The 72089-nt window shown below is 36.5% G+C and overlaps 1 protein-coding gene, 1 long non-coding RNA gene and 1 pseudogene across 3 annotated transcripts; 2 read left to right on the top strand and 1 right to left on the bottom strand.

The window, feature by feature from the left end:
• Positions 1-34803: 34803 nt before the first annotated feature.
• Positions 34804-39734, top strand: LOC131070455 (uncharacterized). 2 transcript variants are annotated; one of them, XR_009372034.1, is made up of 2 exons: positions 34804-35593; positions 39390-39734. It is a non-coding gene; the product is annotated as an uncharacterized LOC131070455 (long non-coding RNA). The 2 variants fall into 2 exon arrangements; XR_009372035.1 differs by having other exon boundaries at positions 39359-39734.
• On the bottom strand, positions 38374-65405 carry LOC131070454 (uncharacterized). The gene is made up of 4 exons (XM_058006011.2): positions 63762-65405; positions 58614-59063; positions 50604-50901; positions 38374-38864 (listed from the first exon to the last, which is right to left on the bottom strand). Exons 1-4 carry the CDS (start codon positions 64320-64322, stop codon positions 38728-38730), a joined length of 1446 nt encoding a protein of 481 aa, XP_057861994.1. The 5' UTR covers positions 64323-65405; the 3' UTR covers positions 38374-38727.
• Positions 40791-42350, top strand: LOC131874642 (small ribosomal subunit protein RACK1-like; annotated as a pseudogene).
• Positions 65406-72089: the final 6684 nt, after the last annotated feature.

The raw sequence follows: 72089 nt of genomic DNA, 5'->3' as shown, positions 1-72089 counted from the left end.
CCCAGATGATTAGGATAAAACTACATTCACCTATCCATGGGGAACATTTTGTTGGAACATCATGCCTTTTGGCTTGAAAAATGTTGGTGCAACTTATGAAAGAGCCATGACAAAAATCTTCCATGACATGATGCATACTTTCATGGAGGATTATGTGGATGATTTGCTAGCTAAATCATTCACTAGAGTAGAACACTTGGGCATCCTAGATAAAATCTTTCAATGATTGGAGCACTTCAATGTCAGATTAAACCCTAAGAAATGTGTCTTCGGGGTCACATCCGGCAAGCTTTTGGGCTACATTGTATCAGAAAAAGGCTTTGAAGTAGATCCAACAAAAGTTCAGGCTATCATGGAGATGCCACCTCCTAAAAACATCATCCAACTACGATCTCAGCAGGGCAGGCTACAATCCATTAGACGATTCATCGCTCAGTTAGTAGATAAATTTCTTCCATTCAATCATCTGCTTCATAAGAATATACCTTTCAGATGGGAAGAAAAATATGCAGAATCATTCCACCAGCTCAAACAATATCCGATGAATCCACCAGTTTTGGTACCACCGATAGCAGGTAATCCACTCACTCTCTACATATCAATAATAGAAGTATCATTGGGGGCACTGCTAGCACTAGAAGATTCAGCGGGCAAAGAAAGGGCTATCTGTTACATCAGCAGGACTTTGAATGGATATGAACTAAATTATACATTCATCAAAAAGGCTTCTTTAGTAGTGGTGTTTTCTTCTCAAAAGTTCCACCACTATATGTTAGCCCACACAATCAGGTTGGTATCAAAGATCGATCTTCTCAAGTTTGTACTCAACAAGGCCACTCTCACAAGAAGATTAGCTAAATGGGTCATGATCCTAAGTGAGTTTGACATTCAATGCATGGAATGATGAGCTATCAAAAGACAAGCAATTGCAGATCAATTGGCAAAAGCACCACTACCAGACCAACACCCACTACAGGTGGAATTTCCAAATATGAACGTTCTCACTATCACACCCATGAAATGGACCCTATACTTTGATGGATCTTATACACAACATGGATCGGGTGTCGGCATCATGTTCGTCACTCTAGAGGGGCACACAATTCCAAGATCTTATAGACTGATGTTTCCATGCACCAACAACATTGTTGAGTATGAAGCCCTGGTAATCGGAATCAAAGTGTTTGTAGCATGGAGAATCATAGAATTAAGAGTTTGTGGGGATTTTCAATTAGTTATCAACCAGATCAATGATGACTATTAGCTGAAAGATGATAAGCAAATTCCTTACAAGAGAATGGTGGATGACTTCAAAAAATACTTTGTGCACATCACCTTTGAGCAAATTCCAAGATTGGACAATAGAGTTGCCGATGCAATGGCCACTATCGTCTCACTTCTATAAATTCCAGATAAACAGAATCGTTATGAATTCCTGGTGGAGCAATTTTTTTCCCAGCGTATGACAATTCTGTGTCCCAAGTCATCGGTGCCCTGACTGGTTCTCATTCCCCTCTATACGGGAAGATATATGACTATCTCAAAAATAATACTCTCCCGCTCGACCTATCTCGTAACCAAAAATGAAACTTCATTCGACAAGCCACCCGCTATACCTTAACCACTGACACACTTTACCATCGAGGTCTAGATGGTACTCTTCTTCAATGCCTCGATCATAACTAATCTGACTCCGCCTTACATGAGCTTCACGGAGGTATTTGTGGTACACATTCAAGTGGTCCTACTCTCGCCAAGAAACTTCTGAGAATGGAATATTAATGGCCGACAATTGAAAGACAGTCCTATCAATTTGCTAGGAAATATCCTAAATGTCAAATTCATGGTAACCTCATATATGCACCAACACAGGAGTTGCAACCATTCACCACATCTTGGCTTTTATGTCAATGGGGACTTGATCTGGTAAGAAATATTCATCCTTCCTCTTCAAATGGACATAAGTTCATTATTACTGCCATGAAGTACTTCACCAAGTGGATCGAAGTAGTTCCAATAACCACCGTGACTAGAAAGCAGATCTCATCATTCATCCTCAACTATCTCATTTGTGGATATGGCATTCCCAGTTCCATCATCATAGATACAGACATCCTTTCAAGAATCAAGATGTGTGAGAGATATGTGAACGATTAAAAATCCAACATTGATTTTCCACACCATACTACCTACAGGGGAATGGCCAAGTGGAAGCATCAAAAAAAACAATCCTGAAAATCCTCAAGAAAATAGTAAATGATGCTGCCAAGGATTGGCATGTACAACTCAATCCGACACTTTGGGCCTACAGAACAAGTATCCACACACCTATAGGGGCTACACCATATTAATTGGTGTATGGTTCAGAAGCAATTCTGCCTCTTGAGGTAGAAATCTCATCTCTTTGAGTATCTTTGCAGGGCCTCATACCAGATGAGGAATATCGAGTGAACAAGTTGCAGGAACTAGAGCTTCTTGATGAAAAATGACAACATGCCTATGACCATCTCAAGGCATATCAACAACGAATGTACAGAAGCTATAATCACAAAGTTATCCCAAGGGTATTCAAAATTGGTGATCTAGTCCTAAAAGAAAATCCCAGAAATCAGCAAGATCGAGAAAAGAAGGGTAAATTTGAACCTAACTGGTTGGGACCCTTTGTCATCATATCAGCCTATGGATTAGAAGCGTATCAGTTGTCAACTTTACAAGGGGACATTCTCGACAAGCCAACCAACAACATCAATCTGAAGAAATTCTACACTTGAGTCATCCAATGCACGGATCAAGCAAAAAAGTAAAAAAATAAAAAAAAAAAAAGTATAAAAAAACGTCACTATGGTGAAAACCTAGCAAACAGGCACCTTGTGACACAAAAAAATTAAAAAAATAAAAAAACAATTAAAAAAACAAATCAAAAAGTGCAATAAAAATAAGTGGTGAAAACCTGGCAACAGGCGCTATTTGTGAGAGAACAACTCCTCTATCTATCGGTACTCACATCATATATTTGATCCATCTGATCTAAGTCCATAGCCATCATAGAACATTTATACACGTAGCATTATCTTGGACATACTTAGCGTAGTCACCGTCCTTTATTCTCTAAACAATTATCCATACCATATCCTACCATGGCTTGGTTATCAATGTATATATCCATATCGACAAGTGTCCATAACTGGGGGCAACATTCATCTCACTTTAGCATTCAGATAGCAAACAAGGATCACAACATACTAGGGAAACCACTGTCAAAACTACTCATCGGACTAGAAAATAGGATCATTATCCAACTACAACTTCAACACATACACGATGGATGATTTATTCTGAATTGTGATTTGTTTACATTTGGCATGAATTTTTGACTATTTGTATCTTGATTTCTGAATCATTAGATCTCTTGAGCTACTCAAGGATGCAATCAGCTAGAGAAGCAACGAACGAATCTAATATTTTTCTTTAGTTTTATGTCTATGAGGTGATCATTCGTATGGTGCGAATTTGTCTCAAGACATGATTGGAAACATATCATTGAAGATATTTTCTATTTTGTACATAAAAATGGTTAAATCTTGTCTGTTTTATGCAAGTAACACTCAGGTCATCTTGGTTCAATTATACCTCGACACTTGTATCATCTTGCAATATCAAAAATCATGTGAGTTATACTTAGGTCATTACGGTTCAAATTATACCATGATGCTAGTATTAACTTTCAACATATCAAAATCTCAAATGATGACAAAAAGAGCACAAACAAGTGACTAATGGGAATGACAACAACAGAATTACAGTGATCATATAGTTGCATATCATTTTAATCTTCCATTAGTCTCATATCATTATCATTATCATTTACATCTTATTTTCAAGATACATCTCATATCATTATCATTATGATTTACATCTCATTTTCAAGATACATCTCATGTCATTATCATTATCATTTTACATCTCATTTTCAACATACATCTCACAATCATAAACATTTAGGTAACATCACATCTTGTATCAAAGTAAACATAGCAATGCATATCACAAACACCTATTCATCACAAACCATGCATTCACATCATCATATAAATCAACATTAAGAGATCAAGAACATCATTATTATCTAAGCATCTAATCATCCCCATAGTATCATCATATCAAATAATGTGCATCATAAATCATATCATCATCAGTAACACATCACATAAGGATCAGAGAAAATCAATGCCATATATCATTATCTCACAAAACTATCAAAATGTACAATGGGTATCATGTTTATAAATACAACAAAGCGATCAATACAATAGGGCAGATCTCTTAGGTATGACTATCTCCTGTCGTGGAGGGTCTAGCAATAGATATCTTAGCTCTTGGATCTCCACCAGGTGGATCACATCGTGTCGGCCCCGTAACACCTCTGCTCTTCATCCTTGTATGACTACAGATAGATCGAGTGGATGCCACTGCAACATAGCTAGGATCTCTATGATCTCGAGGAACCATATCCTCGTACAAACACCTATAATACTCAGCCTCCTTGGTCGATTACTGTATCTCCCTCAGTGTGTCTCGGAGTGGAGCACTTGTTGTGGCTCTCTCTAACCTATTAGCATGGGCCTCTGCTCAGCCCTGACGCTCTACTATTGTATCCCTCTCTACCTGCACCTATGTAATCTATCATTGTTGCGCTAGCACCTGTGCCTATAGCTCTTGCACCAAGACTTGTAGCGCCCTAATATGAGCATCATGCTGGTAGGTTGGCACCCTAATCTAAATAGGTACCTGTGTCGTGGTCCTAGCTGCACTTGTCCCTGTCCAAGGAACTGGTGGAGGTAGAACGTTGGATCTCTTCCTCTAGGAAGGTCGCCTATCATCCTCCATCCCTCCCACAACAGCTAACACCACACCTATCCTCCCACCCCCACCCACACCAAGCATGAGACCGCCTCTACCACCACCACCTCTACCACCTCCACCTCTGTCATCCCCACCTCTACCACCTCCACCTCTACCATCCCCACCTCCACCTCCATCTCCTCCATCACCCCCTCCATGTACATCTCCTCCCTCCTCTCCCTCATACTCCTCTCTCTGTCTAGGACCCCCTCTCCTCTGTGGCTACTCCTCCTCATCATAATCAAAAGCTAGCAACAACTCTGTCGAATCATACATGCACGCCACTACATGTGCCACGAAGTAAGTTGAGAACTCCTCAGTCATCCCAACATCCACTACCCTAGCCCCATAATCCCAGATTTGTCCTGCTAGGGTCATATACTCATCCATGATTGCTCCACTATCTAGGGTAGGCCCCCACTCTGGCACATCATATCCCCGACGAGCATACAAACAGGCTCCCTGTGGTATCCTGTGTTGTCTACCATACTGCTGATGAACGTGGTTGGGCAAAAATCACTCAATGATAAAGGGTGTCTGTCCAATCAGGTACCTCGACATATATACATAGGGCATCTCTGGCCCATCCTCTTCCCATGCCTCACAATCCATATATGGTCTCCAGATGACCGTATCAATGTCATCTAACACCCTCTTCTAGTGCTCTAGTTTTCCCAGCTTATGCTGGACAACTACACGTGTATACCCATATGCATATGCCCGACCAACTGGCCTATCCCTGTCTGCAAGCAGTCTCGACACTGGTATATGATCTCAGGCCCACACTTGTAATAAAGCCACCCCAACTGATAGACTAGTGTCTCTCAAATATACTACCTGGTGGAGCTCTCGATATAGGTGGGCCAACATACAAGACCCCCATGCAAACCTGTGTCCCTATGTCACCATATCCTCCAGAACCAATCCCCATCCAATGGCTAATCCCTTCGACCTACAATCGGGACATGGGAAACCACCAATGAAACCTGCTAATATTGATGGCAACAGAGCATAACCAAAATCCAAAAACTCCTGCCATGGGATCTCATAGCCACTAATGTGATCATCCTGGAAAACATGACGGAGAGCCTTTTGATAGCTCAATGATGAACGGATAGTACCAAACTGGTACTAAGAGGGGGGGGTGAATCAGTACAGACAAAAGCTCAATCCTAAATCGGTTTGTCAGCACACACTGTGCTTTGACAAACAAACAACAACACCGATCTTAAACAGAGTACAACCGACAAAACCCAGAATAACTGAGACAAGCATAAGCCGATTGACACTTATCTTTTCATACAATCTAATACTTCATTTCTATTTCACCCTAGTGCATGAATGGGTAATCTATCATCAAAGATATATAAACAACTAGATTAACATGATTTACCTTCAGACACAAATCACTTAAACCATCACATGAATAACACCACACATGACACACAAATTTTTCACATGGAAACCCAACTAGGAAAAACCACGGTGGGGATGAATACCCACAAGCTGTTTTTGAACTCTTTAGAAGTCCGCTCTATTAGGAGCCTTGTCCGATTAAAGACTAATACAATAGGTTCTATTAGGAACCGATCCTGTTAGGGATCACCCGGTTAAGGGATGGCTAGAATACCCGGTTAAGGGTTAAACCCTGTTAAAGGTTACCTTGTTAGAGGATTTCAAGAACTCAATGGTTTTGAGTCACCCTGTTAAAGGATTTACAGTAAGATGGTTAAAGCTACCCTATTAAGGGATTTCCCAACTGTTGAAGTGGTTAGAGATCAACAGGTATTACAATGATCTGGTAACAACAATCAATGTCAATGCAGATCCACTTTAGCTCCTCTTCACCTTCTGCACTTACACTCTGCAAGTATCACTTCTCTCTTTTGGTCTGGCAAGAATCATGTATCTCTTCACTTGGATACTCACACACAACTTTTGCCAACAACTTCAGAAAGAAACACAACAACGACCTTATAGGAAGGATAGGTCGGTAGCATAAACCCTAAACCCTAAACCTATTAGGTTAAGCAATTCAAATGGTTCGATCCTGACCGTTGAACATAGTACATTAAATGCAATAGTCTTAAACCGATCTCAAGACATTCTCCATCATTCATTTTCCAAGGCTTTCATGGTGGCTGATAACCCATCACGCGTTTTCACTGTTTGCAGACTTCGCACATTCTCGAGGTAGAAGAGAACAATCTCCTTCATGCAAGATCCTTCATGCGCACAAGGCTGATGTGGCAACACGGTTTGTTCTTCATTATAATGCTAACTCATCACACAAAGTCACCGGTTGAGTCACACAGGCTTGAAGCTTATCAACCAGAAACCCTGAGACTACCAACCAGAAACCCTGAGACTACGAACCGGAAACCCTGAGACTACCAACCGGTAGTCATACAAAGCTTCCATGTACTGGTTCCCATATCAACATGTCGGTTCACCTTGAACAGACACACTGCTTCACTTTGGCACATATACTGGTTCACAATGTTATATTGGTTCTCACATATACCGGTTCTCCCTTCTTCAGCATATTGACATCAACCGTTTCTCCCTTCTTCAGCATATTGACATCAATGACAAATACAATGTCATCATGTCCTCATACTGGTTTTCATAATGCCAACAATCTCCCCCCTTGGCATTGATGGAAATATACAAAGATATCTCTCTGCTTCACATCTTCTTCCCCAATTTCTACAAATATCTTCTCAACTTCACTTCTTCTCCCCCTTTGACAACAATGCTAAAGTGGAGGCACAAGCTTCCCTGTTCTATTATGTTGCTCCCCCTGAGGAGTAGCATCCTTCAACACATCAATCCTGAAGAAAAATTTGACTATGCAATACTTGACTGATGTGGAGCATATACCTTTAGTTTACCTCCTGAAGGGGCAGCCACCCCTAAATCACCTCTTAAGTACATAAATGTAGTCTTTGGGAGAGGCTTGGTGAATATGTCTGCTAACTGCTCCTTACTGGAAACATGTTCTAGTGCAATCTCTTTCTTCTGAACCTTTTCCCTTAAGAAATGATACTTAAGATCAAAGTGCTTGGTTCTAGAATGTAAAACTAGATTCTTGGAGATGTTAATTGCACTAGTATTGTCACAGAATATACTTACCGGTTCAGATACAGGAACTTTGAAGCCATTTAATACATAGTTCATCCAAATTGTCTGAGTGCAGTTCATGAAAGATGCAACATACTCTACTTCCACTGTAGACTGAGAGATACAAATCTTCTTCTTACTCATCCATGAGACCATTCTACCACTGAGAAAGAATGCACCACTGGTTGTTCTCTTCCGGTCATCCACATTACCTGCCCAATTAGCATTTGTGAATACTTTTAGGTTGAAATCCTTGCTATATGGATACCACAATCCATAATCAATAGTTCCCTTCAGATACCTAAGAATCCGCTTGACCGCAACCAAGTGGGATTCTCTTGGACTTTTCTGGAACCTTGCAGTAATGCCAACTGCATGTGCAATATCTGGTCTGCTATGCACTACATAATGCAACTTACCAATCATTGATCGGTATTCCTTCTCATCAACCAATGTTGAGTCATCCTCCTTGGATAGTTTACAACTGGTCACCATCAGTGTACCAACCAGTTTGCTATCTTCCATGCCAAAGGTCTTTAACACCTCTTTGACATACTTGGACTGAGAGAAAGATTCCATCTTCCATCTGCTGAATCTACAGTCCAATGAAGAACTTAATCTCCCCTATGAGTGACATCTCCAACTCTTTCTTCATCTCATCTGCAAACTCATGACTCATCTTGTCATCTCCACCAAAGATAATGTCATCAACAAATACCTCACAGATCAGGATCTGATCTCCTTCAGACTTCAAGTAGATATTGCTATCTTCGTTTGTTCTCTCAAATCCAATCTTCACAAGATGGGAGTGTAGGTGTTCATACCATGCTCTAAGTGCCTGCTTTAGACCATATAAGGCTTTATGTAGCCTACACACCATGTCACTATCTTCAGATAGGGAAAACCCATCCGGTTGCTCTATATACAACTCCTCTTCAAGTACACCATTTAGGAATGCAGATTTTACATCCATTTGATATACTTTGAATCCTTTAAAAGCTACATATGCAAGAAGCATACGAACTCCTTCCAATATGGCTACAGGAGAAAAGGTTTCTCCATAGTCTTCTCCTTCTTCGTGAGCATATCCTTTACATATCAGTCTGGCTTTGTTTCTAATCACTGTGCCATCCTCATTCAGCTTATTTCTGAAAACCCATTTGGTACCAATGGCAATTTTATGCTTTGGTCTGGGTACCAAAGACCATGTACCATTTCTCTCTATCTAGTCAAGTTCCTCTTCCATTGCCTTGAACCAGTCTTCATCTTTATGTGCCTCTTTGAATGATTTAGGCTCAAATTCAGAGATCATACATGAGTTTTCTCTTACCTTTCTTCTTGTAAGGATTCCTGCATCCTTATCTCCTATGATCTGCTTAGGATCATGATTCAGCTTGACATACTGAGGAATGGTCTTGATAGATTCCTCTTGCTTTTGTTCTTCATCCTCATCTCCATCAGTATCAACATCTACATCTACCGGTGTAGGAACACTATTACTGGTACTTGGTTGACTGGCAACCGGTTCCCAGAAGGTTACAACCGGTTCATTTACCGCTTGCTTACTATTGGTTTCCTCAGTTTTCTCAGAGGTTTCATCAACTCTTACATTGATGCTTTCCATAATTCTTTGAGTCTTATTATTGAAACACTTGAGAGCTTTGTTCTTGGTGGAATACCCTAGGAATATTCCCTCATCACATTTCGCATCAAATTTGCTCTGGTGTTCGCTCCTCTTGATGTAACATTTGCTACCAAACACTCTAAAGTAGCTAGCCACAGGTGTCTTACCGGTCCAATACTCATAAGGAGTTTTATCCTTACCTTTTTTTATGAGTACCTAGTTCATTGTGTAGACTGCAGTGCTCACCGCTTCTCTCCAAAAGTTGTGAGCTACCTTTCCTTTAATCAGCATAGTTCTAGCTACTTCAACCACAGTCTAGTTATTCCTCTCTACTAGGCCATTCTATTGTGGAGTACGGGGGGCAGACAGTTGCCTCTTGATGCCATGTTCTTCACAGTACTTGTTGAATTCACCGGAAGTGAATTCCCCTCCTTGATCAGTTCTCAGGCACTTGATCCTTTTACCGCTTTCCTTCTCCACTAATGCTCTGAAAGCTTTGAACTTTACAAAAGCTTTAGACCTATCTTTCAAGAATGTGACCCATATCATTCTTGAGAAGTCATCAGTGAGAATCATGAAGTGCCTATCACCTTGCACAATCCTTTAAAGGTTGAGGAAGACATTTTCCCCAGTTGACACTCTTTGCACAAGGTATTTTCCGGTTTGCTCAGCACCGGCAACCCTCTAACTGCCTTGATCTTACTGGCCTTCACAATGTTATCAAAGTTTACATGGCAGGGTCTCCTATGCCATATCCAGCTATCATCAAATTTAGCCATAAGACATGTACTTATATTTGCATTCAACTAAAATAGGTTACCTTTGGTCTGCATGTCGGTAGCCACCAATTCACCATTCTTTCCTTTGATTCTGCACATTCCATTCTTGAATTCTAGAGTGAGACCACTATCATTCAGTTGGGCAACACTTAGAAGGTTGTGTCTTAGACCATCAACCCGATACACATTGTCAGCACTACTCTTTCCATTTAGAGAGATGGACCCTCTGCCTTTGACCATACATGGTGCATCATTACCAAAGCGAACCACACCACCATCATACTCTTCCAAGGATAGAAACTTTCTCCGGTCACCAGTCATATGGTGAGAACAGCCACTGTCAATAATCCACTCATTGGAATTATCAAAGCGGGAGACAAGAGCCTTCTTGTCTGACACATCTTCCTTGACAGCAACAAACACAATATCTTCATTTTCTTCATCTTCTGACTCCTCATCTGTGACACCTTCATCAACTGCCACAAAACCGTTTCTCCGATTTCCTCCTTTGAATTTCTTGAACCTTTCTGGTTTGTCCTTGTTGTCACCATTAGGACAGTTTACAGCAATATGTCCTATCTGGTTACAAGAAAAGCATTTCAAAGGGAGCTTACCTCTGTATTTACCTGTTCCTTTAGGAATTTTCCTAGCAAGAAGAGCTTCAAATGCCATCAGAATATCCTCATCATCCATTTCTTTGCTCTGTCTCGGTTCACCACTAGTGCTAGCTTCTTTTCCTTTTTTGGATGGTACAACAGAAGCTTTAAAAGTTGATTCAGTCTTTTGAACACTGCCATCAAAACTATTTAGCTCATAGGCTATCAACTTTGCAATGATGGAGTCTAGGGATACCTTAGTCTTGTCTATTGATCTCAACTCTTGAATAGCAGCAACCCTTATTGCATAGATCGGTAATAAGGATCTCAGGACTTTGCTTACTACGGTGGAATCTTCCATTTTACCACTTGCACTCTTGATATCTCCAACAACAGTTTTGATTCTTATTCCATACTATTGAATGGTCTCACCTTCAACCATCTGCATGTCTTCAAACTTCCCTCTAAGGCTTTCTTCCTTAGCTTGTTTTACATGCTCATCACCGCCATAGATATTTTCAAGAGTATCCCATACTTCTTTAGGATTTACTTTGTCTTGGACATCAATAAACTCAATGTCAGATAAACTGCTAATTAGGGCTTCCATGACTTGCCCATTCTCCTGCATCTCTCTCTTTTGGTCATCGGTGAGAGTACCGGTAGGGGCAACATAAGCATTCTCAACATAGCTCCAGTGTTGAGCACCCATGCTTCTGATGTATATCTTCATTCTATCTTTCCATATACTGAAATTATCTCTGTTGAACTTTGGACCTTCCCTCTTCATCATTAGACTGGGATCTTTTCCTCAAGCAGTTAAGCTTATAACATAGAGGACTTGGAGGACGCTCTGATACCAATTGATAACTCAATGATGAATGGATAGTACCAAACCGGTACTGAGAGGGGGGAGTGAATCAGTACAGACAAAATTCCAATCCTAAACTGGTTTGTCAGCACACACTATGCTTTGACAGATAAACAACAACACCGGTCTTAAACAGAGTACAACTAGCAAAACCCAGAATAACTGAGACAAGCATAAACCGGTTGACACTTATCTTTTCATACAATCTAATACTTCATTTCCATTTCACCCTAGTGCATGAACATGTAATCTATCATCAAAGATATATAAACAACTAGATTAACATGATTTACCTTTAGGTACAAATCACTTAAACCATCACATGAATAACACCACACATGACACACAAATTTTTCACGTGGAAACCCAACTAGGAAAAACCACGGTGGGGATGAATACCCACAAGCTGTTTTTGAACTCTTTAGAAGTCCGCTCTGTTAGGAACCTTGTCTGGTTAAAGACTGATACAATAGGTTCTGTTAGGAACCAATCCTATTAGGGATCACCCAGTTAAGGGATGGCTAGAATACCCGGTTAAGGGTTAAACCCTGTTAAAGGTTACCTTGTTAGAGGATTTCAAGAACTCAATGGCTTTGAGTCACCCTATTAAAGGATTTACAGTAAGACGGTTAAAGCTACCCTGTTAAGGGATTTCCCAACTGTTGAAGTGGTTAGAGATCAATAGGTATTACAATGATCTAGTAACAACACTCAATGCCAATGCAAATCCGCTTTAGCTCCTCTTCACCTTCTGCACTTACACTCTACAGGTATCACTTCTCTCTTTTGGTCTGGCAAGAATCATGTATCTCTTCACTTGGATACTCACACGCAACTTTTTCCAACAACTTCAGAAAGAAACACAACAACGACCTTATAGGAAGGATAGGTCAGTAGCATAAACCCTAAACCCTAAACCTGTTAGGTTAAGCAATTCAAATGGTTTAATCCTGATTGTTGAACATAGTGAATTAAATGCAATAGTCTTGAATCGATCTCAAGATGTTCTCCATCATTCATTTTCCACCACTTTCATGGCGTCTGATAACCCATCACGCGTTTTCACTGTTTGCAGACTTCGCACATTCTCGAGGTAGAAGAGAACAATCTCCTTCATGCAAGATCCTTCACGTGCACAAGGCTGACATGGCAACACAGTCTGTTCTTCGTTACAATGCTAACTCATCACATAAAGTCACCGGTTGAGTCACACAGGCTTGAAGCTTATCAACTGGAAACCCTGAGACTACCAACCAAAAACCCTGAGACTACCAACTGGAAACCCTGAGACTACCAACCGATAGTCATACAAAGCTTCCATGTACCGGTTCCCATATCAACATGTCGGTTCACCTTGAACAGACACGCCGCTTCACTTTGGTACATATACCAGTTCACAATGTTATATCGGTTCTCACATATACATGTTCTCCCTTCTTCAGCATATTGACATTAACCGATTCTCCCTTCTTTAGCATATTGACATCAATGACAACATACAATGTCATCATGTCCTCATACTAGTTTTCATAATGCCAACACCTTTGTGCCACCCTCCTTGATCTGCTCATAAGGTAACAAATCCCCAACCACGGGAGTTCGCAAAATTGGATAACAATCCTCTAGTGTAATTGTCATCTCACCGGTCGCTAAATGAAAGGTGTTTATATCGCTATGCCACCTCTCTGCCAATGCTGTCAGTAAACCTCGGTTAATGATATACCGGGGCATGTCTAGTAAGAATGATAAACCACATCTCTCAATCGCATCTTTGTAAGCCTGTGACAAGTGCGGGATAAGTGCCCATGGCTTCGGGAATCGCTCTCGAGACTGTAGTATACCCATCTTTGCCTACAAATCAACACATATCCATCATCAGTTCTCGATTCAATCAAATCTATCAAAAATCAAAAGCAAAACAACTTAAAAATATGAAGCATATAAAAAACACATCAGAAACATATTTGCATCAATCAGTGAATCATATCAGTGCATCATATCAGGAGTCATTAAATCAACAAGACCCATATCAAAATCAAAATCCATATCAACTCAAGACCCATATCGAAATCAAGACCCATAACGAAATCAGATCCATATCGACAACAAGACCCATATCAAAATCAAGATCCATATTGACTCAAGACCCATAACGAAATCAAGACCCATAATGAAACAAGATCCATATCGACTCAAGAAACATATCAAAATCAAAATCCATATCGACTCAAGACCCATAATGAAATCAAATCCATAACGCAATCAAGAAACATATCAAAATCAGATCCATATCAAAATCAAGAAACATATCAAAATCAAATCCATATCAACAACAAGACCTATATCAAAATCAAATCCATATTGACAATAAGACCCGTATCGAAATCCGATCCATAACAAAATCAAGACTCATAACGAAATCAAGACCCATAACGAAATCAGATCCATATCAACAACTTGACCCATATCAAAAATCAAATTCCTATCGACAACTTGACTCATATAAAAAAGCGACTCATATCAAAATAAGATCCATATCGATCACTGACTCATATCGCAATCCAGCAACATACCAGAATCAGACATCATAGAAAAATAGGACTCACATCGGATCACAAACCATATCAGACAATCGACGAACCCACATCGACATCTACGCAACCTATCCAATCCATTTGACTCATGATGCATTTTTAAAAACATCTTTTTCCAACTTTTTGCCCTACACGCTAAATTGGGACTCCAAAGTGCTAAACTACCACGTATGCACTAAAATTTTTCATGTATGCGCTATAAAACACACCTTATGCACTATCTTTCTATCACACGCTACAACACGACTTCAAAGCGCTACATTGTTTACCCAACGCGTTGTTTTACCCTATGCGCTAACTATCCTACCGGACGCGCTACCATGCGCTAAAGCTATCCTATGTGCTACCTGTATACCCTTTGCGCTTCTCTATGAACCCTATGCGCTAAAATCACCCTATGCATTAACCTACCCACCGACCGCACTAATATTTGACACTTAGACGCTAAATCTACCTAGAGTTTTCTATGCACTAAATTTTGTATCGTATGCACTAAAAGACCTACCCTACACGCTAAACCGACAAAATTCAACCCAAAAATTGAAAAACGTATAAATTTGACCACCTTCCTAAATAAATATTTAATATTTGTTTTAACCATAACCCCTTATTAATTAAATTCTATTTAATTGATTTCTTCGCATTCATCTATTTGATTAAATAAATTACTCAATTTATTTAATTAAATTCACATAAACCTTTTCTAGCCTTTAATTAAATAAATCACTTTATTTTATTAAATCCCCTTTCTCCCTTTTTAATTAAATTTACATTTAATTAGTCGTTAGACATGTAGTATTGTGGTTAAAACACTTCATTGGTGAAGCGACCACTAAAGTTCAAATCCTTGTTGGGCCTTTGTGCTCGCAAGGCCTTGTGCCTTCGCTGGGCCGTTGTGCTCGCGGATTTGAACAAGTGAAGTGTGGGGATGAGGTCCCTCATTTGTGGCTTCACTAGTTCATAGCTCCAAGTCAAAAGCATTTACCCCTTAAATAAAATAAAAAATTACATTTAATTTAATTGATCCTTGCAAATAAATAAATCTAATTTATTTATAAAATCCCCCCACTTGCATTTTCCTACATCTCCCACTTGCCTCCTAAACCCCTTCTAGATTCTTCTAATCACTACCAATTTAGCCTAATTCATCTCCTAATTATTGTCACATTCCTAAGTAAAAGGAAATCACTTCTCAAAACCTCCAAAGTCTTCAATAACCATTGAAGGCTTTATGCCTTCAAATGGTTAACCTCTAAAGTCTTCCAAACCATTAAAGGCTCTTACATAACCATTTATGGTTAACTCACCTTTGACCTTTGGTTAGAGACATTCCTCTAGCTTAACCATCATTTTTTACTCAAGGGTCTCATCAAACACTTATGGCTTTGACCATAGTTATCCATTTAACCCTTGCACAAGGTTTTACCCCTTGGGTAAAAGCTTTATCCAATGGATAACCCTAACCTAACCTTAACCCTTACCTCCTAAGGTAACCTTCATGTCTTATCAGGAATTTAATGCCTCTTACATCTCCTCTCAAGCAACCTCTTGTTGACAATTGTCACCATTTCATTGGTGAAAATTGTAAACATGGATTGATCAACTTTCAATCCTAGCCCTTGTTAAGATTATTCAATCTTAACCATCCATTGCCCTATTTTCTCTATAAATAGAGCTCTCATTCTTCATTATCCAGGATCCAAGTTTTTATGCATCTACATTATAGCCTAATTTACTAAGCATTTTAGCCTCTCTTTGTTAAAACATCATCATAGCATTTAGAATCATTTTTCATATCATAAGTATATCCATGCTAGGATAGTATATCATGTTAGGATAATTTGTTAATCTTTTATCATATCATTATCTTCATCTTAACTTAATCATCATAGTTTTAACACATCATATAGATCTTAGAATGCATTCGTGCATGTAGATCACAATATCACTCGTTCTTGGAGTTGTCATTCCTAAGTCATTTGCTCAATGATCTGAGAGCAAAACGTTGGCTTTAGGGATCCTGTGAGATAGAGAACAATGGGACACTCCTTGGGAAGTTAAACTGGCTCAATTAGTTTATAGACTTGCACCAAGAGTCTCATTGGTATGTGGGTCTTTTGATCTTGATTTATTCATTTTGATCAACGCATGTTCCCGCGTACAGTTCTTTTTGAAGAACTTTTCAATGTTCAAGGTTTTTTCAAGATCGTTTTTTAATGTTTTTGTTTAATTTTGTTCGATTTTTCGATGTTTTTGGTATTTGTTCAGGATATTTTTTATGATTTTTATGCTTTTTTCAGGTCTTTATCTGATTTTTTTAGGATTTTGTTGGATTTTTTTATGTTTTTGAGGTATTTTCTATTTTTCAGTGTTTTTGGTTGATTTTATGTTTTGGAGTTGATGAAAAATGACTTGCCATCAATTGATAAAGATAAGACTAACTTGGACTAAATCCACCAGCCATACTAATATGTGTCATTGTTTTGATCATTTGATAATTAATAGGAATGTCTGGTTTGAGAGAGTGAATACCCCATGTCAGACCGATCTATCTGGTTTCGATGGTACCTTTCCCTGTATAAGGCATGTTGATGTTTGATAGAGTTTGATCGATAGATTGATTAACAAGACATGTGATCAGTTTGATTGCAGACTTTGAGAGTTTGTCTATTGTTGATTTGATTTAATGGATGGTCTATGCTTTCTTGCTTTGATTTTTCAATTTTTTTTATTTTTATTTTTATGACATTTTTTGATTTTGTGTTATTTTTTTCAGGATCATATTTGATTTTTAAGATTTTTTCTTTTTTTTTTTTTAGGATTTTTGCGTTTTTTAGCTTTAGGATTTTTTTTTTGTTTTTTATATTTTAGGATTTTTTCAGTTATGCCCCCAGTATACAGACCTATTATGACATGATGATCTAGGTGATCCACATGGAGACAATGAATTTTCGATATGAGTTATGCTAAGACAAGATGTATGATGAGGATGCAGTCCCTATTTGAACAAGGTTTATTGTATGTGTCCTTCACTATGACATGCTCAACTTGAATTAAAGGTATGAAATATTTTAGAGATAGGAGTTCAATCTGTCTCATAAGATTGTAGACCATCCAACCTAACACACTATGTAACCAATATTTATGATTGGAGGTACGGAAAATTTCTCCATCAATTCTTGAAACTTTGATATTCTTTTGCCCATGTGTGTGCAATTGAATTCATTCTGACTCTTATAACCATCAAAGACCCTTGGAATCTTATGTGGCTAGTTACGTGAGTTATTTTGACTTCAAAAGAATCCTGGATAGAGTCTCACTGCTAGTCAGACGTCTATATCCCCGATGAGGTATACACTGTAATCTTTTGAATATTGCTCCATTGTCAGCAGGTGTCCATAGCTTTGATGGAGTTACTCGCATGTTCACTTAGTCAAGATTTTATGATATTTTAGTTATATAGCTTTTCTCTTTTGCCTTGATATTTTGATATGGATTTTGGCATAGCACTTTTTATTTTATTTTCTTGCCTTGACTTGTAAGTAATGAAACCTACTTGGGTATGATGATTACAGTGGCATTGAAGTAGAACTTTAGATTTTTCACTAGCCACATGACCAACTAGGTATCTGCAATGGCTTAGAGCTTATGATTAATGTGTGAGATATAGCAATTGACAAATTTTGGGTAACAAGGCTCAATAGTGAAATCTCTACACAACCATGGATAAAGCTTAATCACAAGGTGACATTGAAGATGAATGAACCAAGACCTCCTATAAACTTCATGAACAAGTATCTATGAAATAGGTAAACGACTTAGACAATTGCCTTGTTTTATTGATGCAACTATATGAGAAAACAATAATATGCAGCTATATGTTATGCAATGGTGATATGCAAGAAACTATGATTCACTTTGAAATGGAGATATGTGATGCAATGCAGTAAAGAAATATGAAAATATTGTACTGAAAATTTAAATGAACCCATCCCTTAGATGTAATATCTTTTTAGGTGCATGTTGTTCATAGGGTTGGGGATTTTTTTGTAGGTAGTTCATTGGTCTATGTTTGAAGAGTTAGATAAACCTTTCTTTTTCAGTAGGATATTCAGTTGGGTGTATTTCATGTACAGTTTATGCTATAGCCTCCTTACTTCCAAACCAATCCAGTTGTGGTAGATCTTCTTTCCCCCAGTCTATGAAGTGTGGGTGTATGAGGCAAATAGATTATGCTTCCGAAGTTGTGACATGAGTGAATGCTATGCATGTTTCTATTGATGCACTTGAAGAGGATGATGAAGCCAACAAGGTGTTGATCTCATTAGCTGGTGTTATGCTTGTGCTTGAAGAAGATGATGGAACAATTTGGGTGTTGATTTCATTAGCTGGGGCCATGCTTGTTTCTATCACCACATTGGCTTGTGAAAATGGCACACATACAAACATTGATAAATTGTTCTCTACAATATGATCTGGATTGGTGATTTCATTGATAAGGGGTTCATGAAAAACTTGTGTAGAGGGATTGGGATCATGAGGGGGACTAGGGGAAATGGTAACTTCATTTGGTGAGTGGAATTCTTGTGAAGGATATGGAGGATTATGATATGGAGATGAAGGGATGGAGGGATCTTGATCAGGATCTAGAGGAATAATGGGATCTTTCTTAGGACATGAAGGTGAAGGAATACCTTGATCTTGACTTGGGAAGGGATTATTAGGAAGGATGGAAGGGATGTCCTGATCTTGTTTAGGAAGTGCATGTGGGATGAGACTTGAAATAACATCTTGCTCTTGAGATAAAAGAATGAGGGGACCATCATAAGATTCTTGGTTGGTGGGATCTTGATAAAAAATTGGGTAGGATGGAAGGGTTTGTTCTTGATCTTAATTTGTTTCATGACTAATTTCTTCTAATTTTGGATTATCCTCTTAACATGGGCAAGGAGTTTGGATATGCATGGGAGATTTTTGGAAGGTTTCAACACTTTGGCCTGATGAGAAAAGATTTTGAATGAGACTCTCTAAAGTGGGTTTTCTTGGAAATGGAATATATGGTGGCATTGGAGCTTGAATTTCTGAAGCATGGAAAGGACTAGCATCGTGACTTGGATTAGATTAGATTTGTACTATGGATAGCCCTTGGGAGATTGTGTTATTGGATAGAGATGGTGTAGAATTCTCTTGTGTGGCTTCAGGGGATGGTGAAATGGTGGATAAATATGGTTGATTTGGACTTTGGTTGAGAGGGGTTTGATTTTGGTTGAAAGGGTTCTAAATGTTGGGCTAATATGATTGATATGATTGATATGTTGGGTTGAAAGAAGAAGGTTGACCCGACTCTAATGTTGGTTGAAGTGAAGTAGGAATGATTTTGTTGGACAATGAAGGTTGGCATATTTGAAGGGTCTCACAAGAGAAGGAATATTGGCATGATAATGATTCCCTCATGGTTATCATTGCTTTCATCATTTTTTCTAACCAATACATATGGTTGTTAGGATTAGTCATGTCTCTCATTTTTTGTTGCCAAAGTCTTAATTTGTTGAGCTAGAATTTCTATGGATGGTGACGGAATTGGAATGGAAGAGATGGATTCTTCACCTTCCCTACGAAATGCATAACACCATTCCATGATGTTTGCTTGATTGGTTTGGACTAAGATCGCAACAGATAAGATATTTTCTCCATTTCTCTTAAAGTGGCAATATTATTTGATTTGTTGGTTGTTGTTGACACTTGATGTTGTAATGTTTTCTTTGAGGTCTCAAACTGTGTTTGTGGTTGAAATGTTTTTTACAAGACTTGACTATTTTTTACTTTGTTTTTGCTATGCTTTGGGTGTTTGATAGTTGAAAATATCACATAAGACACAAGAACTCACCTACAATGCACTGGTATGGAGTTATAGCTTGTTCTTCCTCTAGGTCTTAGAGTCTCTTTTTTTCCTTTAGGATTCTCTAGTAGTCTCTCTTCTGTCTTCTGTGTTCTTTTCTCCTCCTGGCACCTAAATTTTTTAAGGTTTTTCTTCCTGCCATATGGTTAGACACATTTTATGCATAGAAAAGGAATTTTCTAGAATTGAAAAAAATTTATGGGTTAACACCACAAATAGATTAGAAACAAAAATAGCAATTAAAATTGTAAATTCGAATAACCCTGACAAATGTGAATTATTGTGTGCACAAATGCGAACTACTGTGTGCACAAATGCGAACTACTGTGTGCACAAATGTGAACTACTGTGTAGACAAATGCAAATTATTGTCTGCACAAATGTGAAGTACTATCTACACAATTGCAAATTTTTGTGTAGACGAATGCACGTCACTTTTATTAGGGTCCATACAGAGCCTGCAAATCATGAAAAACATTCCATAAGGTTAGAAAAATGTTAGTTTTACGTCACGTTCACCATTTGTTTCTTAGGGGTAAATCCAGTCATCAATAATCAGATTATAAGAGCGAATCACAAGTTTGATCTAACTATAAATACTCCTAAATGACAATAAAATAATGCTAAATCAATTAAATATAAAAATGAAATCTAATTAAAATCCCTCAATTGATATAACAAGGCTTCCATTGCTCTTCTCTGAATTGTGTATGTAGGTGGCTCTCAGGTGTTGCACTTGGATTTCCTGCATAAGATAGACAATTATTTTGAAGATAGTGATTCTCTGATATCGAGAAATTGATCTTGCATTTATAGATTTTCAGATGAGATGGGGGGAGAAATTGAACTAAAGTCTTGATTGATAGTTCAACCGATTTTGATTGATCAGTTAAGTGAGTTGATTGATCTACTAATAGGATATATTGATTTGTAAACTCATTTGATTGATTTGTTAACAAGATTGATTGGATAGTTGACTCAATTGATTGACTAGATGATTGAATTGATTAGCCAGTTGACTAGATTGATTGAGGAGAAGACTGAATTGATTGATTAGTCAGAAAAGGTGATTTGGAGTGAAAAGGGGGGATTGGAGAGTTAACTGATTTGATCAATTAGTTATGATTTTCAACATGTGTTGTAGGAGATTGATTTGAAGTTCAATTTCATTTTGATTTGAATTTGGATTTTGATTTTCAAATGATGAAATGCTCACGAGATTAATTGAAATTTATTGAAATTCAGATTTGGTGAAATGTGAATTTGAGAAAATGAAATTAGATGAAATTCGAATTTGGGGAATTGGAAGAGTTAAGTTAATTAATTAAATAATTTAAATGAAATTATTTAATCATTGAAAATGTGAATAATTAAATAATAAAGATTATTTAATTAAGGAATAAATCATAATTAATTAAATAATTAATATTTAATTAATATTCGAGAAAGGATTAAATGATGAATTAATTAAGAAATGGAAATTGGATAATTAGTAAGATAAATAAATAATGATTGAATTAATTTAGAAGAATATGATTAATTAGCTTAATTAAATAATCAAAGAATTACTTAATTAACTAGACGAATAATTAGTGTGCGATCGATGAGACATTTTTAGGTGTCTATAGGTTGCAACGAAGCGTTTGGGAGTCACAACAAACAATGAAGCAAAAATGGAGGTGGTGGTGATGGGTTCGAAGCTATGCAATATGAAAACTTAAAACACGTTGAGATTGAATGAGACTCTCAACTTTGTATAAATGCACTAATCAAGAAAGAAACACCGAATTAGAAGCTAAAAAACTTAGTAATAGAAGAATGGAATCTCATAAATGAGTCAAATGACTTCTCATCTCAACATGTGTATTGTGAAGCCAATAGGGTAGCAAACATAATAGCTAACTATGGCATTAATCAAGATGATTACAAAATTATGGGGGCAAATATAATAATATGGACAGGTCCAGATAAAGTAATTTTAAATGGCAAGAAATAAATGGGAGGAGTGGAATATCCTCAATAGTGAAGCGTCTAATATTAAAATCAGAAAAGCCTTAGTTGTAGAGAATAAAGAAAGGAGAGCACAGTTCGACAAGATGTTAGATTATTTCCTATCAGAAAGAGATCTTAACAAGGATGCAAGGGCTAGAATTGAAAATCTTGAGAAGTCAATTTAGCTCTATCAAAAGTAGAAAAAGAGGAATGAAATATGATGAGAAACAACTTCATCTAACAAGAAAACTCAGTGATAGGATCTCATTAGGATAGGGGGTGCTAATTGAGATAAGCTAGAATCTTTGAGGGCATAGGAGGATATATATTTACTCAGAAAATAGATAAGGAAAGAGAAAACTAAAAGATCAAATGGAAAGAGGAAATTTCAAGATAGTAGTAAGGTACAAGAATAGATTTACTTGGATTGACACAATGGATAAAAATAAAAAGGTGCTGGATAATAGAGGAAATCAAGAGATTTGCAGTGATCGATCGATAATGACAAGGTAACAATTAAAGGTACGAGACAAAAAGTATCAAGTAAGAGAGGAAATTAGAATAAATAAGATGGAAAAAGTAGAATAAAGATAGGAAGAGATGCAACTCTGTAGAGAAACATGTGATGGATAGGACAAGAACTGCCACCTCCAAAATTTAAATAGGATTGCAATCATAGGTGAATCTAACCTATTTGATTGGAATTAGTCGAGTTTACTAAAAATAGAGTCTATCGAGGGAATAAAAGAGGACAAGGATTGAAGATGAATAGGTCTCAACAAGCCTCAATATTATGTAATCAGCCTGTATTTGGAATATGAGAAAGTGTAGAGATGGTCTTCATGTTTGGTGCAAACTTTAACTTTGAGGAAGAGTCTTATGAGGTTCAATGCAGAAGGCTCTTCCAATGCGATAATGAGGAGGCAAGGAAATTTCTTATGTTGGTGTTGAGAAAATGTTTTAGTGGAGGACATGTCCATGAGAGTATGGTCTCCAACAACTTATTTCAACCATTCAAACAAATTGTTGGTTCTAAAGTTAAGGCACATGATATTAGCAAAAGATTGGTGGTTGACTATAATTGGACAATAGTTTCTAGAGCACTATATGAGGTTGAAATTAGCACTATTTTTGGTCTTTTGGCCACAATATTTGACACGGAGGAGAAAGGGAAAAAAATTAAAGATGAGGACAGTGTGGAATACCTTCAAAGCACATGTCAAATAGGATGATTTTTCTCCCATGAATTCATTCTTTGTTGCAAATCCAGACTTCTTTTTTGAGGATGATAAAATGAGAATGTTTGAATATGGTGCAAGGAGATGTTATTTCCTACACAATTACAAATAATGTACTCTACTTTTTACTATAATGAAAGGGAGATGTCCCCATATTGGTAGCACTTGCCTATCAAAAAATTAAAAAAGAAAAAAAAGTATATTTAAATTTAAAATTGTTGGTCTAAATTATGTCTCATAATTATATTTACTTAAGTTGACTTGGGATAATGCATCTCATTGTAGTTTGCATATGAGACACTTAAGGAAGTGTGCACATAGGGAAGTTGCTTGTAGGAGAAATTCCACCTTTTGTGGTCTTATCTTGTTGTTACATTCCACCTTCGGTGGTGATCCACCTATTGTGGAATATTTTATTATTTCTCCTACCTACCCTTATTTAACATTGAGCCACATGTCATGATTGTGTGCTCTCATAGCCTTGCCTTTATAAGCAGGCTCATCTTCATTATATGTAATTGAATCCAATTCAATCAACTCAGTTAGTTGGGTATTTTTGCATCTTGATAGGAATACAATTTGTTCTTGTCACATTTATTCCCTCTTGTTTGTGGTATCAATTGGAATCTAGATCTTGGCAAATTATCACATGGTATCAAAACCTATAGGGTGTCATGGATAGTCAATTGAGATCAATTTGATGCAATTTGGGGTTTTGTATTTTGAAGTTTTCTATTTAAAGTCATTATTGGAGATTGTTGAGTCAAATATAAGGTCACCATTGGATTGAGGAGGTTTGAGAAAGTTAGAATCGCCTTTTGTTTTGTCCAAATCCGACACTCGAGGCCAAATCTAGAGCCATTTGAAGGTGGAGGGTGGTGACTTGTCTCAGGAGTGATCTACAATTTTGGAGCACTTTGGGTCAAATCCGACATCACCATCGTGTTTAGAACGCGCAAAAACCCCAAGATCACATGTTCATTCATCCCAATTGGTCTCCATCACTTTGAGTTGAAAAAAATCCTCCTCTGGCTGTTGTACGAACGTAGTATAGGTTTGATATTTATTTTTTTTAAATATTTTTTGTTTTTTAATTGTTTTTTAGAAATAAAAATAAAAATTTAAGGGAGTTGCATTTTATTTTTTTGGTTTGTTTTTATAAAAAACCGAAATTGAAATTAAAATTTTTTTTGCAGTACCCTACAAGTATCGTAGGGTACCCGGCAAGGCTGCTTGCACAGCACCCTACGAGCCGCAGGGTCTGCCCCTACTGTGGTAGGTATTTTCCTATCACGAATAGTCCATGGTAGGGATCGTAGCCTGCCATGCAAAGTCTATAATTTTTTTTTTGTTTTCATTTTTTTTAAAGTTTTTAAATTATGTTTTATTTTTTAAATGCTTTTTTTAATAAAAGTTTTTTAATCGTATTTTCTTATAATAAAAACTTAAAATGTTTTAAAAAAATTAACAAAATATTTTTCTTTATTATTTATTGATAAAGTATTTTTAAATAATTTTTTAAAAATTGATGTAATTTTTTTACATTTTTAATAAAGGATTTTTTTCAAATTAAAAAATCAAAAAATTGTATTTTTCTTTATTGTTTTTAATAAAGTTTTTCACGTGTTTTTTTAATAAATATTTTTATTAAACTTTCTAAGTTTTTTAAAAGCAAAATTTTCATAAATAAGCAAAATTGGAAACAATTTTTTTTGGTCTACCATACCTTTTTGCAACATTGGGGTCAGTTTGCTCCTTCATATCTCGACATCATACCAATCGAAGGCATCTTCATCTACAATTTTCTACAAGGCTTCTTTGGTGGCATCATCTTCATGTTTCTAAATTTGCATTATCATGTTGTATTATCTTGCATGAGCTATGTTGTAACGCACTAAAACAAAGTGTCACACCTCTTTGTACTTTGTCATTGATGACATATTTTATGTAATCCTCTTGTACATTGTAGATTAGTTAATATCTTGTGAGACTTGGTGCATGGCTCTAGTTGAGACTTGGATTGTACACATTTGTGCATAGCTCCAATGAGACTTTGATTGTACCAATCTGCCATTAATGAGTATCCACTTGATGCTCAAAGCAAGTGTCTCCATGCTTGATCTTCATTTTGTTGCAGTGAATGATTCATTGATCATTCTTCATCGACATTAGTACTTGGTTTTGTCACTTTGACATTCTTGGTGCAACATTAGCTCTATTTCTTCCTAATGGGGAGGAATTTTGGTCAACATCACTGGACCATCTTTGCAAGAGATTCTACATTGAGGGGGGCTTCATGGTCTCTCTTCTTCTCTCTTATGGGGGGGACTTTTTCCTCACATGAGGTTTTGTTCTTCTCATACATCATTGAGACCATTGTGTGCTTTCATCTCTCTTTTTTTTTTTGGGGGGGGGGGGGGGGGGAGATTTTTCCCATTGGGTTTTTCTCTCTTTCTCCATTTATGAGAGATTGCATTGCATTTGTACATGGGTACCTAACATGTCCTAGTAGTTGGGACCCATCTTGCATTGTTATCTTGAGTCTACATTCCCCTAAGTTGCACTTAAGGGGGGGCGTTGGTGTAAATTATGTCTCATAATTACACTTTACTTAAGTTGACAGGATAATACATCTCATCATAGTTTACATATGAGAGACTTAGGGGAAGTGTGCACATAGAGAAGTTGCTTGTAGGAGAGATTCTATTTTTTGTGGTCTTATCTTGTTGTTACATTCCACCTTCAGTGGGTGATCCACTTCTTGTGGAATATTTTATTATTTCTCCTACCTACCCTCACCTACCCTTGTTTCTCATTGAGCCACATGTCATGATTGTGTGCTCTCATAACCTTGCCTATATAAGTAGGCTCATCTTCATTGTATGTAATTGAAGCCAATTCAATCAACTCATTTAGTTGGGTATTTTTGCATTTTGATAGGAATATAGTTTATTCTTGTCACATTTATTCTCTCGTGTCTGTGCTATCAATTGGACTCTAAAAAAAACTAACCTTGTTCACCATATGTTCTTATCTTGCCTACATCAGAATCTTGGTGATCAAAAGGTGTTAAAATTGCTTGCATGTTCATTGTAAAAATGAAAAAATAGAAGAAAAAAAATGGAGTTAATGATTGAACCGTATTGCTTCCAAAAATCACCCACAAGAAAAATACCTATCAAAAATGGAGATCAAGCAAGTTAGAAATGTTCAACAACTTGAGAATTGTATTGATGTGTAAACTTGAATGAACGAATACAATGAAATCAATCCTTATGAAAAGGAGAGAGGAACCCTAGATCCAAAACCTTAGGTGACGATTAAATTAGACTATCACAAGTGTCCTCTTCCTATGCAATGAGACAACATGACCTATAATTAGCTGAATCTAATAATTAAAAATCATTTCCTAAGTTTAGCTTAAGTGAATAAAGTAAAAGGGACCTAATATTTAGTTAATTATTAGGTGATTACCTTTATACTCCAATAAAAATATTATTGAGAAACTACATGTTTTGAGTAATTTAATTGCTTACATTACCTTTCCAAATAGAATACAAAACATCCATTAGTGTAAAACATTTCTTGTGACTACATTTATTGTTCAAACTCACTTATGTTCCAATCTTAATTGCATGTATTGTTCAAATTTAGTTACATTCCAAGCTTAATTGTGTTCATCTTTGGGTTGGGGGCCTAGCTCGATTGGAGAGAGCTTCCAGTGGTGAAGCACGAGGTCACGAGGTCTAGTCTCCCCCCAGCCCATGTGGTACTGAAGGACGTGTTGTGCCAGTGTCATCGGTCACGTTAAAAAGTTTACTTGATGCACTGCAGTTTATAGGGGGTGCTATACCCGATTCCTGCGGTCTAAAAAAAAATTGTGTTCATCTTTGGTTTTACTAGTTTCAAATCTACATTAGCTTTACTTTTTAAGATACTTTATCCATATTCTTCTCAATTGTATAGACAATTTCAATCACGATTTCTTTCTTATTTTTCCCTCTGCAAATCTTTTATCAACGTAGTTTAAATTTTTCATTTCATCATCATTCTCAATAGATTTTACAGATAGATATTGAAACCTATTCAAGTTTAAATACTAAAAATATGGCTCATTGATGCAACTTTTTTTTTCAACAAGCTTCCATTATTGTTATCAATGTCACAACCATTTTTACATTATGCATGTGTTTTTTATACTTTCATGGCCAATTTGCACAACTTTAAGGTAATTTATATAGTATCTCCTCCTTGAATTTCATTGGACTCATACTTGTGGTGAAATACATTTAACTCAAGGCCATCTAATGCATCATCTTGAATATTTATTCTTGATGGCCTTCCCCTTTGTATCTTTCTCATTAATTATTAAAATATCACATAATGCACTTTATTTTCTTTAAAGGGATTTTTTTTCTCATTTGTGATCTCATATCTTTGTCACTATAAGACATTTAAATGTATAATCATAATTAAAATCATCAATATGTAGTGTTACACAAGAATCTACAATGCTACAAACTATAAAGTAGTGTTACACAAAGTTAGAGAATGTTATGTAACACCTCAAGGGAATGCATAATGCTCTACACTAACATGCAATGGTACAAACTATAAATTATTGTTATGTAATTCCTCACAACATTACATAGAATGTGTTGTTACATAGTATTATGCAATGTCTTATGGCCTTGAATAACATCATGAAATGATATATAATGTTACATATTATAAAATAGTGTTACCCAATGCCTTATAACATTACATGATGTTAGACAATGATATGTAACACCTCATGGTCTTGTGAAGTGTTACATAATGATATGAAATGCTACAAACTATAAAGAATTGCGATGAAATGCTTTGTTGCATTATGCAATATTATATAGTGGTGGTTAATGCATCATCCTTTCATAGAATTATGCAATAATGTCCAATGTTACAAACTACATGACAATGTCACACAACACAAAAACATTACAAATTGTTATATGTAATGATATGCAATGTGAAAAATTGTAGATTAGTATTACACAATGTTTTATGACATTATCCAACGTGTGGTGACCTTGTGTCATGACACATGACAATGTGGAAAATCACAAAATATAAAGTAGTTAAATTATGCATTCTCTTGTGACATTATAGAAAATGTAATGTTACATAAGACATTGTAGCTTATGATAGTGTTAAATTATTGATATACAATGTTACAAACTATAAAGAAATGTTATGCAATATCTCATAACATCACATGCTTACAAAAACTACAAATTTGTGCTACACAATATTAAGAAACACCATGTTGCCTTATGTGGTGATGGAATTACTAGATTTTCACCTAATTTTTTGAGACAAATAGAGATAATTAGAGGAAAAGAATTGGTCAGTGGTGAACAATTTTAATAGAATTGTGGAGATTAATCAGATAATGGATAATATAAAATGACATATATATTAGCAATTAACTTGTACAATTAGACTATTAAATAGACTAAAAATTCAATATTTAAATTAACTTTTAGGCTTACATTGTGTCCCAAGACTTCACAAAATTTTAAAATTATATTAAGCAAAGTACCCACTCATACGAATCTCTTAAATCTAAATTATATCATTGCATTATCTCGTAGACAATATACCTACTACCAAATATGGATACTGAGTGCAAATTCATATGTGAGAAATAAATAAAATGAATGATATATAAAATTAGAATGAAAATGTTGTCCCATCAATCTTGGGAACTATGTTTTTCCCATGTAAACTCCAACTATAAGAGATGACTTTGATAAATTTTGTATAGTAATGAATATGTGATAAAATAGGGAGAATCTATTTAACTTAATCCATAAGTACAATCATAGGGTGATTTCGTCTAAACGTTATACTCATATCTTTAAAATGGGGTCATTACACCATGTTTTTCTCAAATTACTTATAATTGTGAGGGAAAATGCACCCCATTTAAAAAAAAATTAAATATACTACTAGAGATGATTACATCAAATTATGGAAAAAATTATATGGTGAGTAATCACAACAAAAGTGATAAACATTCTTGTCATAAGGGAGGAAAATATAAATTTAAATTAAAAAATCACATGCCAAATGATTCGACCTAAAAATAATATTGACCCAATCAAATGAGGGCAATTGAGACTAAACCAAAGTAGTCATCATGGTAAATGAAGTGTATTTTCAATAGTAAAAATATCTAAGCTAGGGAAAACATATGCTATAGATAGGGAAATACCTATTAAATTCATGGAAGCTACACAAACAAAGGACCATCTAGGCAAAGATGTCAATCATCAATCAACCACCACAAGAGCATGTGAATATTGTATCAAAGTTGAGGGTATAACAAGATTCAAGGAAATGGGTAGCTACACAATTGGATTAGAAGCTTTGTGAGATTAACCAATAGGAGCCAAAGCAATGACTCTCCAAAGTCACACCAACCACATGAAAAACCCCCTCAAGAAAAAGACTTAGGGGGAGTGAGAAGACACCCAACAACTTGAGCGGGACCAACAATTAGAGAATCAGTAACATGAATATTCAAATGCTCTTTGTGGGAATTATTCCACCATGTAGTTGTGTCCTTATGCTAAGAGAGAGGATAATCAAAATCCAAGCGACAAATGACAAAACATTATCTACATTTGAAGGGTAGACCCTTATAGTCAAGCAGTTGAATCCAAGGATTGTCCCCTATTATTAAGATAACATCTCTATGAAGAACTTTGGAGATATTAATGTCCAGTAGAATACAAAAAATTATAGAGTGGCCATGTAGACAATAGTAGAGTCAACCTTCAACAAGTGACCAATTGCTTTGCCAATGGCCTCACAATAGGAGTATCCCTAAATCATAATAGAAGATTTAGAAGCAAACCCATGTTGGTCTAATAGTGAGAGGTTTAAAGGAGGCAGATCGAGGCTTAATCAGAGAGAGAGTGATCTACTCACATCCACAACCTCTTGTAAAGCACCAAATCCCTTTCCTTAGAAAGGTAAAACTCATTACGAAAACCATAGCACAAGGAAAAAATTTGATCATGCCATCAAATAGAGGCTTTTAGGATTCTAAAACCTAGTTGTGTAAATCAAGAAGAGAGGACAACAAATTGTTGAATCTACAAACCAAGCATCATCAATCAATCATGTATTATCCAAAACACAACATAGGGGGTTTGCAAATAGGGAAGGGGCTATATTTTCCCATGATATGAATGACAAGTAAGGATTCCTAAACTAGTTATGGTAATATATGACAATTAGGTACCTAAGCTCAAAACATTTCTCTTCACACCACCATCAATTTAGTGAATAGGAGAGACCCTAGTCATTGAATTCTACATTTTTTTCCATAATTGTCCCTATAAACCAATCCACCATCATTAGGAGCACAAGTACAAACAAACCAACAACATCACAATCAAGGAGTAGCAAAAAATGATTGCAAGAGTAGACAATATGGGAACTTCATTAACATCCAAGAGAAAGAGAGACATAGATCCCAAACCTACACAAATGCCATTAAACAAACCAAGGGCATTCAAATGTGGTAGGAGTAATAGGAAATAATATTTTGAAGCATGTATTAGGTTTCAAAAGGGGTTGTAAGCACCATTGGTAAAAGAGAATGTTATGATGGTCATATTCTTGAGTTCTTTGAATTAAGAGATTCAAAGCATACACAAATAATTAGGAGATACATAAAGATGCACTTTTATAACAACCACGTATAATTTTAATCTTTTTAAATAAGATATATTTTAATTTTTATAAAAGTAACAATATAGCTTAAAAAATAAAACTTTACTATTTTAGTTTTGTGGTAATTATTTTCAATTTAATCACTTCTTGAATTCTTGTAAATTGTCTATGCAGTAAACTTTTGTTTATTTGTGTAGATGATTTTAGAATTTAATTGTGTTTCTTTACTTCTAATTTTTGTTTGAACTCTTTCCATTAAAAAATATGAAATTGAATAATCCGTTACTCAATACAATTTTTTATTCCATAGACTTTAAATTTGAGCCTTTATCATTTTTGCTTTGATAATTATGCAATTTCTCTAAAAGATCGTCCTTCGAAAGGTAAACAAACCTACTTTTATAATCAAAATCTCCTATAGGGATTTAAATGTTAAAACCTACTTTCCTTACTTTTCAAGTTCTTTTACTCCATCTCTATTTGTAAATAGTTTTGGAACTTAAAAGTGTAGGTAACTCATACCAAGCATTAAATTAGATGTTAAGATCTATAGTAGGAAGTTTTGAAACCCTAATGATGTTTATGCCAAAACATTAAAAAACATATTAACACTTCCCTTCTTAGATATAATGTTCAAGAAGAATTGCTAGAGATATGAAGTCAATTTTTACATAGATAATGACCTACTTTCCCAATAGGTGGTCCTTCAAATGCTTTAACGTCTAGATGATGACACAAACCTTTTAGTCATATGTGGGTATTTCTCACACTAAATGTCTATATGAGAACTACTTCAAACTTATTGTCTCAAAAGGTTGTTGAAAGTCAAGGAAAGTTAGCACCATCATGAACCGAAACCTACATTTGAATTTTGCAAATGATTTGTTATGTGATTGATTAGATGAATGTTGATTTGGCAAAAGCTTCAACCACTTAATTCAATGACAAAATGATGTCAACAAAGTCAAGTGCAAACCCTAAAAATCCCAAGTAGCTATTTTTTAGTGTCTTTACTTTATTCATTTACGAATTACACAAATCCTTGTCAAATTCTCATATATTCCATTTATATCCACAACATACCCAAGATATTATATGTCCTTTACAATAGAAGAACATTCTCCATGTTTGTGTACAATGTATGATACTGCAAAGTGTTGGGCACATGTTGAATATGTTTCAAATGTTCTTCAAATGTTTTACTAAAAATGGCATCAACATTAAGACAACAACAAATGAATTTGTTAACAATATGAGAATCTCATGAATTATCTACATGAATGTTTGAGTGCAACAATCAAGACAAAGAGTATAACTGGGCATTCAAAACAAAGATCCCTTAGCTTTGAACCTTGTCTTCTATCTCTTGTGGATTTGATAAGAATTTTGATGGTATCCTAAATTTAGATCTGTCTTGGTCAAGACTTGACACCATATAAGTGGTCCAATGGGAATTCAACCATAGAAAAGGATAACGATTCTTCAAAATGATATTGTTGAGAACATTATCATCAATGCACAACATTGTTGTACCACCCTTCTTTGGTGTGAGCATGATGGGGATGTCACAAAGCCAACAATTGATCTTGATGTGTCATTTCTACATAAGTTAACTTATCTAATGTTTAGCACCTTAATTTTCTAGAAATGAATTACTATAGAGAAAGGGATTAGCTAGAAAGAGACCTAGAATCATATTAACATTACGCTTGATCAAGTACCACTTAGCTTTCTAATTATGCGGTGAAAAACAATATTATGTTCCTCCAACGCCTTTTTCTATTGTTACTTTTTTGTTGAAGATGATCTCACATTAGCTTGTGGCACAAGGATGTCTAAATATTGTGTTCAAGTCTTATTGTTGAAAGCATAAATTTCTTACTAGCCATAATTAGTTTATTGCATTACTTAACACTAAAAAATGATATTTTGGACTAGTTCAAATATCTAGTATCTATTCTAACCAATATTTATGAAAATGTCACATAGGATTTGCTTATTAGATTGCAAGACTTTAAAAAGAATATGATTGCCCAAGTAAAACCTCACATGCCTCTAATGATGCTATATTAGAAAGCGTTGCTTCTTTAAGACAATTTTTCATATCAAGTGATAATTGTGAGTGACATACTTGGAACACAAGCTAAACCATAAAATGGTGCATGGTTGTGAGAGAGGCATCATTGTCAAGTTTAATATTTGAATGCTTCAAGAAAATTTAGGCGCTTCTATCTACCATTGTCAACATTGAATTGAATATGTTGTCTATTAACCCACATTTTAGAATGGAACGGTCTTTGTTTTTATGAAAGGGGTAAAACAATAAGGTTTGATGGAGGCCTGGAAACCCAAAACAATAGGCAAAACATCAGTTAATGCACAACCAATCTGTAGCAAACCCATAGACGAGCAGATTTTAGGCCTTGAAACCAATACACCAATGTAGCCAAGCTACCAACACAAAGTTGGGTTTGAAAGGGGCCATAAGCCCTATACAATGAGGTTGGCAAACAAAACAAACATGGAAGGCCACCTATGCCCCCAAGCCTCATCTTAGCATTCCAAGCACCCTTGACCTAGGTATGGGAAACACAAGCATGTTTAGGAAGACCTCTTTTCCTTCTTTGAACAATCTTCGACAAGACATGATTCTCCAAAGACTTGGAATGTGGAGAGATGAGTGAGCTAGCCACAATTGAAGACCCAAATGAAGCCCTTAGAGGCATAGAAAGAGAAGCTAAATGTTGCACTAAAACCTCCAAAAGAGCAAGAACAAAAGACTCACAAGAGGTCCAAAGATGGAGTGGTTATTATTAGGCCTTGAGAAAATGATTTAACAAGAGAAATCTTTGAAGTCTCAACAAGCCTACGAGAGGGGGCCACCAAACACTCAATATTGTCATTATCAAAATCATTGACAATTGCAACAAGAACAAGGGCATTTCGAACCAAGGTGTCCTATAGCAAAGCATCTCCTATTATAAAAGGGAAGACCCTCATAGTTGAGTGTCTAAATCCACAGTTTGCCCCTAACAAGCACAAGAATATTATGATATAGATTCTTAGAGGTTTCAATGTCCTTGAGCATACAAGCATAAGTAATATGGCTGAAATTTGACCACACCTATAAAAAGTGATCAAAAGCATTGTCAATAGATTCCAAACAAGAATCTTTCCACAATTGAAAAGGGAGATTAGGTAGCCTCATCCTAATTAATATACATGATACTTAAAAAGATTTTTTAAAAGATTGAAAGAGAGAAACCATGATCTGAATGAGAGCAAGTGTTGTTTTCACATCTAAACCCCACCCTTCACCAGGACAATATCTATCCAGCAAACTAAATAAAATGAATAAAACATTTTTTGACATTTATTAAATAAATTAAAAATAAAATAAAAAATATGTTATGAATGCTATTTAATTTGCTGCATAGACATTACCCTTCACCAGTCACTTCCTATTATCTTCCAATGATCAAGACGCAATGAAAAATATCAATTTTGTCCTCAGTGAGAGGCGTCCAGAAATCCGAAACCCATTTATCAATTTTGGGAGGGGCAGAAACAATTGAATCGACAGATGAAGACTCGACATTTAAAATATCCTTCATTATCCATCACCTTCTGACCACATATGACGACAGAGGTCGGAGGAGAACTGGAGATGGGTTGAGCTTTACCCTATACAGATAGACGAGCAGATCCCGTTGAATGGCATGAACTCGGAGCACCAGCAAGCAACCCTACACTAGCAAAATTCGCATAGGATTCCACATGTACAGGAGAGGAGGCACGAGGAAGAGTAGGTCGCGCAGCTACACAATCGACAAGAGCAAAGTCAAGGATCGCAACAACAAAAAACTTGCGACCACAGAAGGCATCACACCCATTGCACAAATTGTGGCAACAGGGACATAGCCCACGACTATAAAGAGCAACACAGCCGGTGAGCCATTTCAAATCCCCAGCAATAGAAATTCATCATCCGCTTGGGCGTGCAAATGAAAAGTGGTGGTCTGGAGCGCCATTCCTTTGTTTCTTCTAGATGTAAATTAAAAAATATGGTGACATTGACAATTGCTATCACAGGTTTCAGCTCATTGTCCATGATTTTTTTCCCCTTATCATGTGTATTATGCTATGTTAGCCGGAGTTTTCGGGACGGGGACGGCCGGACGAGTTTCCAGAGGGCAAATTTTTTTGTCAATTTTGGGGATGGCAGGGGTTGGGGATGGCTATATAAAATATAGGTAAATTTTAAATGTTAATGTGAAAAATAGATAAAGTATGTATATATAAATTATATTCATATGAAAACATGGATAATTATGTACATTATAGAAGCTTAACATACCACATTTGTGTTTAAAATTCATTGTCAATACTCAATATGCATTAATAATTCAAAATTCATTGCCAATACTCAATATGCATTCGAAGTTGAAAATATATTGTCCATATGCCAACACTTGTTTGCATGTAGTTCGTTGTTTCTTTTTGGTTGGAGGATTTTTGATAGTCTTCCATTTCTATTATGACCTACAGCCGCTTCTTTATGCACTACAAAGTTTTGGGTGTTTGTGAAATTCTATACCAAGTTGTTATTCATAATTTTGAGTGCTTTTGGCTATGATTCAGACCTGTTTACCTTTCATAATTGTGAAAAGTCCAATATTGTAGTCCTGCAAATGCACTACCGAGTTCTAAGTGTTTGTGAAATTTATTACCAGGCTGCTGCTCATTATTTCTAAGTGTTTTTGGATGTGGTTCAGACATGTTTACCTGTCATATTAGTGAAAATCCAATTTTACAGACCTATAACAAAATTAAAAAATGTTTTTTTTGTGCATTTGAGTCTTTTTTTTTTTTAAATGTGTTGGGAAAGGGGGGATGGCTGGCCGTCCCTGGGACGGTTAGGGGACGGGGGACGTCCCCAAACCATATTGGGGACGGGTGGACGTCCCCTTTAAGAATCACTGCCGTCCCCAAGTTTCCAGGACATTTCCCAAAAATTTTGCAATTTTGGGGATGGCGGGGGGACGGCCAGGCAGGGGGACGTCCCCTAGCCGTCCCCAAGTCCCCGAAATGTCTCCAGTACGGGGGCGGGGGATTTTAGCCCTGGGACGTGTCCCCTGGTTACGTAGGTATTATGGAAAAACTTGGTGCTTCTATCTAGTATAATGCACCATGCGCCTATCTTCAATTGTTTCTTTGATCCTCAAGCAACGTTTTCTTCTAGAAATACCATAAGTGTCCTTCTCCTTCTCGGTCTACATGAAACTTGGCTCCAAATATGGAGATGTTATTCAGCAACTTATCTTGAGACGTTAAGTATTCATTGTTATACTTGGCCTTGGCTTTTACTTCAAATTTGTAACCCTACATGTGGGCTTCTCCTTAAGAAGAGATATAAGTTAGTCCATATCAGTCTTGATATATGGTCTCAAGCCTAACCTATATTTCAAAACAATTATTCAATAGTCAACTTGGAAGTGAAAGTATGACATAATCAATACATTCTTGAACAAGATGGTCTCCAACTTTACAAAGTTGTGAATACTTAATTCTAAATTTCCATTGTTTCCAACAAGGCAAATAGTTTTCTTTCAAGCCTTTGACAAAACATTTCAAGTATCTATAGATGTGGGATCACCCTCATGAAGTAGTATAGTAGTTGTACCATGCTTACTTTAAAGACTAGGAAACTCTCAAGAGGGAAAATGTGGTCTTTTTCTTGATTATAAAATTGATTAACATGTAATTTGAACAAATGAGGTTAAGCTACTTATCTAGATAACATCTATTTTTCCTTCTAGAATAAGAATATCCATATATAGTTGTACCATTTAAGATTCTTGGGATTTAAATAACCTAATGTTAACGGTAACAAGTCTAAAAGGAATTAAACAGCTAAAAGTTGTATGAAGTGACTATGAACTCAACTTTACCTATGTCTAGTGTTTCTGCAATTCATCTTTGTAATTGTAAAACATTCTCTATCATCTTTAGGATCATTTTTGAAGTTGGATACAAAATGTGAACTTTTCTACCATCTATTCCGATTGTCAAGGGAAGGGCTGCTCATTTTAGGACCAAGATTCCTATAGTCAAACTTAAACATTACAGGCACCTGATACCAAGTATAAGCTTTATTATTACAACAATGTGATTCAATGTTTACACCATTGACCCAAGGCCAAAGTGTGGAAGAGAAAGGCGAATGATTACAATTCTAGGAAACACAACCGTTCACCTTCTTTCAATTCGTATCCTTCTTTTTGCCATTTGATGGAAACTTTGCAAAACAAGATTTGACACTATCAAAGTTGTGTAGAATAGGTTCGAGATGTAGTGCAACCACATGCTCTTAGAATGATCCTGAAGCTTGTGGTAAACTAACATATAGTGCAGAGCATTGTCATTGCATCACCAATTCATCAAAGTGACAAATATTCTTATTCATCTTAAATAATTTGTTGGAACTAATAAACCTAAAGTGTACATGGAAAATAAAAATCACACATCATGCAAAGGCGACAATATATCATTGAAGAGAAGAGGCATTTCCCACCTTCATGCTAGATTTATGCTCTTCCAGTTGTTCTCATCCTAATAATGGATCTTTTTAGGAAATTCAAAATGTGGATTAAACAAGCATAGCTCAAAAACACCAATTAAAGCCTGCTTGAGCTTTATAAATGTCCATGCCCTTGGTTTCTACGTGTTACAGTTTGGTATATGTTATCTTCAACTTCATTAATTTAATGAGTTATTTTTTACTTGCATACTTGGCAATGTTGGCATAGCTCTGTGTTTGAGGAAAGTCTATTGAACACACAAATTTAAACCAGCTTTGCAGGCTAAAATGTTAGCATGGAAAATCAAAGAAATTAAATATATGCTTGATGGAGATCATAACAGTCTTCTATGCTTCATATCCTGGAATCGCTGGAAATAGAGGCAATGCAAGCAAACTGCTAAGGCATCCAAACCCCAAAATTGGAAGGGAATAGATGTAGAGAAAGAAAAATTCAGATAATGACAAGTATTGTGCCTAAAAAATAGATGAGAAAAAGGTGAATAGAATACAGAGTTGCTGCCCATGTAGGCAGGGACAATGATCAATAAAGAATATATATTCATTGAATTACAATGAACCATTTTCAACCACTAAGAATGTTGGGTGCCGTTGATTCCATCATCCTAAATATAAGCATGTGATAACAACCAACATTATAAGTGTCACCCATAATGATAATCTTTCTGTGGAGCCAAAAAAGACCTCGGTATACAAACCTCTCATCGAACCACATACAGGCTCTGCCCATCTTAAAGAACATGAAATGCCCACACTAAAGTACATTTTCTCACAGCCAACATGGCATTACTTTACACCTATCGTTAGGCTTAGAATGAACAGGATCACAGACAGTTGTAGGCCAAATATTGTGTAGATAAAGCCTCGATCCAGCACAAAACCATAGAGTGAAATTCCAGCATTTGAATGCTGCAGATATAATACTGAAGAAAGAATGCAGGTGTTAGATGTCTTGAAAAAATAAACGGAAGCCTAGAAAGTGACAACTTGAATGAATATATTGCATTTAAAACAAATGTAAATCAACAATATAAGAAGCTAAAAGGAAACAAAATGAGTACGTGCTTTTCAGACTGTTGGATAAGGCAGGAGACTTTTCACTTTTCTGAAGGAACTATAGTCTTGCTATATTGATTCCCTTTGGCACTTTGTTATATTAATTGCCTTCATAAACAAAGCATTTAATTAGGCAAAACCAACCTACCAATATAGAAGCATCTTGCTAGTTGATATCTGCAAGTTGAAGAATTTTTTTTCCTGCATTTGTTACCTATGTTATTATATGTGCAAACCTTTTTCAAAATATTTGCTGTTACAAGAGTTAACCTCTCTGCCAACTCTTTCCTTGAATTCGCCAGCTTGAATTTCTTTTTTATTTTGTCAGATTGAGTATGAAATTAATCTGTTGTCATGGCAGATATGATTGGTATTGATAAGTTATCCTGCAGGAAGTTTCTGCTTGTAAGTCAAGACATGAGATTAGGTTCTACAGTTGAGACTCTCCCTGTGGCTTTCTATGGTGAAGACTAGTGGAATCTACAGTAGACTAGATTCTATGGTGGAGGTTACCTGTGAGGAATTTACAGTCGAGATCATGTGCAGGAAGGTTTTGGTGTCTACATCCCCCCTCTCCATATGTGGTACGGGAGAAAATAAGTCTTTACATGTAAGCAAAGTTGAAGATGCAGATGGACATAAGGTTGCATCAAGAGTTGATTATATCCTCCGTGTAATTAGTAAATTGTAATTTGATTATCTGAATGAATAAAATTTGTATTTATTTTCACCTTTAATGGAACAGAAAGAGTTTCTTATATGAAAAACTTGTAATAAAATAGAGCCATCCTCAAAGTATAACATTTCATCCTGATCTTTTTGACATAGGTTATCCTAACTACTTTAGAACAATTCTATAGAGGATATAGTTATTTTAGACAATCCAGCATTTCAGTCCAATCTTTTTGACAATGATTATCTTAAATACTTTATAGCAATTCAAAGGAAGATATACTCGTGTTGCATGATCCATGTAATAATCTAGTACAGCTCTTAAAAAATGATATAATATATTCTCAACTATAGACCAATAAATATATGTTATCGTTCCCCTCCATATTCTTCAATGGTATACCCAAATTCTTCAGTTTTGTCAGTTGCATTCCATATTCATCAAATTACACAACCTTAACATATCCAATCGAAGCAGCTATGATAGGGATTCATCCAGCTGTGATGCATTTAAGAGCTTTGCTGCACCCCAACAGAATAAATAATGAAATGACTTGTTGAAGCCCTAGTCTAAACATTGTAAGCCGTTGAACTTCATATCAGTTTTTCAGACACTGTCCTGTCCCCTTTTCTTAGGTTCAAACATGCTACTGCATAAGGCACTCTACTGCTGAAATATGCGTACAAGACTAACTTGTATATTGGAATTCTGCACAATTTATAATTGTTTTGGAACATCCCTGGCAGAGGGAAGGCACCTGACTCAATGGATATTAAATGTAGAACATAAAATTCCTGCCACCCTTTAACTATTGGCTAACAAATGGCTTACTAAAACAGGATGGTTGCAGCTTGTATATTAGATTTCTGCACAATTTATAATGAATTGTTTTGGAATACCCCTGGCAGAGGAATGTTGTTGTGTAGCTAGGTCGGATCCCTTCTAGGGCCGACCTAGCGCACAAAATGCCAAGTGGCCTGTCGGCCTTGGCATTTGGATATCTCAGTTGTATGAGTCTAATTTGGGGCAGGCCCTATTTGGGCGAACCACTTGTGTGTAACTTGTGATTAAGTTAAATGTAACTTGCAACTAAGGGAGACTCATATGTAACTTGTAATATATAGGTCTGACCCTATCCTTGGCGCCAAAGTATATGGCCGACTTGAGGTCTATTAGGAGGTATTGATTCATATATATGTAAGGTCATGATTGCATCCATAGACATGAATTCAATAACATGAAGGACATGTAGTGTTCTCGGGGGTGACGATAAGAGCTTATCGTCAATGGTTGGGAAGGCAACAGTTCTGATGTTTGCCTGTGGCTAACGAGCACTATCATAAAATCAACATGGTATCAGAGCGGGTTCCTTCTATAGAGCCTAACTGCTTGAAGGTAGATCCTATGTTTTTGAGGGAGTTCAATACACTCAAGTGAATTACTTCTCTAATCAACAAATTTATCTAAGTATCCAGCGAATGCTTCTAAGAAGTCAGCGAATCCTTCTAAGAGGTCAGCGAATTCTTCTTGAAGTCAGCGAACATCATTTGAAGGACTGTGAACTGGTTTCAAGAGGCAGCAATCATCATTGGAAGATCAGCTTTGATCACTTAAAGGGCAGCAAACAGCAAAATCCATCCTACTATGGCAGATGACCAAAGACACGACCTATGGCATGTTGAGGCGTTGCCTCACAGGTCACTCTCACTTCGTACAGGATGTGGTGATCTCATCAGATGGGCAGTTCGCTCTGTCGGGGTCATGGGACAGTGAGTTGAGGCTCTGGGATCTCAACACTAGCCTCACCACTCGGCGCTTCGTGGGGCACTCCAAGGATGTCCTCAGTGTGGCCTTCTCCATTGACAATCGTCAGATTGTGTCCGCCTCGCGTGACCGCACAATCAAGTTGTGGAACACTCTAGGCGAGTGCAAGTACACCATCTAGGTCGATGTTGGTGGACACTCTAACTGGATTAGCTGTGTTCACTTCAGCCCCTCTACTTCTAACCCCACGATCGTATCGGGGTCCTGGGACCGCACCGTCAAGGTCTAGAACCTCACCAACTGCAAGCTCAAGAACACACTTGTAGGCCACGACGACTATGTGAACATTGTTGCCGTCTCGCCCGACGTCTCACTTTGCGCTAGCGGTGGGAAGGATGGGGTTACTGTGCTCAGGGACCTTGTTGAGGCAAAGAGGCTTTATTCGCTTGATACAGGGGACATCATCTACGCCCTCTGCTTTAGCACCAACAGGTATTGGCTTTGTGCTGCCACGCAGCAGTACGTTAAAGATTTGGGATCTCGAGAGTAAGAGCGTTGTTGCTGATCTTCGTCTCGATTTAATGCCCACCAAGAAATCCTAGGACGAATCAGAGATTGCATTCAAGGAAGGAAGATTGCTTGCATTTCTTCGCAGAGGAAGAATTAGCATTCAGAGGGAGTCTGACATATCGTCAGAAGCAACCTTGGACGAAGAGGTCAGAAGGTTGATATTTGCTTCAGAGGGAGCCTGATTATTTTTTCAGCTTCATAGGGAGCCTAACATTTCAGCTTCAAAGGGAGCTACATCGTCATGAAGATTTGGTTAATGCATTCTTCTATGTGAGGGAGAAGTTCGAGGTGCAATCCCTTGTTAATGAGTTCTTCTCTGTGAGGGAGAAGTTCGAGGTGCAATCCCTTGTTAATGCATTCTTCTCTAGGAGAAGTCTGAGGTTAAAGCCCTCGTTCCACCCTCTGCGAGTAGGTATGGTGGAGATGCATTCTTCTCTGGAAGAAGTTTGAGGTTAGAGCCCTTGTTCCACCCTCTGCAAGTAGGCATGGTGGTAATGCACGCTTCTCTAGGAGAAGGTTGAGGTGAAAGCCCTCTTCCACCCTTTGCGAGTAGGCATGGAGAGCCCACCCTCTGCGAGTAGGTATGGTGGGTATCATGGAAGAAATTCCATGATGTGCTTGTTCACCCTTTGGGAGTAGCTATGGTGAACGAATTATTCATGGGAGTAGCCATGGTGGTAGTCACTATGTGACTTGGTTATTCAGAAGGAATCCTCCCTAGGTAAGAGGGAGTGTTGTTGTGTAGCTAGGTCAGATCCCTTCTAGGGCCGACCTAGTGCACAAAATGCCAAGTGGCCTGTCGGCCTTGGCATTGCATATCTCAGTTGTATGAGTCTAATTTGGGGCAGGCCCTATTTGGGCGAACCACTTGTGTGTAACTTGTGATTAAGTTAAATGTAACTTGCAACTAAGGGAGACTCATATGTAACTTGTAATATATAGGTTTGACCCTATCCTTGGCGCCAAAAGTATATGGCCAACTTGAGGTCTATTAAGAGGTATTGATTCATATATATGTAAGGTCATGGTTGCATCCATAGACATGAATTCAATAACATGAAGGACATGTAGTGTGCTTGGGGGTGACAATAAGAGCTTCTCGTCTATGGTTGGGAAGGCAACAGATCTGATGTTTGCCTGTGGCTAACGAGCACTACCATAAAATCAACAAGGAAGGCACCTGACTCAATGGATATTAAATGTAGAACATAAAATTCTTGCCACCATTTAACTATTGGCTAACAAATGGCTTACTTTAGCAGGATGGTTGCAGCTTATAATTTCTGTATTATAAGCAACGCCTCATTATGTGACCTCAATATTTAAAATCAGAGTATCAAAACTCACCGCGAGTTAGGCGAGTTTCCCGAGTTGGCAAGTTGAGTGAAGCTCGGTGAGTTTTGGTAGCTCGTCTCGCCTGACTCACGAGTCTCACATAACTCGCATGACTCGTGAGTCAGGCGAGTTATGGACAAACTCGCCGAGTCCGAGCCCTAGGACTCGCGTTGCGGTAGGTAGGTCACGTTTTGACTTGCAAAAAACAAAAAAAAAGTTTTTTGACATGTTTTTTTTGTATTTCTTTTTCATTTAACCCTAAAAGGTCTTTAATTGCTAGTTGTGAGAAGAAGAGAGGAAAAGTGAGAGAGAGGAAGGAAAACAAGAGGCAATAGGTTTTGGATATCGACTCCTCTCCGATCACTCTAGCGGAGATCAATCCAAAGTCTGAGTGGATCACTGAGTTTACTGATCCCGTCTTCACTGAGGAGGACCATGAGTGGGTTGACTAGGCAAACAGAGAGGCTGAGGCTGTGGCTATGGCAGAGGAGGAGGATAGAGCATGATCCGGCACAGGCACAACTGATGTTGATCATTGTGGCACCTCACAAGCGGAGACTATGGCTACTTAGTCATCCAGGACCTACCTTAGACGCCTTTGTAGGAGGAAGACAAACTACTCTGAGGCTGAGGCTGAGGATGAGCTAGAGCCTGAGCCATAGACTTGTTTTTGTTTACAATTACATATATGTTTGGGAACATTTGATGTCATGGATTTTATATACATTTGACAACATTTATAACTCTATCTATCTATGTTTTCTATTTCCTTCAGCTACAATTTACATTTCTACGCATGTGATGGATGTATGTTTATGTATGTGATCAAATTAGCTTCTATTTGATGATGTTATAGTGTCTTTAAGCTTTATTCAATAATGGGTGCATGAAACAAGTTTTAAATTGTTAAAAATCTCCAAATTTCAAGGGTTTTTTTTTATTTTGCCGAGTCATTGCCGAGTCATATCCGAGTCACGAGTCGTGTCGGCCTTGCTGAGTCCGAGTCTGGGAACTTTGTTTTAAATGCCTCATTCAGTACATAATTACTTACATTTTCTGCAAAAGAGCTCTCCTGCAGTAGCTTTAATGCATGGGAAATTGATTCTCATGCTTTGATAAATATCGGTTGAACAGTCTGGGAAGCAGGTGCTAATTAACATAAACCAATCATCTGCATCCACACTAGCATTAAGACTTTATCACAATCCTAGAAATTGAAATAGATGATGCAATAAAAAGTTCCATAACAGCACACCAGAGTGAGTGCATCGTTTCCCTCTCTGTAGAGATGAATATCCATCTAGAGAGAGATACATTAAATAGAAAATCTGTCTTACTAATCATCACCTTTTTTCTGGCGGATTGCATGTTATAAAAGCCCCCAGTTATATTAGTAATTACTCTTTATAATTAAACCCAAACTTCCATGATACCCTCATCTTACAAACTCTATTGTTATCAGGACTGCTATCAGCATATTTTTCATTGACTGACTGCCCACATACAAAAAAGAGATTGCATTCGTTATATTAAAGCTGCAGTGTTACTTAATGTGCTACAGCAGTCAGACATCTTATTCTGGAAATAGCGAAGTGAAGGTGTCTCCACAGTTAAACAAAGCTAGACAAATAGCCTAAGTCAATAAGAAAAGCTTCTTTGAGGATGTTTCATACATTGGGCCTCTTCTACATGGCCAAAAACAAAGGTCCTATTATTTGCATCAAGAGTTTAGCGCTGAATTATAACATATTGCAAGTCAGATTCTCATGGAAAAGGTAGGGTTGGGCCATCTCCATTTATTTTTGTTGCATTTCTTCACAGAGTACCACTGATCTATTGCTCCCCTATTATTTTTCAATACTGGGTGCTTTCCACCTTGCATAATGCCTTGCTCATTGAAGAGAATCTGAACATCGAAAACAAAACTAAGCGGGATGCTTTTGAAATAGAAATGAATAAAAAACCCACGAAGAAACATATCAATCACACTTTAAATTGTTGATAATTCCTTCTAAGTTTCTAGCCATTTGATAACAACTTCATGCCACTGAGATTCAAATTTCTGACGGCAAAAATGACAAATGTCAGTATATTGGGGTTTTAGTGTTTTCCTTATTTTTTCACTGGCCATGTTCCCTTGTTGGACTTGCCATATCTAAACCAGTCCCTCAGATTAATTTGTGAGTTTTTCGGTAATTTTCACTTGTGAGTAAGGCAAGTTACTCACAAGGATGAAAAATTCATGAATTTGGCAAGCACTCAGTGAGTCTTATAACCATGCTTAATTTTGCTTTGTTGATACTTGTTGGCAGATTAACCTCCCATATTCAAGAATGGGATAGGCTGGCTTAAGTATCTTGTCAAGAGATATTTTGTTTATCATTGCTTTTCATATTCTCCTTACTCATAGCATCCCCATAATGATCCCCATATCTATTTCCATAGAGGAGTTATCCTTTGATAACCTTCCAAAAACCTCATATTGACCTCATGGCACACAAACAACCTTACTAGGCCTTTTAGACCCTTTAGGAACCCATTTACTGCAAAATCTGTCAAATCAACATCAACAATGATGATCATTTTCACCTGCCTGGCCAACATGTATGGACAATGATGCTCAAACTATTTTTATTGCGGACAATTTTGGAAATGATGATTTTAGGATTTGGAATCATATATATAGGCTTCCTAATGCCATTTTTGAAAGTACAAACAATATATTCTGCTTTATCGTCACACTAGGCATACTAATACGGTAAGGTGCACGCAAGGCCTTGAAGATTCAAGAATAAAAAATACACTAGCAATGTACAACAAATCTTATTGGAGTGTGAAATGTGCCCCAAGAGAGAGCATCTGGCATTAAATATTCTCTTTACTTGTGCCGCCAGCAAGGGCCAAGCTCCAGACTCAATGAATTCACAGCCTCTTCCAATATCTCCACATTATCATCTCATAGCCCTATTCCCATCACATCGTAGACACAAACTACAGATGGATCTTCAAAAATCTCTTTATATGAGAATGAGCCTCCTACCAGTGCAGAGCCAAGGGAGATGCTGTACCCTGAGGCTGCAATCTGGAAGAAATCCTCCAATATCAGGTATGGCTGAATGTAATTTATAAATCACAAATTGTAATTTCTTTTACTGTTTTTAAAATTAATTTTTCACATATTGTACATTACTTTTGCTGTCATCCCACCACCGTCCCCAAAATGCAAAAAAAAAATATTGGTGTCCGTGATTTCTTTCAGGAGATGTATATAGGTGCAGAGAAACTACATATGTAGTCTCCTAATGTCTCGGACACATATTAGTGTTTGGAGACATCCCTATGTGTGTCTTCAAGACATAAATGCACTTCCAATAACGGTGATGAGTACCAAGGGTCATGAGACAAGTCTCTAGGTAGTTATAGTGAAATCAAATGGTAAATATACAAACATTTAGGAGATCTTGTTACAAAAAAGCTAGTTAGCACCTATGCCCGTTAAGATGATTACATGACAAGAATCATTATCTAGGATGGGCCAAATAAGGATTGGACTGAAGGAAATAGTCATAAAGATTCCACCAGTCTCAACTTTTCCAATGAACTTTTAATGTCACTATTCAACTCTTTGTTTTTAGAAACAATTGACAACCCTACAACCTATCTTCAAGACAATCTTTTAAAACTTGAAAAATAGACATTGACGATATAAATTGCAAAACCAATTCTCAATAAGGATTGTCTGTAGAAAATTCTAAATAATTTGCAGAGAGATGAAGGAAAGGTCAGGAAAATGATTGCTTCTTACAGAGCGAATCACCAATTTCCCAAGATACTTAGAATGTCTTAGAGAGACACCATTGCCGATGAAGGTTATTACAACTCCATCTCAGTTACTTCTTCATAGATATAAGTTAACAATGACTTCCAACAAGAAATTGTATCACTCGCCACTGGGCCCTATCTTGATAATGGCAATTTTCAATACATGATTAAGTACATATTGAAGATAATTTGAGAAACTTTGGCATGCATAGCTTTTGATAGTGAAGAAGTCCTGCTTTGCAACAAGATTCAAACAATTATCCAAAACATTGTTGAATACACCAAAAAATTTCTACAATAAGTTTTTAGGAGTATGGAGCTTATCTTGAAATATTTAGCAATGGCAAATGAGGCAAGGGGGGTTGTCTTTTCAAGAGGCGTGTAAGAAGCTCTTGTTAAAAAATATCTTCATCATTGAATTGTAAAGCTGGCAGATTGTGTCAAAGCAAGAAATAAACATATTCATATAATATTCAATAAGAAAAGTCAAAAAGCTGATTAAACAGGTATTAAACAAATCAAGTCCTGCACTGGGAACACTGAATTTGGAGGAATGTGTACAAAAGAGAAAATATTCTTCTGATTTGAGGACTCACCTATTTGTTGGATAGAGTACTTACAAGTTACAGGAACACACCAAGCAACAAATGCCAAATTGATGCATCTAGGCAACCTCAGGATTCTGTGGTAACAGACAAAACCATATTTTCTGCAATCAGTTGCAAATCAAACATTAAAGATAGAGCAGTGTTACTAGAGGACTTTTTTATGGTTTGAAGTGAAATTCTGATCATAACTAAGCTCAAGATTGTTTGCTTTGATGCTTTACTTTTTGTGACATTATCATTCTATTTGAGTTTTGCACATATCATCCCATTTGGTTTTGGGAATTGCCTCAGGATGAAACAGTCAAATTTGTTTGGCAGACAGCTATGGAGTGTCTTAGTTTCTTAGTGTCAACTAGCCTTGGATACCACAAATTTAACACAGATGAACATTTAGTGGCAGTTCATGCTTGGCATACAATTTGACATGCTTTAATGATTGGAATAAGAGGTTGAAATCCTGACAACCACCTTTGATTGGTCTCTCCCCTATTGTAGCCCTCTATTAAATATTCACGATTCACAGTGGTAATTTGTACCAAGTATTTGTATGTTTCCGGGGGAGTTATAATGCATCCAATCATCTGGGGAGTTATAACTAAGCTCAAGATCGTTTGCCTTGATGCTTTACTTTTTGTGACATTATCATTCTATTTGAGTTTTGCACATATCATCCCATTTGGTTTTGGGAATTGCCTCAGGATGAAACAAACAAATTTGTTTCGCAGACAGCTATGGAGTGTCTTAGTGTCAACTAGCCTTGGATACCACAAATTTAACACAGATGAACATTTAGTGGCAGTTCATGCTTGTCATACACTTTGACACACTTTAATGATTGGAATAAGAGGGTGAAATCCCGACAACCACCTCTGGTTGGCCTCTCCCCTATTGTAGCCCTCTATTAAATATTCATGATTCACAGTGTTAATTTGTACCAAGTATTTGTATGTTTCCAGGGGAGTTATAATTCATCCTATCATCTCTTTTCAGTCATAAATATGTTCACGTCAGGCACAATAGGTATGGTTGTTGTTTCCTTTGCGCAACAGTTTCAAACTGTTACTATGATATTTTCTTGTAAAGTATTCAAAAAAATAGACACATCAAATTTCCTTTTCCAATTTTTTTATTCCCACCATGAGCTCCCTCTTACGTTATTATTTTCTAAATCATCCTACCAAGCAACTTAGTGAAGCCTAGAGGGAGTGCAACAAGTAATCATTATGATATGCCAATTTTGTAAGCTTAGACCCTGATTGCAGCCTCTTATCATATCATTGGTGCAATAGTTATGATGGTTGTTTCCTTTCCACAACAGTTTCAATCTGTTAGTATGAATTTTTCATGTAACGTATATAAAAAAATAGACACATCAAATTTCTTTTTCCAATTTTGTTATTCCCACCATGAGCTCCCTCTTACATTATTTTTTAAATCATCCTACCAAGCGACTTAGTGAAGCCTCAGGGGAGTGCTACAAGTAATTATAATGATATGCCAATTTCCTAAGCTTAGGCCCTGATTGCAGCCTCTTGGTCCCTACTCTATCCTTATAGGGCCATCTCAATTGGCTTGAGAAACCTACCCACATTTGGAATTAGATTTGTAAAATGCAGACATATTTTTTTTACATGAAAAACTAGGGTAGGATACAACATCAGTAATCTTCATCCATGAAAGATCTCATGCATACAGGACAAATTTCTAGTCTCTGATTTTTTTTGCTCTTATATATATATGCGAACGAAACCTAGACTGTTATGTACTAGATGAAAATCTAGAATGATAATTTGTGATGTTAGACATGAAGCACTTTGTATGACACGATCCTCAATTTTACAATCAAAATTCCTCAAATTGGTTGAATTAAAATAAAGGTTGTTGAGAGTCTTTAGGGGGAGGCAAGGTTAAAAGTTAATATTGATTATGAATGCCTAAGTAGAAGTCTAATTATCATTTATACATAGATATGGCTGGTATTCTGTCATGCGAAGGAGATTTCGAGGTTGTGAAAATTCAAAATACAAACTTGCAAGGAAGCATCCAACTTTTGAGCCCAAAGGTATTTGAGCTATGATAACTTTCTAGATTTATAAAATTGGTAGCCAGCTTTAACTTCTATATTATAGCTAACACAAATGCCATGCAACATGGCAAAAAGTTAGACCAATAGCATCATAGGTAACCTTTATATCATCACACTTTGAATACCAAATAGGGCATTCTCAAATGATGGCATAGCTAACTCGACATTTGAAGAGATTATTAAAGCTCAATGGAGGTTAAAAACTGAAAGAACAGAAAAGAAAAGTAAAATTTAAATGCTTTTGAATGTATATTTTTCTTTAAAAGTGTGTAAACATATTACAATGATGTCAAAAGATACAAATTTAAAAAAGAACAGAATTGGTGCAGGATGACAAGACCTGTTTGAAACCAAAACATCATCTTAGAGAAAATCCTTCCAAGGCTCAAATAAGCAGTAATGTAGAAGATAACAAAAAGAGAGAAGCACGTATCAAGCTTAAGAATCCACACGAAAAAAGATTAGCATATGCTTAACGAAAACAGAAGAGTAAATCAGATCGACAATTTATTCAATTTATTGGACTTAAAATAAGTCCAATAAGAGCCCCCAGAAAATTTATTCTGTTGAACAAGATAAACAGTGAGTGGATCCACACCAAACCAAAGGAACAGTGTCATTGAAGGAGTAATATTGAGGCATAGAATATGCTAGAAAAAAACTGAAAGTGAACAAGAATAAACAATAGTTATATTCTCAAACTCAAATTGTAGATACTCAGCAGAAGTAGTTCAACATGTAAACTCACCAAAAGCCTGTCTCTCCTCATAAGAAGGAAATTCATCTTTTGAGGGAATAATATTGCAAATATTTCCAACTGATTCTAGATCACTTGCATATTCACTTGGTGAGAGGGACATGTCGTCAACAGCTAAAGCAAGTGATTCAGTCATGTTTTCGGTATCTGAATCAGACGTGTATGATTGACAGGTCACCAAAGCATGCCACTGACTAGCCATAGACACAATTCTCTGGGCTCTGTGGGTGATCCTTGCAGCTCCATGTAAACAGAGCACAAATCCTGTAACTTGAACTGCCGCACAAACCTGCAGTTCAAAAAGAACAAATAAGGAAGTGGTACTAATGTTGTATGAAATTATGACATGTACACAAATGACGGAAGGAAACTAGTCTTCTTTTCATCAAGAAAATAAGCAAATATGAATGATTATAAAGAAACTTTGCATGTTTTATGGTAGCTCTCCATGTCACCAGTATGATGAAGTATCTCTGAAGATTATGTAGAAAAGCTGCTTGGTAGACTAAAATTAAGATTACCATCTCAAGCATGCAATGTAATATGATAACTACCAACAATTTTTAGATGCAACCTGATGGCTGATACCAGAATAAAACATTCAAATCTTTACAAGGAGCACTAAAGGGTTCTTTTCAAATTGATGAGAACAATAACAAGGTTTTAAAATATATCACTTAGTTGCACTAATTGATCTGGATGCTAAGTCCTCATCCATGCAAATTCTCTCTCTTCAAGTGGGCACCATATACAGTGCCACAATCCAACATCATTGCCAATATTGGTCAAATCCATTTCAGTTGATACCAAACTTGAACAAGTTTGTTTGTTATCTTTTATGTTTCCTTCCAATACCAAGCCTATTCAGTTCTGATGATTGCTTTCTTAGCTGACGCCCATATTCTCCACTCCATTGGACACAACACCAATTATAACCATTTTAAATATTTGTATTTTTGAATCATACATACTATAAATTTGCATGAACCTTAGTGGGGAATGTTTTCGTTGATTTGTATAGACCATTCACATACACTATGAAGTCAATCTACATACCCCTGCACCTCAAAGTTGGTAGATTGGCAACACAAAGCAGTGGCAGCATTTGGCCTGTCGTTACCAGATTCACCAGTTACCCAGCAAGCCCTGGTTCAGGCAGACCCAAATGAGGCCTGCAGACCCATTTCAAAATTCAACGAGTTCAGCTGAGTCTAAGCCAATTTTTTTTTTTTTTAATTCATGTTTTTGAATATTTTTATGTTTTACCTTTTTGAAAAGTGTTAAGCCTATTCTTGAGTCTGAGTCAAATATCAGTTTTCTGACTCCAAGTCTTGTAACTATGGCTCAGCCTATGTGGCATCATACAGTGATTTGCAGTATAATCTAAAGCCATGGATGAAAGGGGGCATATCTAACAATCATGTCCCTAAGTTTTGCAAATCTGTTGATACATTAAATATGCCATTGCAATATGATAGTGATGGCATAGAAGAATACAAAGAAGTTATATGTAAAATAGTATTAGAGTGTGTTGTGCAAACTAGACAGCACATGGTAGCATTGTCATAAATACATATATAGAATGAGAAGTTGGAATAAGAAATACCCGTGTACTGGAGCATATATGTGGAAATGTCTGAATTATAAGTTGGCATAAACACTTCCAACATGAGCCAACATTTGTTTTCCTTGTCAAGATCTTGGATAAGTAATACCTAGAGGAAAGCATCCACCACAGTTCTGGAATCTACACTAATAAAGATTGAAGAACGGTGGAAAATCATTTAAAGAAAGTTTTTAAGAAAGAAGCAAAGAACGAGGAAAACATATATCTGTTCTTAAGGGCAAATTTATTTGATCCCACAACAATGAGTTCTACTGCTCATTTTCATATATCATGTGGCCATGGATGCTGAGAGGAGCGGCTATTCCCTAATTGTAAGAAACTTATTTCAGGGGCTAGGCACCTAAGGGAAGGTGCACCATATAAAGGGAGGATCCAATAAGGTAGAGTAAATGATGAGGTAGACCGGTTATTATGGTTGGGATAAATACAAATATTAAGAGACTAATAATAGGGTAGGGTATGTCAAAAGTCAAGTTATGAGTAACAGGTAGCAAATGAAAAAAGAGCAGCGGAAAAGAGTGAATGAGAAGTGAGTTAGGAAGAGCTTCAAAGAGGAGAGATTGATAGAGGAAGTGAGAAGAGAAAAGAAGCGAGAGGAAATTTGAGTGAATAAGCTAAGAACGATGGCTGATTCGGCACACAATAGAGAAGGTGAAACTAACAAAAAGTCCAAAGCTTTAAAATAAATTACTTGGTAAAAACATAACTAATGGGTTATGTTGAGAAAATTCAGAAGCCCCACAAAATTTATCAAGGGTAGAAAGACTGCAAGACAAAGCAAAAGATAACATTAACAAAAAGTTTATTTTTTTGAAGATGATGTGCCCATTAAATGGGGTAAGAGGAGAAAAGTAAGGACGATTATGATGAACAGGGAATAAGTTCAGAGAAGAGAGGGTGTTAAGACAACTAAGGAAAGTGATGAGAGAGGATGTCATTATTAGATAAGATAGAAATAGTAGGGGAGAAGAAGCGGAAGTTGAGAGAGTAACAGTTGGAAGAAATGAAGAAAGTAATCAGGAGAAAAATTATAAGTTAATGATGCATCAAAAGAATATAGAGACAATAAGCAGAAATTTGAAGATAACCAATAAGAGGGTAATCTTGTAGAGGATAATGAAGGATTAGAGGATAATATTTAGATTAGTTAGAAGAGAAAACAAGCAGATAGTATGAGGTAGTGGTGTATATAGAGAGATGAGTATGGTGAAGAAGAGGAAGGAAACAGGAGTCACAAAGGAAAAAAAATGTTTAAATAGAAATAAAGTGGAAGGAAACATGAAATACTGTGATGACCCATAAACCCCTAACTATAGAAAAAAAAATTAAGTACACAAACCACCTGATCCACGTGTCAATCCCTGTGCCAATCGATGCCAATTAAGAATAGCCCAAGGTTAGAGATGAAGCATTTAAATTTAAAGAGAGATGAAAGAGATTAGAACCAAAAACAAGAGAAACAAGAAGTGTGTCCAAAAATTATCACAAGCATCAGAAAGAACTAATGGATAGAAGAGTGTGCAAATGATTTTGATAGCATGTTTGGAAAGGATTTATTTTACATATAAGACCCATGGGATAAGGGCAAAAACCACCCTCTAGTAAGAAAAAGAAGTGAAAAAGAAGTTATGTAAATGAAACTGCAGCAATGGAATCCTAAATAACAGCACAAGAGGGAACAACAAAAGATCCAGTACTCCATCTAACAGAACAAGCGATACATGTATGAAACAGCAATTGTTTCTAAGAGATATAAGGATATAAAATAACATTTATTCATTTTATAGAATCTGTAGGATTTTTAATACCAAAATAAAGATAGTCGACTACTTGGGAACATTAAGATACAAGGTATTAAGGTATTAATACGATATCTCATAGTAAGCCCAAACCAAAGATTGGCATGGCCAAAGTTGGAACAAGCATTCAAAAATGGCAATCACTACCTAGGAGTACCGAGTATCTATAGGAAATTGGAGGACCCATTGCATATTTCTTATTTCCCATAGGCCAAGGCATAAAATTATGGAAATAATTTAATAATAATATTTCAAAGATCATACTTATATCAAAGATTGCTACCAGAAATTTGTAAGTGCTTTTGCAGCCTTTACATGTATATCATCATTGCTGATATTATATTCAGAATATTTGGTTGATATTGCATTGATAAATTGCCTTAGGTTTCAATTCATTATATCAAATTTCTTGTTAGATCTAGAAAAGTTTATGTTATCAGTATTGTATGTTGTTATTTAGCATTTTGCTATTACTCCATTACTGCATCAAAATCACCAAAAAGATCTGAGATTGTTAAAAAAATATTAGAGAAAGTCATTACAGTGGTATCAAAGCATTATCTTGCTAGCTTGCAGAGTTAGAGTTAACATTTTTAATGCAGCCCAATGATAGAGAAATGCGATTTTATTAGAGTGAGCAAAGAAAATTACAGGATCAAGGTGAAGAGAGAAATGGGGCATAAAAGTAAGAAGGTTCCAACAAATGAAGAAAACGTTAACATTCAATATAATGCCACCATCAGTATGAGTCAGGGCTAACAACAGATAAAAATTTATAACGGAACTGTTACAAACAATGTAGAATTTAAATACTCCAAGACCTTCCCAAAGCCCTACAGGTGAGGAAAGTGTTATTGCTGCTACGAATAACAAAACAATTGTGGGTTCTGCATCTAAGCCTTTCTAGCCTAAGTTCTTATAGAGAGAAGCAGAAATTGAAGAAGAGGAACAACAAAATTAGGAGGGAAACAACTTTTTAGCCTACTTTGATGAATACGAGGCTCTTGGACCAGCATTTCATGCAAAAATGTCTCACTGATTTTCTCAATCTAAAAATAAAAATTGGGCAAAAGAATGAGAGGAGGTAAAATGTAAATCAATCTCGTATAGTTTTACAGCTCAAATTGGGTAAGTTGACCATTCCCTCTAATGATGGGTCAAACAAATGTACAGCTAGTGTTTGAGTTCAAAAGTTTGATACATACTTTTTCCTCAACCTCATGTTCAGAATAGCTATTAAATTTGCTACCTTAAATCTAAAAGGAATAGCTCACTAGTGGTGGTACCGTGGATTGGTTACTCAAGGACACAATTTTAATAGTTCATATAATGAATCCATCCAACGGCTTATTGATAGGTTAGATAGGTAGGAGCCTAAGATTCATTTTGGAGAATTGGCTCAATTGAGACAATAGACAACTAAGTGGCAAAATTTCAAAGATGTCAATTATGGTTTCTAATGTCTCCAAAAGGAAACTTATTGTTATTTTCATGGATGGTTTAACTAAGCCTCTTAAAGGTTGGGTTAAGGTTTTTGACTTATTATCTTTGTAAGAAGCCATTGAAAGGGCTTTAACTTTGGAAACATTTGTACCTAAAAGCAAATTCTACCCTAAGATACTACAAGTGGTACAACAAAAGAAGCCATTTCAGAAGAACATATTTCATAAGAAAGAAATACCTTAAAGAACAAGCAAAGAGGAAGAAACCAAGAATGAACTAAGAAGAAAGAAATTGTGCTTCTCTTGAAAGGAGCCATGGGTACTAAGACATCTTGGTAAGGGACAAACACATTACATAGAGGTAGTTTCAGATGAAGAATTAGAAACAAAGGAATATGAACCTGAAATGAAGGCAAATGAATCAAAACTTGAAAGTAAACATGTAAAAGAATCTTCAAGAAGCATCCTTGCCACCATTTCTGGTGCTCTTAGATATCATCCTTTTACAGTTTGCAGAGTTCTGCAATGGTAAAAAGTTACAATTCTAATTGATAGTGGAGCAACCCACAAATTTATAAATGAAGGATTGGTTATACAAAAGGGGATTGGAAATACAGGACTTTGACTTGGGACATCAGCAATGGGTGCCTAGCAGGTTTTTGGCATGATTCATGGCTAGGAAACCGCCCTTCAATTAATATGCCAAATCTAGAGGAGGGCAAACAACTTTCTTTAAGCTTCTTCGAGGAGCAAAGTCTATGATTACTAGACTTTGTTGGATGAGGATGGTCAATTTCAAAGGTCCTAAAAATCAAGGATGTAAAAATCATTAAAAAAATCGAGCAAATAGCGATTTATCGCTATTCATTTGCGCCCAAACGATTAAATCTTAAAATAAATCGCGTCCGATTTATTCCCAAAAAATCCTGATTCGAATTCAATAAAAATTGCGATTTAAATGCAGAAAATCGGCATTAAAAAAATGCATTAAACATAAAGTCGCGAACCCTCAAATGTCACGCGAAATGAAAGCAAAAAGGTTTTTTTTAGCCGGAACATGACCTCCCTTCTACCCAACACCAGAACACGCTCTACCTGCGACTTCCAACACTCGACACTTCCAGGTTTGGTTATCAACAGGGTTTTTGACCAATATGCATTCCTTTAGTAAGGTTGCAGTCGTGGGCACTTGTGGCCAAACCTTCTAGTCAAGGGTGTAAAGAAACTAGACAATTCCCACACTAATCCATTAGAAAAGCAATGCAATAAGTTATAGAATGACAAAATATTTAATAGAGAAACAATGCATATACAATATATGCCCTGGGAAATCCCTTTTAGGAAAGAGCACTCAATTTATATTTAATACCTACATTTAATATTTGACCAATGATATATTTTAAGAAATTAATACTTACATTTAGAATATTTTAAGAAATTATATATTTTCAAATGTTCGATAATTTTGCCGATTTTTTCCCGATTCCCGATTTTAAAAAAAATTTCGGCCAAAAGATTTATTGCCGATTAAGATATTTACATCTTTGCTAGAAATACTTGGGTAATTTGCCTTTTCCGAAAGATCAAAAATGTTTTTTGTCATCCTATATGAGTGCAATCCGTGTTCCCAATTTTTCAAGGGAGGATTGTTTGTGATGGAACAAAACCCGTTTGGCTCCTACAAAGTCAAGAAAGGATATAATTTGTCATATACCAATCATTTCTTACCAATGAGATTGATATAGTGTAAAGAAGCCCCCTAAAAAAGCAATACTTTTGCATGGCTTGTCTTGTTGAACAAAACTTTACTTATACTAACCTAATGAAAAGAGGCTTCTACAAGTCCTCTAGATGTGCTTTGTATGAATCAGCAAATGAATTGGTGGATCATATGTTGCTTCATTGTATGTATCCATTAAATCTATGGAGTAAACTTTGGGAATAAAGGAAGTTCTTTTTGTGACACCAGCTGTAGTTAGAATGCATGTATGCTAACCTGTAGATCAACAAATTTGAAAATGCTACGGAATATTACCTATGCTTCCCCAAACAGGGGCGATAGCGGACAATGGGACTGTTTCTGGTGCAAGGGTACTTTAGTGCTAGTTTTTAGGGGACGACTGTTAAAAAATAATGAAATTTTAAAAAATATAGAGAATTTCCAAATTTCATATCAAATATTGATAAAGCATTCATCACAGACATTATAGAAGTTTAATACATAGCATCACACTTTAATTGAGATTTCACGTGAGAATCGACAAACAAATTAACAAAATTCAAATGCTTTCATTGTCAATGTGCATAGATATTATATAAGAATTATAACAAAAATGCCCAAAGGCTCTAAATTTCAACTATGAAATGACATAAACATAGAACTGAGAAAATATATGGCTTTCCCTAAATAGCAGATGCAACTGATAGGTCTAAATCAAAATCAGAAATGGAAAATAGAAAGTATTAAAATCCATTTGAACATGGTCAGTTGGAAGGTTACTAAGGCTAGAGATGGAAATTGAGGAAAACAACAGTTTGTTTAGCAAGGACAATATATTCATTGAGACTCGAAACACAAGATTCATAAAAAGAATGCTATCTTGTTGGCCAATGGATTGAGAACGAAAGAAAAAAATGCTATCTTGTTGGCCAATGGGTTGAGAACAAAAGAAGAAATAATCTATATTAATGTCAATGAATAATCAAAATAGATCAATACAACTAAAAAAACTACAATCAGTTATAAAACAAGTACCACTGTAAAAAGGCCAACAAAAGATTAACAGAGCAACCTATAGTGGCTAAACTCCAATCCAAAAGACATAGCACAAGTAGCCTTGCAAAGGAAGGAGCCTTCAAAGATGCTGTAATTTCTAATCCTGAGTCAAGGCAATAAATTTCTAACGTGTACCTCATTACTAACCAAGATCCCTTGGATCTTGTAACCTGCATTCCTCCTACAACCACCAAACAATATTTACTGATCACATATTACCATAAAATACGAGGGTTGGAAAATACAGCAAAACTAGTTTTTGTGACACTTTAACACTATCTTGTGCAAATTATTCCTATTAGAGTTGCAAACAATAATTCAAAACAATCTGCTTTTGAAAAGAAAGTAGCTTATTACCACCAAGTTCCCAGCTTTGGGCAAGCTGATACTTATTGACGAAGCTGTTGCTATAAAAAGTGATACAAATTGACTGACAGTGATTGCAACCAATGAAGAGAGGATGAAGATGCGAAATCTGTGGCTAATAGTGAAAAGCTGCTGACGAATGTTCATATGCTCCTTCAAGATGATTGAAACATCAGACACACCTTTGAAAAGCTTACTATAGTCCTCAAACCGACTAAGCATGAGAGAGCACATAAGCCGAAATAGAACGCAGATAATAAGGAACAGACTCATCCGGTAGAGCCATGAGAGCAAGACAGTCCCACACAAGATAATTCGGATAAAAATCGTATCCTCAATAAATAGTAATTTAACTGAAACTTGTGTAAACCACCAGATTTGACAGATAATCTCAGCAATGAAACAGGGAAGGAGAATCCTCACAACTAGTGACACAGCAACCTGCTCACACAGCAACATCAGAAGTTACAATTCATTATCTCTGAAGAACAAGAACGAATTCATAAAGACATAAAGAAAGAGAGCTCTTGTGATTTGATTGCATATATTGATAGCAAAGATGGTTTCCTGTATAGAACTTATTTGAATTCATGAAGCACTCACTGTCAATAACCTGGCCATAAATGCTCAAAGACATTATAACTGATGATTTGTCCAAAAGACTACAATTTCATGAACCATAACAGTTGCAGTGTACCCAGAAAAACAATAAAAATGCATCTTATCAAACGAATTAACTTCCAGCAAAGGATGATGGGATGGCTCTGCGACCGTGACATTTGGGTACTGTGGCCTGTGCTAGGACCGTTTGGCTGTAGCATTGCCTGAGCGTAGGTTCTGATTGACTGAGGGAAGGCATTAAACGATTTATTTTTGCTGTTCGTGGGGTGGGGTGGAGTTTTGGCTGCAGATGGTTGGGGGTTTTGTTGCAGGTGCTTGGAGGTTTTTTCTTTGCATTCTATGGCTCCGGGGTAGTGTAGTGTGCTGGTTCTGGTTGGACAGGAGCAGATCCTTTGTTTGTGGGTGGTTTTTTGGGGATTTTTTCCCTGAGTGTTGTTTTTTAAGGTTTGGTGGGTGGGGTTTCTTGGGCTCTGTTTTTTTCTTCATTGGGCTTGCATGGCTCTACATGGAGGTTCTACACTAAAACAGAACCTTCCCTTTAAAGTTGTGGTGTTAGGGGGTATTTCTTCCCCCATTATGCAAGAAAATTCAAGTATTAGATTGAATAATACCACTATTGGGGAAAATGCTTCTCTTAATGGTGGTTTTCGACCTTCGAAGTTGAATGGTTGTCTGGCTAGAAGTGAACAGAGGCCAGTGCTTGTGATTCAACTGGAGACTGTAGAAGTGGATGTCAATTACTTGTCCACTCATGCCTTGATTTGCAAGTTTATGGGTATACGAGTTTCTCTACCCTTTCTGGAATCATGGGCTCGTTGCACATGGAACTCGGAAGGTGAAATGGAGTTAAAGATGGTTGCAAACAGTTATTGGTGTTTTTTTTGAGCATCTTAGATAGAAATAGAGCTTTTGAAGGGGAGCCTTATTTTTACAATAAGTCAGGCTCTTTATTAAGTTGTGGCATGTTGGATTTAACCCTACGAAGGAGCTGCCTTCAAGGGTTCTAGTATGGGTGTGGCTTATGTGGTTCTCGATGGAGTTTTACATTTTCCACTCGATGGTGTTCTTACTTGGTAAACCAATGGGCTTGTCACAACAAACTATGGACATAAAGGTAATCACTTATGCCTGTGGTTTGTATTGAAATAGATTTGAGCAAGCCCCTACCAGATTCTATGTAGATTAAGTTGGGATCCAAAGGCTCTCAGGATGTTAGTTAAAGTAAGGGAACCCCACCTGTTTTGGGATTACAGCAAAAAACTCTCAAAAAGGGTGCTCCTGAGAAGCCTCCTAAAGTGGGTAGGAAGAAAGATCCGGAAAAGGTGAAGTTAATTGGTGAGCCCTTGGTTGAGTATGGTTTAGTAAAGACCATAGATTCACATGTCGTCCATCTCGGAAATGATTGTCCTCTCATGGAGTGTAAGAGGGTTGAATAACATCCCTAGACAAAAGGCTATTTGTGAATTGATTGGATCTCATTCTCCTAATGTAGTCTTCTTTCAGGAAACTAAGTTATCGGTTGATGGTATGATAAATAGGGCTTCCAAGATTTGAGCTCACAATCATTGTTAGCGCATTAGGGCTCGGGGCAGTTTAAGGGCTATGGCTTTCTTTTGGGATCCACGTAAGCTAGTCCCACTTTGGTGGGTTTCTAGTAGGTATTCTATTTCTATGGTTGTTGCAAGTTGTGAATCTGGTGAGAATCTTCTTTTCATTAATGTTTATGCTCCAACTATTCTCATGGGAGGATCCTTGTTTTGGTCTCATATTAGATATGTTTGCTCTTTCGCCCCTCTTTGCCCTTGGATTTTGACTGGGGATTTTAATGCAGTTTCAAGTTTGGATGAGAAAAGAGGTGGCAATATCAGGCTTGATTCTTCTACGGGGCTTCTGAAGGACAATATTGAGTTCTTGAGGTAGTAGATGTTAAACATACCAATGACGTGTTTACTTGGAATAATAGAAGATGTGGAGGGGAGGCTATAGTTGAGAGGTTAAATAGATTTTTGGTGTCTTGTTATTGAATGAGAGATAATTGGATGACTAGCTCTAAGATTTTAGATTGGAGAGGATCTGACCATTGGTCAATCAAGTTTTCTACAGCTCAATTCTGAGTCAAAAAATCCCTCTTTCAGGTTCCAACTTATGTGGCTTTGGGACCCTTCCCTTCATGACCTTATGTTGGAATGGTGGCATGTTGGAAAGCCTTCTTATGGTACTGCAATGTATTCTTTTGTCAAGCAATTGCAATTTGTCAAGTATAAGATTAAAAGGTGGAATAGGTAGTGTTTTGGCAATATTTTCTGGATGAAGGTGAATGCTTAATCTCGGGTGGATGCTATTACTTACCAAACTCGAGATCAAGGCTTATCGAAAGATTTGTATAGAGAGGAGGCTGTTGCAGTGAAGGAGTTAGAGGAATATGAGCTTCGTCAAGAGATCTATTGGAAGCAGAAGTCATGAGTTGATTGCTCCAAGAAGGTGAAAAGAACAATAAGTTCTTTCATAACTTAGTGAAAGAAGATATGGGAATTTCATTACTTCTCTCATATCCTTAAAGGGAGCTCAACTTTCTTCCTTCAGGGATTTTGCACAAGAGGCCACTAGATTCTTTGCAGCTTTGTTTGTTGAGGACTCTAACCCTGTAAGTGTGGAAGAGGGTCTTGTGATGGATTGTATTCCCCCTATTGTTTCTAATGAGATGAATGAAGACCTTCTTAGACCTATCTCTTTATTTGAAGTTGAAGAAATTGTAAATGGAATGAAGAAGGTAAAGCTCCAAGTCCGGATGGCTTTCCTATAGAATTTTACCAAAAATTTTGGGAGATAATTAAGTTAGACCTCTTGGAGGTGGCACAGGAATCTCACAGAAGCAAACAAATGCTAAGGGCCATGAGTGCTAGATTCCTTGCTCTCATTCCTAAAAAGGAAGGAGTTAACTCTTTGGACTTCTTTCGTCCAATTGCTCTGTGTAATACGATTTATAAAATAATCACTAGGTTGATTGCAGAAAGGCTTAAGCCATGGCTGAGTAAATAAGTTTGTGAAGAGCAAGGAGGTTTTGTTGTTGGGAGGCAAATTCTTGATGGGATTATCATAGCAACGAAAGCTATTCATTTTATGGCAACTTCCAAGGAGAAGGCAATGTTCATAAAATTGGAAATGACCAAAGCTTATGACAGAGTCAAATGGACCTTCCTACAAAAAGTGCTTGCAGCCTTTGGTTTTGGTAGTGAGTGGATCAATTGAGTTATGAGTTGCATCACCTCCTCTTCTTTTTGTTGTTCTTATCAATAGTGAGCCTACAAAATTATTTGAAGCTTCTAGAGGTCTTTAGCAAGGTGATCCCCTCTCCCCCTACCTGTTTATTTTAATGGCAAAAGGACTGAAAAGATTTATTATGTCTCGTGTAAGGCAAGGATTGATTTAGAATTGGAATTGGGGTTGTGGACTACCTCCTTATTCTCTTCTTCAATTTGTGGATGACATGGCTTTGTGGGTGTTGCCAAAACTATTCAGGCAACTAACTTTAGAAAGACTCTGGATATTTATTTGGCCGCTTTAGGGCAAAAGACTAATGAAGATAAATCCTTTATCTTCTTCGTTAATACTCATTAAGGCCAGGATTGCTAGGATTTTGAGGTTTCAAGTTCTTGAGGATTTTGAGGATTTTGGCATCTGGCATTGGTGGGCAAACAAATTCTTGGTCTAAGGGACTCTTTGGAGTCAATTTCCTTTACTTACATTTCTTGGGAGTGGAATAAGGCAGATGACTGTTTGGCTAAGTTGGCTTTGAGCAATTGGATGGATCGAATGTTGGGGAATAGGGTCACTTGTCCCCAGACTGTGCTTAAACATTGGATTAGATTATTGCGGTTAACATGATTGGTTAGTTTTGGCCCTTTTTGGGGCACCTTTTGGTTGGAGCTTCTTGTTTTGCTCTCTTTGCTGGGCTGGTTGCCCCTCGGTTGTGTACTTATCTTTCTGATTCAATAAATTTCTACCCCTTTTTCCAAAAACAAAAAAAATTAACTTCCAACAAAAGACCGGCAATTGGATCAGAGGATGGAGGATGGAGAGTGCTATAGAAAATAAAGTTTAAGACTGGCAAAAAAATATAAAGACTGAAACCATTATAGAGTGTGAAAGAATACAAATTTGATACACTTGGTTAGCTTTGCAATACACAAATTTGATGGACAAATATATAAAAACTGAAACCGTTGTAGACTCTGAAAGAAATACAAATTTGATACCCTTCGTTTCCTTTGCAATATACAAAGAATGGCATCTAAAGATCTACCGATTCTGAAATGCAAAGGTCAAACTGTAATGGCAATATTTAAAAGATATACCATGAATCACCTTGGAATAACGAATAGCTGTAAACTTGTCTTTCAATTATATCTGAATATCACGGAACCCATATAACCTCAAAAAATACAAATCAGACAGAAGAAAGAGAGAGAAAACAACGAGACAAATGTTACCTATGGTAAGAAGGTAAAGAGATCTTACGGTGAGCTCCCTTTTGAAAATGATTTGAACTTTTTCTGATTGACGTTCAATTTTATCCAGGAACAATAGTTTTTGTAATCCATGCTGCTTAAGATTGTGAGAGAGGAACAAGAAAGAAATGGCCGCTAAGGAAGACTCCGATATTTGAACGACTGCATTGAGCTGAATCTGTTCGGTATCAGAGCTGCTGTAAGTAACACAGAGAACTAATACGGTAGGAACTATTACGGTGAAAAAGGAAAATAACATCCAAGAAGCAATTAAACTTGCAGCGCACGAGTCATAAAGGCCAAAACAAGCCAATGCCATTTTGAATCTGTGTAGACCGTCTCGATAAATGTTTTGAAGCCTTCTGTAATCCATTTCGACATTACTGGTAGAATGGTGTGACCTCCTCCTTACAATTCCATCTTCCTCTGAAGTCCGCTTTATCAAGCTTGCACCTGCACATGCACTGGCACTATCCTCACTCCTACACGACCCGCTATTATCATTGATCAGCAGGGATTGGGATTGGGATTCTTCATTTTCTTCACATATGCCAATGTCAATACAGTCCATAAGAAGACAAAACTATAATATATGAAACTAGAACCAGGAAGCAATGAAGGACCGAAGAGGACTAATTGCAGTTACCCCAAATGTTTTCCCCCTCTCTTATGCTAAAATTTCATGATGCCCACCGGGTCATGAGTTCAATCCATGCTCAGTTACAACTAGATTCACATTCTTTTTAATTTGATTTTGATTGGGGGAAAGCTCAGAGCTCAAACACTTGCACCCTTATTCGAACCTCTACCTGCCCAACAAGAGGATTTTCCTTACCCAAATAGGCGTTGACTCAGAGAACCAGGATATGGACGATCCGTCTACCTCCAATCCATGGAGTCTAGTGCAAACTATGCAGCTACTGATAGAAGGAGGCAGTCCTTCCATAGGATGCTTTCTTTCAAAGTCTAAATCTCTGTATATCCCCACAGCCCTGTGCTTTAATAATCTCCAGACCATAAATTAATAAGTAATGTTGAATTGGGGGAAAGTAATATAACGTTCTTTCTCCTCAAGTCTCGAAATAGATCAGCAGGCGTCAGTGTGTATCATTTAAATTGGCAGCCGGCTGTCGATATTCACAATCAACAGGAAATAAAGCCTACCGTGACAAAAAAATACCATAAATTTCGAGCAAATCTCAGCCACGAGAAACATAGTAAACCCAAATAAAAAAGCGTCGTCATTTTGTCACGACTGTCCAGAAAGGGACTCTCCCATGAAGCGGCCAGTGATCAGAAACCAAAAAAACGCTGAAGTTCGAATTCTGTTCCGTATATTCTCTACTGCAATTCCCTGCGGATTTCCGACAAAAGGGTAGTCCTTACATGAACGTATTGTTTGTCTGTTTGTGGAGAAAGAAAACGCTTATACCCGCAGATCCTGGGAAGATTTAGTCGACAATTTGACAAGCGCAGGGGTACCCATTGATTCTGTCTATTCTCATACGCAATACCCAGCACGTCAGGTTAGATATGGAGTGGGAGGTCCTCAAGATTAAGACACTATGGAATTTTATTAGTTAAAAATATTCGCCATGGCCCGGTTGTTAAGTTGTCTGTAAAAAAAAGGCTATGGAGACAATTACCGTCTGGATTGGTTATTGAGAAAGAGTTAGCAGAATTGATTCATGAATGAAATAGATGAAAAGTGAGGAAATAAAGTCTAAAGGTGGTTGTTCAATTGATTGAGTACAATTAGTGAGAATGGACTGCGGCTAAACTAGCTTCAAAAAGTTTCTGATCATATTGCGGTATGCTGCAAATAATATTCGTGTTATACATAGGGTAGAAAGTGGCCGCAGCGCTTTTGTCGAGCCCCGGAGTCCTTTTGAGTCCTCGACTACATTGTGGTACGTCGCGAATAACCTTTGTGTTATACATAGGGTGGAAAGCGGTCGTAGCGCTTCTGTCGAGCCCCAGAGTCATTTTGAACTTATTCTGATATTTTTCTGTGTGCATCCATATGACATTGTATGACATTGTGGTTTTGGAGCCAGTTTAGCAACATCCATGAGAATGATGGTATGTGATAGAAACGACCAAGGTTAAAATCTTTGTAGGTGTGCTCGAGTCAAGTTCACCATATAGATTTTTTTGACCGATAGGATCCCAAAACTTGTTTAAATATATACTTATTTGTATTGTTGTAATTCATTATATAAAGACAAAGATGTCAATATCTATGTAATGCAATTTGTTTCCCTTAACTACAAAAATGCATTGAGAGCAAACAATCTAAACACCCTATTTAAAGAGGCAAGTTTAGGCAACATTAGAAACTTTTCTTATTAAGATCCACTATAAAATATCTAAACTCAAAATTTACAGATCTTATAAAGCTTTGACATCCTTGTGTCTTGGGTGAGGCTTGTGCACTAATCTTTTGTTGTTGCTCTTGATCCCATAGATTTCATTGTTCTCGCGATGTTTTCAAAATTGTTCATTCACACATGCAATCAAAGAAAAGTAGTTTGAGTAATGTGACAATAATTAGATTTTCAATTAAATGAAATGAAAGATTTTAAAAATGTCAACATCTAGGAGGTGGATTACATCTAATTGTTGTCATAATGAAATGGACATGTTTGGTTTTCTAGAGAAGAATAAATGCACATTTACCTTTCTAGGTTATTAGTCTTTCTAAACTATTGATTTTTTTATTAATTTATCTTGGAGTTTTTGTAAATGAAAAATTAATAAATTTTCTAAAGTTGACCGTTTTGTTTACCAATATAATTGATTCATGTCATTAAATTCTATGTAGTAATTTAGTTTGATTAAGAAAAAAATAAAATTGTGATGGCCAATAAAATGCTCTCTAGTAAAAAATTAAACTATTTTCTAATATTTGTGTATACATCTTGCATACAACTTGCATGACAATCAACAAATATTTATATTTATGAATATTGAACACTTGTCTATATCCAACTATTTATGAATATTGAACACTTGTCTACATCCAACCAATCAAATTCAATCTAGCAAAAATAAAAATTGTAAATGTTTGTATGTATGCATATTGTATGCAACTAGCCTAATGGGTAGCTTATCAAATTAATGTTTGGTGGCCAACTCATGAAATTACTTTTTTTTTAAGTTTTCTTATATCTTATGTGTTATGCTTTCAACTATGTTAGTAGATATGAATATAAACTATGAAGATATCAAGAGGTTGAAATTGTTGGTAGAAGATTCATTTTTTATAAGCTATGCTATTACTTTTTTTAAAGTTTTCTTATATATCTTATGTGCTATGCTTTCCACTGTGCTAGTAGATATGAATATAAAATGTGAAGACATGCAAAAGGCTGAAATGGCATCCAAGAGGTTAAAATTGTTGGTAGAAGATTCATTTTTTATAAGATATGTGATTATGTTGATAGGTTTTCTTATGTTTATTTATGGTTGTGCTTTTTTTATGCAGAGGTGTGGTTGGTCTAATGTAAAAATAAATTAATTAATTAAAATAGAATAAAATAAAATATATTTTTTCTTATGGCGTATTGGTTGTGTCTACTCTAGAGAGCAATTTTCAGCCTTTTCACCATATTGAAGGTTTATCATAATTATTATTTTTGCACAATTGTTGTAAGTTTTTTTTTTCTCATGTGTTTTCATTTTTTAATAACTCTATGCTCTCTTTGCTTGCAATTCTAAAGACTAGAAAAAATAAAAGATTTTTCAAAGATTAAGCATCAAATTTCGATGGGTGACAACCATCTATGGCTAAGACCATTAGCAACTCTATTTTATTTTCCTTTAATATAACTAATGTAAAATCATAATTTGATATCAATTATAGCCATCACCTTTGATATGCACCCAATTTAGGCTATGTGAAGAAATACTTGAGTCCCAAATTATTCATTTTCAATAATGTCTCCAAACTTATAATGTATGAACTATCACTACAAGATCTAGATCATGTGGTTTATAGTCAAATTTATTTGGATAGGCCTTTCTAGATTCATAAGCCACTACTTGACTATCTTGCTAAGTACACGACCAAAACCTTCACCTAATATATCTATGGTGACACCAAAATACTTTAGGATCAAGAACTTTGAGAATTAGGATGGAAGTGAACCTTTCCTTTAGGATTTGGAAGTCTTCTTAACACTTATCTAGCCATACAAATGAATAACCCTTCCTCTAAAGTGAAGTCATAGGGTTGGCTATTTTAAATAGGTATAGCACAAAATTCCTATAGTAGCTCACCAAGCCCATTAAAGTATGCACCTCATGAACATTTTTAGGTATTGGTCACACTTATATTTCTTTTATCTTTTCCAAATCAATAGAAATTCCCTTGACATAGATAATATTATTTAATTACTACATTTATTTCTAAAAGAATGCACAATTGAATAGTTCACCATATAATGTATGCTCTCCCAATGATTGAATTACTTATCTCGATCGCTACATGCATTCTCTTTCATTTTTGGAGTACATCAAAATATCACCTAGGAGGACAAATAGAAAGTTATTTAAGTAATATCTTAAAAAACTATTGATCAAACTAATAAATGTAGCTAGGGCATTTGCTAACTCAAAAGATAACACTTTGAACTCATAATGGCCATATCTTATTATGAAAGTTATTATAAATATATCTTCATTTTTATTCTCAACTAATGATATCCCTTTGTGAGGTAATTTTTTTAGAAAACAATTCAATTGCACATTTAATCAAATAAATCATCAATGCAAGGTAAAGGGTACTTTCTCTTAACTATCTAGACAAAAAAGCCCTACATTTTGATTTTTTGTTTTGAGATATCAATAGAAACAATAATGAAAGAGGGTTTGAAATATTTTTTTTTGACGAATCATCTACAATGCCACAAGTTCCTTTAGAGATGTCTTCATTTGCCCACCAATTGTTAAACAAAAAGAAAAAAAAAGCAACATATGTCGCCTTGGCACACATCTTCGATGTTTGTGTTTTCGACAGTTTTCTCTTTTGCATCATTGGCCAAAGAATCCACATGTCATCATGACACATGTTTTAAAAGTGTTTAGTTCTAACAATATCTTCTTTTGCACCATTAATTAAGGAATCCACATGTGTTCACCATGCAAAAGTGAGAGGCTCTTAAAAGTAATAATCTTTCAAGTTGTGATATTGACCAAAGTAAAAGAATTGTCAATAGATGAGGACCAACAAATGAGATAAAATCTCCACATGTCAACATCACACATCACCGAAATCAAAAGGATTTTTAATAGAAGAAAGACTGTGCTACTAGTTGAAATAGGAGCCTTCAAATTGTTTATTTTTCATGTAGAATAAAAGAAAAATTGAATGGTGTTTCTAGTAGTCACAAGCCTAGCATGTAATTATGATTATCATGTAATTCTTAGGAAATTGTTTGTTTCTAAGTGAAAGTCAAGAAGATTGCAATTGACATAGCATAAATGTGAGATATAGAATTTGCAAAAGGAATTATGATTTTTTTATTTTGGAAAGGCCTTAATGGGTGCTTCTCAAGAGATGATTTGAATATTGTATGTTTTGTTATCCGCTCAATAATGAAGAGTTTGTGACATTCAATGCTAATTTCTTTTAGAATCTTCTTGTTTGTGATGCACTTTTGCCTATGTGATTCATTTAAAGTAATAACATTCAGGAATGCTCAAAAATCATGTGTTACACTCTTTTGAAAGTTATGAATAAGTGTTATTGTTAAATGGATGCATTGTGCTATTTGGTTATTTAAGAATAGAATCACCTTTCAAAGTATCGTAGAGTTAGTTTATTCGCTTAGTTCTTCTTTTGAATTATTTCTTCCTTTTCCCTAATATTTGAATATTCATAAAAGAGTCAACATCTTTAAAATTCGTAGGTTATCACATGAACCAAATCCCACATTTGTGAGATTTCCTACTGTTGGTATTTAGATGAAAAGTCAAGAATCAACAACTTTTGGCATGCCCAATGGTACACAAAATTTCATTGCATGAATAGAGGCCAAATTGCATGAGACAAGGACCTATAACAAGAGCCCAACAAGCTAATAATCTTAGGATTTGGATACCCCCATTAATATCTACCACTCAAAGAAGGGTAACTCAACCCGACATGTCATCATTATTGATGGTTGCGCTAGTGCTTCTTAAAAAATTTGTTACCTAGAATAGCAATGGCCCACTTATTCCCCTAGGAGCTCTTGTAATGCCATGCTAAGGAACCCTTGAGGATAAGAGATAAATACACACAAGAATCATCAAAATATTTTTTAAAAGTAATTAAACACAACACTTGCTCATAAACAAGTAGTAAAGCTCAAACCTCAAGATTAGGTTAACTTGTCGATACACGACTTTACACAAGAAGAAGACTTAACATCTAAAACAACAAATAGACGTAGGGAAAGACCTCTAACCACATAAGGCAAGGTCAACGAGGTTATTGGACCCATATAGGACCCTCCCTAAAGTTACAAGACTTGATTCCACAAACAGGATCTGAATGCCACTTACACCACCCAAACTTGCTCTAAACACTCAAGAGACACCTTAGAGGATCCCCCAACACTACAATCCATGAAATGCCCCTCTTACTTGGTCAACTGACCCTTCAAATGCCAAGGAACATTTTCAAACAAGTAAGGAAAATAGGGGCACCAACAAAGGCCCTAAACTTTCAGCCAGGACATTAGCCCACTTGGAGGACACTAGCACAATTGACTAGTGTCCTCAAATCACGCATTACTCCTCAACCTATGCTAGTGTCATGTTTTTATGCTAGTGTCCTTGGGAACTAGCAACCTCATGCTATTGTCCTCTTTTGACGCAAATGTTCAGGGCAATAGGCTTCTCAAATAGACAATAAGGACTCTCAAACTCCATGAACATGTTGGTGAAGTCCAAATACATAAACAACACTTGAAATAAGAGAAAATAACAAAAAAGTAGTAGACATGATGTGCAAAAGTGTCTCTAGGTCACTAGGTGACACCTACAAGCATAAAACGGGAATAAGATGGACCTTGATCATACCCAATCCACCCTAAACTTCCCTAATTTCATTCCATCACTCTCAAACAAGTCCCAATTACCTAAAAAACACATTGGAACACTTTGCAAAGTCATTCAGATTGTCCAAAACATACCTAAAATGTCACCAATGCACTTGAATCCTACTCGGATTCACTCAAATTCAACTGAATTCTCAAGATGATAATGAAAGGGGACTAACACACCCCTAATACACCACATGAAACCATATAGGTTCATTTTAAACTCCAAATTTAAATGTTCCTAATCATATAATAATAACACATTAAAAACACAAAATTCACATTTTTATCAAAAGCTCAAATTGAGCAAAAACCAGACATGGAGGCCATCCACCTTTGATGGACCTCCAAAAAGCTTAAATTTTCAAACATGCTAATCAAAATTCCAGGATAATCATTGGGCAAATTTTTTCGGGGTTAAACCGACTAGAAAGTCTTCCTTTCCCCCTGTCTCTATCACTTGTGATAAGGTGAGCAGTAAGGTTTCCCTTTCTATTCCTGACCAGGTGATTGACCACAACATTTCTATCATCACGCTCACCCTTCTTGGAAATTTCTCCGGGCCTAGACCCAACATTGACTCGATGAGGATTTTTGTTAGTTGAAGGTGGAAGATCAAAGGGCAAGTTGAGGTGTCGGCTCTCCCTCGGGGTTTTTTCTCCTTTGTGTTCTCTTGCACTGAGGATATTTCGGCTATCCTATGTGGTGGCCCTTGGATTATGGGGAGGTCTTCCTCAACCCTTAAGAAGTGGAGTCCGAATATGGACTTGTCTAATGCCTTTTTTGAAACTATTCATGTTTGGGTCAAGTTGTCTGAGCCTCCTCTGGAATATTGGCATGAAGATATTTTCAAGGGCATTGTTGGAGTGTTTGGGGAACTCCTATCCATTGATCCAATGACGGTTGCCAAGAAAAGAATGGTCTATGCCAGGATTTGTGTGGGGGTGTCCAAATCTAAGGACCTCCCTTCGTCAGTTGAACTGGTGTTGAAGCTGGGAACGTTAATTCAAACTATTCAGTTTGAATCATTACCTTTCGTTTGTTTCTTGTGTAAAAAGGCAAGCCACTGGGCAAAGAAATGCCCTCAGAATACTAAGAAAGATTCCAACAAAGGATCTATTATCTGGAAACCCAAACTTGTGGATACAGAAGCTCAGAACAAGAAGGAAGATATTGCGCACTAGGAAGGGCCTGATGGGAGCCAAGAAATCAATAAGGAAAATAATGTTTAACCAAGCCAAAACAATGAA

This window comes from Cryptomeria japonica, chromosome 3, assembly GCF_030272615.1.
Source record: "Cryptomeria japonica chromosome 3, Sugi_1.0, whole genome shotgun sequence".
In the NCBI taxonomy this organism is placed as follows: domain Eukaryota; kingdom Viridiplantae; phylum Streptophyta; class Pinopsida; order Cupressales; family Cupressaceae; genus Cryptomeria; species Cryptomeria japonica.
This window is presented reverse-complemented; position numbering and strand designations above follow the sequence as displayed.

Excerpts from the sequence above, each read along its gene's own strand:
- LOC131070454 (XM_058006011.2), bottom strand. The coding sequence starts at position 64,322 with ATGGACTGTATTGACATTGGCATATGTGAAGAAAATGAAGAATCCCAA. Across the intron at positions 59,064-63,761 it reads TTTTCAAAAGGGAGCTCACC|GTTGCTGTGTCACTAGTTGT; the intron begins GTAAGATCTCTT and ends CTGTGTGAGCAG. Across the intron at positions 38,865-50,603 it reads TGAGGAGAGACAGGCTTTTG|TATTATATCTGCAGCATTCA; the intron begins GTGAGTTTACAT and ends TTCTTTCTTCAG.